Source organism: Telopea speciosissima, chromosome 11 (assembly GCF_018873765.1).
Source record: "Telopea speciosissima isolate NSW1024214 ecotype Mountain lineage chromosome 11, Tspe_v1, whole genome shotgun sequence".
Lineage (NCBI taxonomy): Eukaryota > Viridiplantae > Streptophyta > Magnoliopsida > Proteales > Proteaceae > Telopea > Telopea speciosissima.
The window spans coordinates 19159440-19220916 of record NC_057926.1 but is presented as its reverse complement, the minus strand read 5'-3'; the positions used below and the strand labels follow the sequence as shown (position 1 = coordinate 19220916).

The 61477-nt window shown below is 38.8% G+C and overlaps 1 protein-coding gene across 2 annotated transcripts; it reads right to left on the bottom strand.

Annotated features, from left to right (window-relative positions):
• Nucleotides 1-14338: 14338 nt before the first annotated feature.
• On the bottom strand, nucleotides 14339-50650 carry LOC122644613. Of its 2 annotated transcripts, XM_043837993.1 has the most exons (8): nucleotides 50615-50650; nucleotides 45812-45816; nucleotides 35472-35537; nucleotides 35259-35313; nucleotides 35003-35054; nucleotides 18212-18270; nucleotides 17201-17246; nucleotides 14339-14728 (listed from the first exon to the last, which is right to left on the bottom strand). In XM_043837993.1, exons 1-8 carry the CDS (start codon nucleotides 50633-50635, stop codon nucleotides 14604-14606), a joined length of 429 nt encoding a protein of 142 aa, XP_043693928.1. In that variant the 5' UTR covers nucleotides 50636-50650; the 3' UTR covers nucleotides 14339-14603. The 2 variants fall into 2 exon arrangements, with proteins under 2 accessions (XP_043693928.1, XP_043693929.1); XM_043837994.1 differs by lacking the exons at nucleotides 45812-45816; nucleotides 50615-50650 and adding an exon at nucleotides 45553-45558 and having other exon boundaries at nucleotides 35263-35313.
• Between the last annotated feature and the right edge of the window lie 10827 nt (nucleotides 50651-61477).

The following is a 61477-nucleotide window of genomic DNA, read 5'->3' as shown; positions in this document are numbered from 1 at the left end:
TAGGTATTCCAAACTCGATACACAGGGTGTAATGTTTTAAGCAATCAGTGCTTAAACCCTAAATCCTAACAGTCTTAAAGCATTATTTATTTTTCTGTTTGAGAGATCGGTTTTGGTGTTTATCGTCATTCACGGTTCTAATTCAGAAGAGATCGATTTTGGTGTTCATATTCATCCACGGAATCACGGTCAAACAAATCTGTAGAATTCCTTTTTTTTTTTTTTTTTTTTGTTTCTTTCGATCGTGCGCTTTGATTTTCGAATCACCACTTCGGCTTAAAGAAGACGGACGTGGCAATCTGCAGAATCATAGTTAATGCTTTCCTTGATTGTTTTAAACCAAAAGGAAAAGACATAGTGGAAGGCTGCAACTTTTGTTTTGTCAAAAGCCCTTTTGATTTCATAGTTTGATTAAAAACAAAAGAAAAAAGAAACAAGGGGTCTGCAGAATTCGTTTTCAAGAGGCTTTTGTAAAGCTCTTGATTGCTTTGGTTTAAATTAAAAAAAGAAAAAGAAAAAAAGAAAACCAAAAGTGGGCATCTTGTCATTGATTGATTCAGTACAGACAAAAAGTGTGAATACACCTTTTATCAGAATTTTTGGTTTTTGAGTTTCGGTGGTTACTCATAACCAAACAGTGACCAGAGCCAGCCGTTAACGCCAGTAGCCAGCAACCCGTGCCAGCCAGCACTAGCGTGCACATCGTGAGTGCCGATGTTGTTGCACCGTCGCGATCTTTCCTCCGCCGTCGCTGCAACGTGAGCCCATCGTCGTTTCACCATTGTCAGTTTGACCATTCCATCTCCTACATCCAGGGTTCTCCATCTCAGGTGTGATTGTTCCTTGGAATATTTTTTTTTATTTGAATTTTTCCCTTGGGTATATAAGCAAATCACATATTAATGGAGACACAAATTATTCCAATTGAGATGGTCAAATTGGAAAACTTTAGTGGCTCTGAGTTTAGCTCTTGGAAAAGGAGAACTCAGTTTGGACTGAAGTATCTCAATATTTTCTATACTGTGGTAAATGAATTTTCTGATTGCATGGACCTAACTGAAGCCCAATGGATAAGTGATGAGGACTTTTGCAAAGACTATCTTTTGAACTGCCTATCAGATAGGCTGGCAGAGACCTATAGTAAATATGATACTGCAAAAGAGATTTGAGAAAACCTAAAAGCCCAATTCAAAAAAGAGGAGGAACTATCAAAGACCCACTCGGTTGATAAGTTCATGGATTTCAAGTTTCAAGAAGACAAGGAAATACTTCCTCAAATAACAGACTTTGAGAACTTGAGAACAAAACTGAACCAAGAGAATATCCCTGTTGTTGATGCATTCTTAGTGGGTGCAATTATTTTTAAGTTACCATCTGCCTGGCATTTCTTTAAAACTGAGATGTATAAGAAGAAAACACTAGTAGGGCTGGATGATCTCAAATGATTCATTAGAATCGAAGATGATAATAGAGCCAGGAATAACTTGGAGATGGTGAAACAACAACAGGCATCTACCAATTTAGTTTCACAACCCAAGAAAAATCCTAGGAAGCCACCTAAGAAAGGATCTCAACAGTTGGAGGCCAAAAAGACTAACTTTAAAAAGAATGACAAGTGCAACCACTATGGAAAGTGGGGTCACTATACATCCGAGTGTAGGGGTCCTAAAAAAGGGAACACAGACACCCCAAAGAAGAAAGTTCACATAATGGTGGATAAGACTGAGCCTACTAACTTTGTTGCCATGGTCAACAAGGGTAAGGGGTTGGCTAATACATCTTTAGATTGGTGGTTAGACGCTAGAACGACCTGTCATGTTTGTAATAACAAGAATCTGCTAACTGATGTTGTTTAAGTAGCAGAGACTATCACTGTTGCAAATGGAGATGTCGTGAAAGTGGCTCAACAAGGGACAACGAATTTGGTTCTATCATCAGGTAAAATACGTATTTTGAAAAATGTTAAAATCTTTCATGGTTTTAAAAAGAATTTAATTTCAATTGGAATTTTGCTTGATGCTGGCATGTCTATTATTATTAGTAGTGGTAGAGTAACACTGTTTGTTAACTCTTTTTATTTTGGATGTGCTTACAATTTGAATGGTATGTTTAGGTTGAGTTTAGCTAATGAGATAATAAATCAAGTTAATCATATTTCACTTGATCCCAAAATACTGCACTGTAGGTTAGGACATGTGAACTATAGAAAAATGCTCAAACTTTCTAAAACTCATAATTTACCATTAGTTATTTCAATTAGATTTAACAGATGTGAAGCATGTGCTCAAACCAAAATAATTAGAAAACCTTTCAGACCGATTTCTAGGAGCATTCAAGTTCTTGAACTTATACATTCTAATATTTATGACTTTAAAAGCTACACAACTAGAGGAGGTTGGAAGTATTTGATAACATTTATTAACGATTTTTTTAGATATTGTCATTTATATCTGTTAAAATCTAAAGATTTAGTGTTTGAAAATTTTAAAATTTTCAAGAATATAATGAAAAATCAGTTGAACTTGAAAATTAAAAGTTTTAGAAGTGATAGGGAAGGAGAATACAAATTGACAGAGTTCAAGGAATTCTGTGCCTTTGCGGGCATAATTTTTTAAACTACTGCTCCTTATTCACCTCAATCAAATGGCATAGCTGAAAGAAAGAACAGGACGTTAACAGAGATGCTAAACTCCATGCTATTGATATCTGGCATGCCCTCTTATTATTGGGGAGAGGCAGTGTTAACTGCAAATCACATTCTAAATAGACTACCACATTTAAAACTGACTTCTACACCTTATGAACTATGGCATTGATGAGCACATTTATGTGTGAAATCTTAGGGCATAAAGCATACATTTTACCACATTGGACAGAGTTACTTCGGTGCTTTCTTGTGTTTTTCAGGTTTTAGGTGAATTCTTGTGAAAATAGAGCAAAAGATGCTAAGAATAGCCGAAAGCGCCCAAGAGTCGAGAAAATCAAGTTTGGATTGAGCACTGAAAGAATCAAGCCAATCAGTCAAATTTAAACTTGAATACAGTGGGCCCCTTAGCATAATTTTGAGGTGTTAATAGTATGGATGCGTAGCCCGTCGAGTCAGCTTCGCAACGGTTCAAACGGCACTTGATTCCGAGTTGAAACGAAGAAGTTACGGTCGTTTTCGTGGACAGGGGTTTATTTATAATTATTGATAGTAGGCCAAGGACAAAGTAAAGCGAAAGTTCGGATTCCAGGGGCCTTAGCACAATTATCAAAAGTTATCTTTCTGTCAGCCGAAAGATCTATTTGGAAGGCTCTGGAGCAGTCAACTTCAACTTGAGATATCTTGGGCTCCCAAACTCCAAATTGGACAAAATTTAGGTCTATTTTGGGTGATTTTTCGTAAGGAATACAACAGTGAGGCTTATATAAACATCCCATTCTCCACGTTTTTTGAAGGACAGATTTTACATTTCATTAATTGTGAGTGGAATCCTAGTCATCACCCTTGCTCTCTCTCTCCTCCAACTTTGCAAGGGCACTTTTGAAATTCTACTTGGGATAGATTTCTTTTGAAAGATATTCTCTCATCTATGGAAGGTTGAAAAGTCAAAGATGCCTTGATCTCATTGCTTGGAGAAGACACCTACAAAGAAAAGAAAGCACAAGTTAGAATTAGAAAGTTACTTTTGTAGAAATAGAAGGTTTATGTATCTAGGATTCTTTTCTCTCCCTCTTTCTATTTTTTTTCTTTTTTCTTGGGATTCAAGGCATTGTAAAAGAGGAAGGAGAAGAGAATATTCTCTTTTCTTAGGGAATATTTCTCCTACCACTTCCCTCTTCTCTCTTCCCCCTTCCCCCTATAAATACCCCTTGCCCTTTGGGTTGTAAGAAGTTAGTTCTAGTTCAGTTTTTAGTTAGTTTCTAGTTCAATTTTAATTCAGTTTTTTGTGTAATTTTTAGTTCAATTCATTAGTGAAATTTCTTCTTCTCTTGTTCTAGTTTTTGGCTTTCTAAATTCTAGTTTGATTTTATGCTTTCAATTTCATGGTTGTAATGCTTTTGATTCATGCTTTAATTTTATGTCTTCAATATGGCTGTAATAATTCTAGTTTAGTTTCAAGCTTTCTAGTCTAAGTTCCTATGTTGATAACAAGACGTGGAGATTTAGAAGAGGAAGGCATGGTAAGTTTATTCAAGTATTCATGCAAGCAAGTTCAATACAGTTCGGTTCACTTTCCATTACTTTTAAGTTAGTTAAATAGAGTGGCGTATACCTCCTCGTGTTCGACCCGTAGCTACAATTGACGCGTATGCTTGCGGTATTATTTTAACTCAAATAAGTTTTTGGCGCCGTTGCCGGGGAGATTATTGTCCACTTTATTTTTTTGATTTTTAAGTAATTCGAAGTGCTTTATTTTATTTTACCTTTTTTTCTAAAAATTAAAAATAAAAATCAATTTTTGAAAACCTCATCTTGTTTCTCTTCTGTTTCAAAAACTGTGTACCTAATCTAAAGTCCTTCTTATGCTCAAACCCAACCTCTTTTGGTGTCCCTCATAGGATTAAGTTACCTATGACACTGCATCTTGACTTGGTTCAGCGGAATGGCATATGACTTATCTTTGGAGGTGACCAACTTTGATAACAGGAAAGCGACATAGTGAGTGCCTTGGAAATAGAAACGTATAGTGGTCCTCCACTCTACATTAGAATCCAATTGGAGTTGCCTGTAGGTGGCTCTTGAAGACTATACGGGTTCCCTTGCTGTCAACCTATATGGCAACCTTACAACTTTAGAACCATTGTTTCAATTTTTGAGGGCAATGTACCAACTGTCTATTTATTCCCTCATGTTTTTAGTGAATTTTTTCTAGTCTTTTATTTTTCTTTAATTTTTCTAAGGGATACCTCAATTTGGGATAGGTGGATAGTTTAGAATAATAAGAGATATACTTCCACCTATGACTTTGGGGGAAAGGTGGAAACATGCTAAGGCAACCATGACTTTGGGGGAAAGGTGGAAACAGGCTAGGGTGGCTAAAAGTAGTGAGATAGAGAACAATTTTGCACTACCCCAGTACAATTTTGCTCCCCAACCCAACTATGGGCTTTCGGAAAATTTTGATTAGTCACATCCCCAGACAATCCATGTTATGGAAGGATGCCCTGATCTTTATGGGGGTAGCTATGGTGATGAGGATGTAAGTCCTCAATTTCAATACAATTCTTTTGGCACTTACAATCAGGGGTAGAGTGATCATCCCAATTTCTTGTGGGATCAGTGGAATAACCAAGCTGGACCACCTAATTTCCAATATCATGGTCAGTTTGGTCCTCCAATGCCCAACCCTCCATTGAATCTCAATGGGCCACCTCTCCTTGAACCATATCACCAACCCCCTGAGTTTCAAAAAATGGGTGAGGAGGCCAGACTGAGTGAACTTGATAAACACATAGCCCTTCTCACGACAAGCCAAAATACCATGGAGAAGCAACTCTGTCAACTGATCACCATGTTACAGGAAGAGGAAATGGCTACATTACCTAGTCAGCCTGAACCACCCCATCCCCAGTTTAATGATGTTGAAAGTCCACCACCCCAATTTGAGGTTAATGAGAGCCACTCCCAACACAATGATTTTCAAGCTGATTTCTTTATTGAGATTGAGCCTCCTGAAGATATTAGTGACGCGAAGTTTGATGAGCCACCTGGGGAAGTCCAACTTTTTTCTGAAATTTTTTATTTTAGTGAGCCTAGTGTTTTTATTGATTTAGAATTAGATTTTCATGATAGCATAGAAACCCTAAAAATTCGATCTCCCCCTCTCCTTTTGGGAAACCCAGATGATGGTCATTTTGAGGATTCCATTGTCCCGTATGTTGATTTGTCCAAACCTCTTAGGTTTAATGATTTTATTGAGGAGGACAATATTAGTCATGATGCTTTTCAAGCAAATGATCATGATCCTTATTTGGCAAACCAAGTTTTGCAAAGAGCGGATAGTTTTATTGCTAGGATTGATTTGAGTAAACCTCTCATTTTTTATGATTATTTTGATGAGGTTATTCATAATCCTTTTTATGCTTATTGTGATCCGTTTTTGATTGATTTTTCTAAACATGACATGTGTTCTACATTACAAACGGGAGAGAAAGGAAGGATTTATGGCCTGAGTTTTAATGCCTTCATTTTCCACTGTTCTATGAGGACAGATTTTTCTATTGGATATTTCTCAGTTGTGCTTAACTTCTATATTATTTCTCGCTTTACTAAAATTCATGGTCGAGTGTTTTCTAGTTCTGAAGCCCTTTCTACATTTGTTGGCCATAGATTGAGATTTCTTCTGATGCCCCAAGTACTTGTTGTAGAGCTCATGACTCTTCATGATCCTCTTCTTGATTATATCTGGTAAGCCCCCTCATCTCCTCCCTTGTCTTTATTATTTCTCTTATGCATGCATTGAGGACACTACATGAATTAAGTGTGGGGGGATGTGTGAGCTTAATTGGTGAATTTTGATTGTGGCGGTAGTTTGGTTTTGTGCATACATTTCTTTGATTACAAAGCGAGAGAAAGAGGGAATTAGGTGCCCTAGCATGCGAAATAATAAAGAAATCCCTTTTCAAGGACGGTAATTGGTATGCATCCGATGAGAGGGACTGAATTGAAAATTATGAGCGTTATTTCATTTGATGGCTAGATTCCTCTATGTGTTTTATGAACCCTTTGATCTTTTGGCTAGTAGTTGAAACCAATTTTTTTGTGGCAAGGCAAGGCATGAAAGTGAATAAAAGAAAAAAAAGAAAGAAAGAAAGAAAAGTGGAATTCCTTGGGACTAGACAGGGCACTGTTGCCTCAAGAAGCAGGTTGACTTGATCAAAATTCCTTGGAAGAAAACTCAAAAAACTCTTGCATCAATGTCTCAATGTCTTATGGATATATGCAAAAAGTGAAGCTACCAAGTATTTGGGTGTCTGGTGTATGCTCTACCATGTCATTCAGAGAACAGTACTGGAGTAGAAATAGAGTTTGTGATTGAGAAAGAAAAAAAGCTTTTGCCTTAATGCCTGGAAAAAAAAAAGTATGGTAAAAAATACTCAAAGCATAAGTCTTTGGTTCCATCGATACTATGAGTGGTTTACTTGAAGATGAGTAGTGTTCAGAAAATATGAGGAGATCCCTTGACCTTGATGCATGCTTGTTACTTGAATTGATGTGGGGTGATAAAATTCAAGTGTGGGGGAACCTTTGGCTCCTTGATCTTTAGTTGAGCACTTTTTGGGATTATGTGCACTGTTCTACTTATGCCATGATTAAAATTTGCAGCATTTATTTACAATTGAATTTTGGGTGTACATTCACAGCAAACACCCACGAGACACAACTCGTCCACTAGGGATAACCTAGGGGTTTAAAGGCTTGTTGCACATGCTAAGTGCAACCGTGATTCCTACGAAAGTGAGTTAGAGTTTTTGCATTCTAGATTAGTTTTTCTTTTGCTTTACTTGAGGACAAGTAACGTTCAAGTGTGGGGGAATCTGATGAGCACATTTATGTGTGAAATCTTTGGGCATAGAGCATACATTTTACCACATTGGACAGAGTTACTTCGGTACTTTCTTGTGCTTTTCAAGTTTTAGGTGAATTCTTGTGAAAATGGAGCAAAAGATGCTAAGAATAGCCGAACGCGCCCAAGAGTCGAGAAAATCAAGTTTGAATTGAGCACTGAAAGAATCAAGCCAATCAATCAAATTTGAACGTGAGTACAGTGGACCCCTTAGCATAATTTTGAGATGTTAATAGTGTGGATGCGTAGCCCATCGAGTCAGCTTCGCAGCGGTTCAAACGGCACTTGATTCCGAGTTGAAACAAAGAAGTTACGGCTGTTTCCGTGGATAGGGGTTATTTATAATTATTGACAGTCGGTCAAGGACAAAGTGAAGCGGAAGTTCAGATTCCAGGGGCCTTAGCACAATTATCAGAAGTTATCTTTCTGTCAGCCGAAAGATTCTATTTGGAAGGCTCTGGAGCAGTTAACTTCAACTTGAGATATCTTGGGCTCCCAAACTCCAAATTGGACGAAATTTGGGTCTATTTTGGGTGATTTTTCGTAAGGAATACAACAGTGAGGCCTATATAAGCATCCCATTCTCTGCGTTTTTTGAAGGGCAGATTTGACATTTCATTAATTGTGAGTGGAATCCTAGTCATCACCCTTGCTCTCTCTCTCCTCCAACTTTGTAAGGGCACTTTTGGAATTCTACTTGGGATAGATTTTTTTTGAAAGATATTCTCTCATCTATGGAAGGTTGAAAAGTTAAAAATGCCTTGATCTCATTGCTTGGAGAAGACACCTACAAAGAAAAGGAAGCACAAGTTAAAATTAGAAAGTTACTTTTGTAGAAATAGAAGGTTTATGTATCTAAGATTCTTTTCTCTCCCTCTTTCTATTTTTTTCCTTTTTTCTTGGGATTCAAGGCATTGTAAAAGAGGAAGGAGAAGAGAATATTCTTTTTTCTTAGGGAATATTTCTCCTACCACTTCCCTCTTCTCTCTTCTCCCTCCTCCCTATAAATACCCCTTGCCCTTTGGGTTGTAAGAAGTTAGTTCTAGTTCAGCTTTTAGTTAGTTTCTAGTTCAATTTAATTCAGTTTTTCGTGTAATTTTTAGTTCAATTCATTAGTGAAATTTCTTCTTCTCTTGTTCTAGTTTTTGGCTTTCTAAATTCGAGTTTGATTTTATGCTTTCAATTTCATGATTGTAATGCTTTTGATTCATGCTTTAATTTTATGTCTTCAATATGGTTGTAATAATTCTAGTTTAGTTTCAAGCTTTCTAGTCTAAGTTCCTATGTTGATGACAAGACGTGGAGATTTAGAAGAGGAAGCCATGGTAAGTTTATTCAAGTATTCATGCAAGCAAGTTCAATACGATTCGGTTCACTTTGCATTACTTTTAAGTTAGTTAAATAGTGGCGTATATCTCCTCGTGTTCGACCCGTAGCTATGATTGATCCGTACATTTACGGTATTATTTTAACTCAAACAGGCATAACCATCTCTGTAGATATGATACTCTTAAGGTTTGGGGTTGTATAGCTTATGTTAGGATATAAGACCCTAGTAGACCTAAGGTAGGAACTAGAACAAACATTTGTGTGTATCTGGGTTGTGCAGAAGACAGTGCTGCAGACCGATTTTTGGATCTATCAACCAATGTGGTGATAGAATCTAGGTATGTTATATTCTTTGAGGATAAATTCCTCAGAGATAAAGGCATGACCTTGCCGGGTCTGACAGAAATGATTACAAAATCACCTTTGGAATTTGAATCAATTGTTTCTTACATTACTTCCACAATGCTCCCTGAATCAGAGTCTAGAAGAGTATCTACTAGAGATCGAGTACTCAAGAATTTTGGTGAGGATTTTGTGACTTACCATTTAGAAATCAATCCATCCACCTATAAGGAAGCGATGAGATCGAGGGACTCACTTCTATGGAAAGAAGCCATTGATGAGAAAATGAGCTCTTTAATGCAGAATGAGACCTGACACCTTGTTGAGCTGCCTAGAGGGGCTAAGCCAATAGGATGTAAGTGGGTACTGAAGAAGAAATTTAATCCGGATGGGTCTATAGCTAGGTATAAAGCACGGTTAGTAGCTAAGGGCTATACTCAGGTGCGAGGGATAGATTATTTTGACATCTACTCTCCGGTCTACCATTTGGCAACGATAAGGATTCTTCTTGCCATAGCATCTATTGAGCACTATGTTGTGCATCAAATGGATGTAAAAACGACTTTCCTAAATGGAGACCTAATAGAAGAAATCTACATGAATCGGCCTGAAGGGTTTGTCATGAAAGGTTTTGAAAAGAGAGTTTGTAAATTAAACAAATCTCTCTATGGTCTTAAACAAACACTTAAATTGTGGCATGGAAAGTTTGACAAGACAGTAAAGAACCTTAGTTTTTGGATTAGCAACTCGGATAAATGCCTTTATTTTTTGTCTGAGTCAAACAAGGTCGCGATTATTTGCATGTATGTAGACGACATGTTGATTCTAGGTTCTGATCTCTCTATATTGAGTGACATTAAAGAAACCTTATCCAAAGATTTTAACATGAAAGATCTTGGTGTAGTAGACACCATTCTTGGGATGAGATTAAGCTTCAGTGAGTAAGGGATCACTCTTACTTAGTCTCATTACATTGAGAAGCTACTTTCTAGTTAGGGATACAATGATTGTAAACCGATTGAGACGCCCTATGGCTATAACAAACGGTTGAAACCTAACACAGGTGACACCCTGAATCAGTTAGAATATTCGAAACTAATTGGTAGTCTCATGTATGTAATGAGTTGCACTAGGCCAGACATAAACTTTATGGTAGGCATGCTGAGTCGTTTCACTAGTAATCCTGAAAAAGAGCATTGGGATGCCCTATCGAGGCTGACGAGATACCTTAAGGGTACTCTAGGTTATGTTCTCTGTTATACTGGACATCCTCCAACTTTGGAAGGATATTCTGATGCATCTTGGTGCTCAGATTTAGGAGACATCAGATCCACCAGTGGTTATGTATTTACACTAGGAGGAGCAGTTGTAGCATGGAAGTTCAAGAGACAGACTGGTATTCCTCTGTCATCTATGGAATTGAAACTTTATGGTCTAGCTTCTGCGAGAGATGAAGTAGAGTGGATAAAGGATCTGATCAGGGATATTCCATTGAGAAGTTTAAAGTTAAACTCTATATCTATATTCTGTGATAATCAAGAAAAAAAGACAATTGTGAATAACTCACTCTTTAATGGAAAGAGGAGACACATCAGGCTGAAACACGTCATGCTGAATTATCAAACAGAACAAGGGATTATCACTTTGATTGATGTGAGATCAAAGGATAATACGACAGATGCCCTTACAAAGGGATTGAACACAGATCGAACATTCAAAACTATGAGGAGATGGGGTTAAAGACCATTTAGTCATATCTTAACCTAACCCAGTATTATTGAATTATTCGAATCTCATCTAGCCTTGGAAAGCATTTGGGACAATTTACATGTTTAAGATAACGTAGTTAGGTTACTAAGTATGGGGGTTTGTGAAACCATTCCAAATTTGATAGTGTAGCAAATTCTTTATGTGAAGTTTCCTTACTTCGTTATTCCACAAAGGAATATGAAAAATATATGATATGTTTCAATACTATTGTACTAGTCTTTATGTCATTCCAAATTTGATGACATGTCTTTCATAGTATGACGTACCATTCCAAATTTGATGATACAACCTAAATCTATGACTCATATGACGAACACAGTATTTCAAATGGAAACATAATATGGTCCTTGTGATAGAGACTATATAGGATCGAGTTCTTGTAAAGAAACTTGATGATGATGGTTATTGTTTTTTGATTTACCTTCAGCTATATATGAAATATACTAAGTTCTTATTGTTGAGCTAGATACTATTGTGCAAATGATTGAATTCATATTATCTTAAGAAATTCATATTGACAAATTACAGAGAAGGGCGAAGATGGAGGAGAACGGTTGAACCTGAATCTCGATAAGAATGAGTTACTTGATGAGTAAAGTCACATGGACTGCAAGGTCTTTTCCTTTTGTCTATTTCTTTTGGTTTAACCACTTGCATGTGGAACTTCAGATTTGTTGTTGGGTTTAGTTTTGATCTAGAACCCTAGTTTTATTTCTTGAAGTTTACTTACTTGATTTATTGGATTGTTGATTTTCAACTTATTCAATTTATTTTCATTCAATTACTGTTTGAACAATGGTTTCTATTCATGTGTGGTGGATATATGTAGAACATAGGAGGAGATTGTAAGGGTATTATGGTAATATCCCTTTATATGTTCTAATATAATCCTATTTGTGTTATGACTCAGGCTGTGAGGGGCAATCCAATAATTAGCCCATCTGACCTAAACCCTAGTTTCCTTCTAAATACTAGCTGGAGGCAGCAGCCTGGGTATTCCAAACTCGATACACAGGGTGTAATGCTTTAAGCAACCAGTGCTTAAACCCTAAACCCTAACATGTTGCAGCATAATAGTATACTAAATTGTTCACTGAACGCTTTAGGAAATTGCATTTTTCGTGCCAGAAGAAGAAGAAGAGGATTAGGAGAGGAGAGTGGGGGGCTGGGGGCTTGCCGCCTTTCTAATTAAAGGAGGAAATGACAACTTTACGCTCGACTTTGGGACTTTATAAGCACATGCTTATTAAAGTTCCGAAAAAATGATTAAAAAGGATTTTTGGCCGAAATTCATAATAAGGTCTTAACTCTATTATGGTTTTTCTATTATTTTGAAGTTTGTAAATAGAAATAGGGTCTATAAATTATACCAAACACTTGTAAAAACATTTATGTGTCCAAAAACGAAAATGAAAAATGATACCAAAAAGACCCTTATTATCATTTATAGACCCTATTTTTATTTAAAAACTAAAATAATAGAAAAACCGTAATAGGGTCAAGACACATTTGATGAACACGTTATCTAATTGGTGAAAATAAGGGGTAACAAAGTAATTTCAATACTTAAATCTTGGCAAGCGGGGAGGACTAGCCGGCAAGAGTGCCCAGCCAACCACCCAACCAGCAGCCATATGTATCACCCTTCCATTGCCCTGAAACAGATTTGAAGTCGCAAAAACCCAAAAACTAATAAATTCTTATGGCACATCACAGAAAGTGAACAAGTTATCAAAAGGGAAGATTGTTTATCGAGTTTAGGTTTGGTTATGACCTGAACCACACCAAAAAAAAAAAAAAATAGGTGCATCTGTAATCAAAAGGCAAGGTTGGTTTCAATTTCAGGTCTCACTCATGAACTGAATCATAAGTGAACCCGGATCAGCTACCCACATGGGGACAGGTGGGGACAGATCTGACCCCTCCATGAGGCGTGGGTCCCACACCCTAGAGGCGGGTCCCACACATGGAGGATTCAAATCTGTCCACACCATCCTCATGTGGGTAGAAGATCTAAACTCGAAATGTTTTCACCCACCAATTAAATATATATTTACATTTCGATAGTTACCAAACTGTTTTTCATTCCATATTCTATTATGTCTAATGTTTACCATATGATTTTCATTTTTTGATTGAAAATGTTTTTATTAATAATTTTTTAAAATAGAATAAAAATAAAAATAAAAATGATACCAAAAATTACCTAAAATCCCCTAAAGCAAGAAAAGGAACAGAGACAGAAGATAAAAATATAACCATGTTTATTAGTCTCTCTACTATCATAACCATGTGGGTCCCATACATATTATGTCATTTTCCATACCGCCATTGTTGTCGCATGGGATATTTCCCCCACACTAGCGTTGTGGAAGGGAATGCTATTTATAAACAAGGGAACAGGTTGAATTGGAATATATTCAAACTTTGCTACAATTGGCAACATTTAACCAATCAAATTATGCTAGCCTACTTCCAAAAAAAAAAATTATGCTAACAGACTACTAGGAGGGTAAAAAGTTTAGAAAAAAATTTCCCCTGTAGTGCCTAAATCAAGTGCCTTGCAGTTCGGGTCTGGGAGCTCGACATATAGAAGATGTTACATCCAACGGTGCCAAGTTCAAGAAGAAAGGACAAAAACTGAACTCACACCATTGGATAAAGCATCTTTCACATATTAAGCTCTCGGCCTGAACTGCAAGACACCACAACATAGAAAGAATTGCAGGAGATTTTAATCCGAAATTTTGGCCGCCTTATTTTTAAGAAACAAGAGGGACTGATAGGGCAGAAGGCTGACAGATTTGAATTTTTCGATCTTTTCTTTTACCCTTTTTTTTTTTTGGCCCGAGTGGGACTTTTTACTTTAAGCAGTAAAAATGCAGTTTAGCATCACTTCATACGTTTAGAGGTGAAATTTATCTCCCAGCTTGTTATAGTATGTTTTTTGCTACAATTGAGAATACAATCATAGCCACATATTGTCCACATTTATGATTCATTTGTTTTCTGGATCACATCAACACCCAAAGCCATATCTGTAGACAAGCTTCATAATTTCTGATCCAACAATGGTATTCCAGGTCAATTCAACATGTCTGATGCCTTAAAGAGTAGAAAAACGATGCATACCAGGGAAAAATTGCAAAGCAATAATCAAGGAAATCCGAGAACACTTTTCATATGGGTAGCAGACATAGAGAAAAACTCTTACATACAGCAACACTACAGATAAAATTTCAGTTAATTTTTCTCATGCTTGTTATCTGTGTACTTCTTTGCATCCAAAATATCAATGGGTGTGCATTGTGAAGAGCAATAAACAGAACTAAGTTGTCATCCACAATGAACAAGTCCTAATAGGAATCTCACTTTGACACCATCAACATGGATCGGGTTTTTATCAAAGCAAAAAAACAGTGACCATCAGTTCCGTGATTCCTCGGAAAAAAAAATAAATTATTGGTGGATAAAGAATGTTTATTTACCTCATCGTTGAAAGTTCTACAATATACAACAACCCGAGTGGTCCATTTAACATTGCCGGGGTAGGGGAAGGGGGGTTTGGGGAGAATCATTACTTGAAAAGCTCTGCGTGAAGAGAAGGAATTACAAAGTAGAGGTTCTCGATTTGTGCATCTTATCATCCTGTTGTGTTGGTGGAGGCAATGATGATGAGATTGCTGCATGATAAGATGAAGAGACAAGTTGCGCTAGTGCTGGAATGGCACCACCTGCAAAATTACAAGCAAATGCTAAGAAATCTTACCGTCAAACTTGACAATAGCCCAAGAACTGTAAGAATGAAAGAGTCCTAGTTCTTAGAAAGGGGAAGATAAGCTTTCCCCTCTCAACCAAGCTCCCCTCCTCCCTCTCAAATAAAACCTATACAAAATCTCTCATTCACATGATCATGGTGAACGGAGAAAACAACTTATATCATCCTAGAAAAAACATGGGGGATGATACATTAAAAACCTGCAAATAACAGATGCTCAAAGGAAATAAATTGCTTTTCAATTTGTGTGTGTGTGTATATATATATTTTAATGATCAGGATTACTGAAACTATTAGGGTATGTTTATCCAATAAGGAAGACAGATTAGTGTGGACTCCGGCGAGTGATGGTAGATTCACTACCAAGTCATTATGGAATTAAATTAGACCTACTTCGGTGAGCAAACCTTTTGCGAAATGGTTCTGGAATCGGACGCTTCCCTCAAAAATCAGTTTCTTCTCTTGGCAGGTAATGTGCAGCAGCATTCCCACTGATGAAGCATTGAGGGCGTTGTGTGTGCCCCTAGCGTCCAAGTGCCTTTGCTGTGCCCGTCATACTTGTGAATCGGCGTCTCATTGTTTGGTGGCGGGTAAAACTGCTTCTAAGGTGTGGTGTTTCTTTTCTAGAATTTTTGAGGTGGAAGTGGTTCCTTCGCAGGAAGTGAAAAGGAGGATTTTGTTCTGGCAAAACCACGCTAATGGGAGGAGGTTATGTGGTGTGATAACTGGATTAATTCCTTCTTTTATCATTTGGGAACTTTGGAAAGAGAGACACAACAGGAGACATGGGGAGAGAGCTCACTCAACCAACTTCATTGTGGAGGCTGTGAAAAATTGGGTTATGGAAGTTCACTATTATTGCTCTTTTACAAAGTCCCCATCATTAAGAGAGTCCTTCATCCTTCAAATTTTTAATCTTTCTCCTTCGTCCGTTGTTCACAAACCGCCTATTGTAGTGTATTGGTGTCCACCTTTCAATGCGGTAAAGCTCAATGTGGATGGGGCGTGTAAAGGAAACCCTGGCGTGGGGGGAGGAGGGGGTATTATAAGAGATAATGATGGGCGAGTCTTGGCTCCCTTTGCCAACTTCTATGGGGATTGTACTAACTCCATAGCGGAGTGTAGAGCTATGAGAGATGGTCTATTTGAGCTGAGATGAGATTCTCGGGATTCCATGTGAACTCGGACTCTGCCTTGGTTGTGCAATGTATTTCCAAGAAAGTATGCAATATTTGGAAGGGGTGGTATTGGTTCCACGAAATATTGGCCTTGGTTGATGCTCTTCGGCCGATGATCTCTTTTACTTTTAGAGAGGGCAACAGGGCGGCAAATTGGTTGGCAAATCATGCTTGCGAGTCGGCATCTAACACATTATTCAGTTTTGAATTAAATCTTCCTTTCAACCTTAGGCGGATCTCTCGCGAGGATGCTTTTGGACTTCCAGAATTGAGAAAATAGTCAAGTTTTTATTCTTTGAATTATTGTATGGGGGTGAGGTCCTCATTTGAGATTTTGAGAGTGGTTTTGTCTATTTTGGTTGGGGTAAGGTGGTTATGTCCTCCCTTTGTATTCTTTCCTATTTATTGGTTTTGATTTCTAATAAAATCTTAGGGGCCAGCCCGGGTCGCAGAGAATATTCAGGTTTAAAAAAAAAAACTAGTAGCGTATGTTATCAGGTAGGTGCACTTCTCACTCTAGCAAAATGTGATCCTCAACAAACAATTAAAACAAAGAATAAAAAGCAAAATGAGATCCACAAACAATAAAACAAAGAATATTTACCATTTCTTATAGTAAATGAAATATGACTACTTTATTTTGATAGAAGTAAAATGGAAACAAGTAATCGGGTATCATCTAGTAGCGCACCAGATTTAGGTGAGATAGCTTAGGCACATTCATTGGGGCAATTTGTTTCAATGATCTTAGGTTAACATCCCCTCAAAGTAAAACAAATAAAAACACAAGAAAATCTAATCACTTCCAGTTATATTGCAACAAAATACAGATAATAAGAACTGCATATCAGAAACCATTATTTACTTGAATGCAGCTATCTTCCAGAATTCAACTGATGTTTGAATCTAGAAGCCATGGCATTTCAATCAAAGGGAGGCCTATAGAATAAATGAAAGCTGGAATACTGATGGGGGTTTGGAGTTCATGGCAGACAAAGATTTATCCAGGCATTTATCAAGGAAAAAAGGGGGAAAGAAGTAAAAATTCCAGGTTAACCAAATATCATAAAACCTTATAAAATAGAATGGGAATGAATGAGAGGCAGTGTGGTCCATATTTTAAAGAAAAAATGTATCAAAGTCATACCAATTCTCAATAACAAGCTTATGGACGATTCTATGAAACTTAGAGATGACAATAGAAACCCAAACAAATTATTTGAACAGAGAGAGAGAGAGAGAGATCTTACCTGACAACCCCGCGCAAGCTGAAGAAAAGACTATTACAGGTGGAGCCTACATCCAGTAGATAGTGTAAGATTGGAAATTGATACAACTTGGTAAGATAAACTCAAAACTTTACACAAACTTTGAGGGTGAAATTTTTTTTTGAACTGACACGTATAACATCCAAAAAGTTAAACAAGTTTTAACTAATCCAAAATTTCGATGTATGAGTATGATATTTCATACCATTCCATTTTAACTTCTTAGCATTTTGTGAGGGCACAGATAGAGTAGAGGTGGATATCGTAAAGCAGTGAAAATGGTTAGAGAAGCCTATGTTATACTTAAGAAACAAAAAGAATTAAATAAGGTCCAAATTTGCAGACTCTGAACGGACTGTTGATTAGCTTCAGCAGAAATTCAAGCAATAAAATTGGAAAATCAAATAACATATTTAGTGTGTATGGTTGTCAACAAAAGCTGATTTATTATTACGACATAAAAATTGTTCCACCATATTTTTCTATATTGATAATTAAGTTTCCTCAAAAATTTAGAAAGGTTTCGAAAGAAAATCTGGTGGAACCCCATGAAGATGCTATGGGGTTCTCAAAGTTCAGGTCTTTCAGCTTCATGTCATTATAGAAATGAAACATAGGTCATCACACATAGCTATGTGCCCCCCTCCCTCCAAAACAAAAATGTGGACAAAGATTGATCATGAGGGCTCCTGCTCATATATGAAATCCAAGGGGTCTGCCAAGGTATCTTGATTGGCTGACTTGTGGGGTTAGACTTTGGCAGTATTTTAGTTCTTTTTTCCTTAGTAAGCAACTGTTTCAGGTGGATGATGTTGTTAGTGGTCCTTGGCCTGTGGGTTTGTACATCTGCATCTCAACCAAACGTGGTTATTTATCAATATATATGAAACATCCAAGGACCGAAGGCCAAGAAGACACTCTGGTATATGAAGTGGAAAGTGTCTAAATTATCTTTTTGGAATCCAAGCAAAACAGAGTTAGCAGTATACTCACACCAATGAGGAAATGCAACCACATAGGCCCCTTTACATATCTTTGAACAACTGGCATTGCTGCAAATAAAAATAGACGTCAAGTTGATGTAAGAATGAATAAATTCCGTTGTTTTCCATTTGTCTACAAGAGCAGATGAAGCATGTCCATAAAATGCTCAAGAAAGTTAATCAACATAGAATATATACTTTAAGGGAAATATTAGGTATAAGGTTACAAGAAATTATAGGCACATCTGCAGGCTCATATCCAGGAGGCATCTTAGATGAACATAGAATCAGGGCCTCGTCATTGAATGGGAACTACCTAAAAGCTAAAAGATTACTTAGGCAGAAATCAGCATTATCAAATGACTGCAAAAAGGCGTACGCAGTGCACAAGGCTCCTGCCACTGCGGGGTCTGGGGAGGGTCATAATGTACGCAGCCTTGCTATGCATATCCCCCATATCAATTTGACATGCAAATATTTTTATGAAAGCTTCAAAACAATATACAGATCAGATTTATAAATTTTATGATAACGATGGTTTCTTCCTAAGCAATCTCCTTGGCAGGATTTCTTCACTGGTGCCCATAAATTATTTCTATAAATGAGACACATGTTCAAGATTTAGCTCTCAGAGTAATGGCTGGCTACTAAAACATAGATCCTAAATGATATATAAGAAAATACCCAAAAGAATTCAGTGATAAAATTTAAGAACATGGTGTGACATTTATAACTCAGAATGGGTAAAGTCCAAAAATATGAGTGATATCCTATGATAACATGGTGTGACATTTTTTTCTCACCAAAAAACAACATTGGATATTCGGATTTTAGATCTGTATCACAGGAATCTTCCTCAGGGATCATATCTAGTAAAACACAAGAAATGTGCAAACAATGTCAAAGTCCCAGCTCAGAAGTCTAATATTCCAGCTTCATTCCAGCAGCTCAACAAAGAAACAATGACAATACATAAAGTTTTTATGGCTTCAACATTTCTGAATGACATTCTTTTTTTTTTTTTTTTTTTTTTTTGGTAGACTGAATGACAGTTTTCAGTGTTTATCATAGTTACCATAGTCACCATCGTCATGGTCTCACCTTCCTAACTTTAGTAATTTCTAAATATTCACTTTTTCTATACGCCAATAGAAGCAAATCAAAGGATAAAAGTAAGTTCTGGTGGCCAGCAATGTACATGAAACAGAGCCCACTGTATAACCCCACAGACAGTAGCTGAACGCTTAGAAACATTAGATGGTAGACCTAATTCACTCCCATGTTAATACAGCTAGATTAATACATTAACAAAAAGCATCAAACAAGTTCAATTCATATGGCTGTTTATAGTAAAGTGTTTAATAACATAGGAATAAAGGATATCCATATTTGTTGGTATGCACTTAATTAAACAGTACTAAGGGGTCCTGGCAACAAAAATTGATTGTGTGATTTATCATCAAAACACACTTGGTCTGACTACTGTCTGTCCCACATGAAATCATGTCAAGAGAATAGTCCTCTAGTAAGGTGAGTAAGTCTGTCACCGAACACCCAAACTTTAAACAAGGGAGGAAAGAAACAATACGGACTTTTTTCATTCCCCCCTTTTTTTTTGACAAGTGAAATAATGAGTTTTTAAAGACAAATCCTCAATCGTTAGAATAAAAGTAAAGGTTGTGATGTCCATAACATCACTTCCTTGACAGACTATGTAGATAAGCAATTACAGAAATCATTAGATCCAACCCTACTTGAAAAGTTCTTATATGTTGTAAGGCTCCATGTCTGCAGTGAAGCTTGTGACAATATCAGAATCGAAAACCAGTAACCACAGTCAAGAGAAGACAGAGAAATTGAGGAAGAAGAGAGGAGACTGCTAGAGAAAGCTAACAGTCGATAGTTGTAGTCTCCCCTCCATATCATTATATAAGAATCGGATTACATATAGTTTCCAAATCAACTATGAAAGTACATCAGTAGCCTAATCTAGAAATAAAGAATTCTAATCTAACAAGGAAACAACTAAAGAGATAATAAATCAACACCTAAGCAATCTAGAATACTACCACTGGGACATATCAATAATGATTCACAATAGAGGTCATAGTTGTCATGGTGTCGCAATATCGTCGCGTCCTGGCGCTGGAGAAATATGCATATCGACCTACGCCATGGCATCCTATCTCTCTTTCCCTCTTTGATTTCTTCTTTAATTTTTTGTTTCTTCCCCAACCTTAGACCCACTCCCTGTTTCCCTAAATCTCCTATTTTAGCCTTGGTTTCTGAGTTTTTTTTTCTATCGTGTTATTGCAAGGTTGAAGAAGACATATTAAGTCTTTAAAATTGCAAGGACAACTTATATTATTGAAATAAAACCCCCTATATTCTCTATTGCTATTCTGTTTAGCCCATTCAGTTCTCTTTAACTCCATTAAATTACAGTTCTGGCACTCCTTTACAACTTCAGATTAATTACAATTCTACCATTGCTCTTATAAATCTTGATTATCTACTAGTTTGCCATTCAATTTTGGATTTAATTAAAATTCTGCCATTGCTCTTATAAATCTTGATTTATCTACTAGTTTGCCATTCAACTTTGGATTTAATTACAATTCTGCCATGGCGGGCGACGTGTCGATATATCAATCAGACATCCCTCCACCGACTTGGATCGCCGTGACGCCATGACAACTATGATAGAGGTACTCCCCCTATTGTGGTATACAATAGCATAACCAATCCCACGGTTTAACACTCCTCCTCAAGCTGGAGTATATAGTACAAATGCTCCAGCTTGGACCAACAAGAACAGATATTAAAGGCAGCACCAATCTTGAATAACAATTGTAGACGCCAATGAGCATAGAGAGAACTTCATTCAGGTAGCAATCTCAGCTCAAGTACATAAATGATCAGCAACATAAGTAGATAATAATCTGTGTCAAATAAATCCAACCAGCAACAAACAAAAACAAATGGAAGTGAACACCAACCATAATCCATAATATCATAACAGCAACAACAATATCAAAGTCACTTCTCAAAGAAGGCAAGTAGAAGGTAGTAATTTTCCCAACGAAAGATAAAAGTGTAGCATCCAACAGCCACATCATAAGCGGCAGGTAGTAGGTAGGAATCTTCCCAATGAAAAACAAAAGTATAGCATCCAACGACTACATCATAAGACCTTCCCAATGAAGGCAAGTAGTAAGTAGTAACCTACTCAAACAATAAATAAATAAAAGTGCAGCTCCAATGGCTACACTAAAGCCTTACAAAAGGGAGGCACTCCAATCACATGGTAACAATGATGTGACTAACAAAGATCACATAATTAAAGGTCTGATTAGTAAGGATCTGACCCACTGAAAAATAGGCAGTATAGGCTATTGTAGATCAAATAGCATTATAGGTCATTGTAAATCAGATAAGCAATATAGGTTATTGCGGACCAAATAGGCAGTATAGGTTAGTGCGAACCAGATAGGCAATATAGGTTACTGTGAACCAAACAACATCACGTTGCTATAAACCAAATAAATATGAATTGTTACTTAATACCACCTTCATAAATAAAATTGTTGTTGAGGACACGAACAAATAAATAATAGTAATCTTCAGATAAAAATAGTCTTGAGCTGATGACTTGAGAATAATAATCTTCACTAGTAGATAAGAGAATAATAATCTTCAATAGCAGATAAGAGAATAATAATCTTCAATCTCCCCCTCACTTGTAGCATTACACGTGGACAAATAATGACCACCAATAATCAGCATCTCAAAGGATGAGCATCACAAAAAATCCAATAATCAAGAGCTTGCAAATAATCTCCAATAAAATAATCTCAAGTAATTACCAACTGTCAAAGAATCTCAAACTGATATGAACTGGGCCCACAAAAAGCAATATTTTTGTAAATATATAAGCCTAATGGCAATTCTGTAAATAATTAATGTAATCTGGGTTTGAAACCCTGTTTGGGCTTGCTATGGGCCCATCCAAGTGCTTAAACATGTCAATGTGTAATGGCAGTGGCAATATCATAATTAAATCACAGTAAATACCCCAATTAAGAAGATAATGGCATTCTGATAAATAACCAGTTTTAAGGGGCATTTGGTAGGATAAAAGGGATAAAGGACACAAGTGGGATTGCAAATATTTAAAAGGGTAAACATGGAAGGAAATATGCTAAAAGGATCTGTAAGGATAAAAACATAAAGCTGGGGTATTTTGGGATGGCTGAAATTAAAGCCAAGAATAAAGGAGGAGTTATCGTTTTCAAGAACTAAAAGCTGGGTATTGCGAAGACCAGAAACAGAAACGTCGACTTTGACAGGAGACATCCAAGTTGCAGGAAACCAGCAAGAGTACAGCAGGATCGAATCTCTTGCGGGAGCTTGTGAAAAGGCGCAGCAGGCATGGCGCATGATATCATCAGAGAACTCTAGTGGTATGAGCTGGGATTCAAGGATTTTAATCGCCCATGGAGGGGTAGTGTACGCCCAAATTATCAGGCCCAATCGACCTGGGATAATTACCCAAAGAAGTTTTCCTTGAATAGAAAAACAGGAACTTAAATGCTACCCAAAATGATAGCAGCAACCTTCGATTCAGCAGTTGCAGCAAAAGGCATCAGAAATCTTTGATTCATACATCAGAAATTTTTTATTCATCGAAGAGCAGAGGGGAAACCAGATACGATTAGCAACTTAGAAATCCAGAAACCAGCAGCGACAGCAGACGACAATTAGCAGCAAATCAAAAAACACATGTAACTATGTAAGCATAAATTTTTTTTTTTTTCTTCATCGAAACAGCAGAAACCTTAATATATATATATTTTTCTTCTTCATCGCTTTGATACCATGTAACAAAATCAGAATCGAAAACCAGTAACCACAGTCAAGAGAAGAGAGAGAAACCGAGGAAGAAGAGAGGAGACTGCTAGAGGAAACTAACAGTCGTTAGTTGTAGTCTCCCCTCCATATCATTATATAAGAATCAGGTTACATATAGTTTCCTAATCAAACTAGGAAAGTAATTCAGTAGCATAATCTACAAATAAAGCGATATAATCTAATAAGGAAACAACTAAAGAGATAATAAATCAACACCTAAGCAATCTAGAATACTGCCGCTGGGACATATCAATAATGATTCACGATAAAGGGACTCTCCCCCTATCGTGGTATACAATAACATAACCAATCCCACGGTTAAAGTGTTTAATAAAGCTTAATACTGATTGTTTCTTCTTTGGAGATCACTAATTTCTTCTGGAGGAGGCAAGATTGGGTCTGGAAGGCCAAAAATGTCAATTCTCTCCTGGGTCATGTTCTTCATAACCAAAACATAATTATTCTTTCAAGTCCAATTGAAGAACTTGCAAACGGTTAGATTTTTTCCATTCTTAGAAGGGAGTCGTTTAATATTCTAATGCTTGGTTTATAACAGTCCAATTCCTGGTTAATAATCAATTTCTCTCTCCAATGAAGAACCATAAGGGGAAAAGTTTCTACATTTAGATTTTAAAATCACTGAAGTATCTTAAATTGGTGGTGGGCTGAATAGGTTCTCTAGCTGGTTGACTGGAATAAATAGGATTAGCTTGAAGAAAAGATAAAAGGTCAAGATAGAAAAGTAGGGTAACAGGTATTGTCGGCTGGAGCCAAGGTAGTGGTCGGGCCTTGGCAGCGTATTTCCTAGGTGGCACCCAATTAACCAAGAGGTGCCATATAACGAGGGGGTAGGTAAGAGGCTTATGGGTTAAATGACTTATTTCTTTTAGTTTTAAATATAAAATAGGGACCAGTTTATGCGTAAGACAATATCTTCTTTCCTTCTAGTTTTAAATACAAAGATGGGAGGGGTTTACGAGTAAATCAATTTGTTTTGCTTTTAGATGTAAATACATTTGTTTATAGAAAGAAAGCCCAATGGAGTTTTGCCAAAGAAAGAAGTCAGGGACCCAATTAGTGTGGCTGGGTTCACTAAGCAACAAGTAAATATCCAACCCACTTGATAGGCAATGTAGTACAGAAGCTTAAAGCCTTAATTAACAGCAACAATAGGGGCTATAATAGGTCTAACAATTTGGTCAACAGTAGGGGTCAACACTAGTATAAGGCCACAATTGATACCCACAGTAGACTTACTATGTATGGCAGCTTGCTTTCAAAATTATACCTTCAAAACTAACACCAACAGTTGGTAGTTATTACAGTAAGAATCCCTTAGAATCTCTTCCCACGCAAGAACTTGAACAAAAGTTATATGTCCCAACAGAAATAGAAACCAAGGTAAAAACTGCACTCATCAGCAACCATCGATGGGCAAACTGCTGTCGAAGGTTAAATATTGGATATTCTTGAATACACCAAAAGATCTATCAGCCTCAATGGATGGCTAGATGTAGAGTAATGGTTCTTGCACAGAATTAGAAACTAGGGAAAGAAATAGCAACCTAAAGTCACAGCCATATGCAAGCCAATGGATGGGGCTGATCAATATCGAGTGGAGAGAATATGAAAGGGAGTAGCATACCAAAATACGGCCCGAGGTTGATGGCCAGATTATGATATATCGAGGTCTGAAAATTTCTGACAGAGACCTCCAAAACCAGGGTGCCAAAGGTGTATATGTGGTGCAGAACCCAGGTCACAAAACACAAATTGGGTTCACTATGGGCCCACCTGAGTATTTAATAACTCAAGTCAAAAATTGAATGGCAATACTGTAAATATTATGAACATTGTCGAGTGCCTTAGGCATAAGAAACAGTATCAAACTCGAATTTAAACAAGTGTTAAGTATAGGGGTGCTTCTGGAATTAGTAATAAACGAAAGAAGTAATGAGATAAACCTGCAGGAACAAGGGGCAGGGATTCAGACACATGTCCACGGATTAAAAAAAAAACTCAGATCGGTAGAATTAAGAGTGACTGGCAGTGAGAGAAACGTGCAGGAACTTGTATGGTAATACGGCAACAATAACAGGACACCAAAACCGAGGGCGGGCCTTGGTGCAACGGTAAGTTTGCTCCATTGTGACCAAGTGGTCACGGGTTCGAGTCTGGAAACAACCTCTATGCGAAAGCAGGGGTAAGGGTGCATACATTATGACCCTCTCCAGACCCCGCAGGTGGTGGGAGCCTCATGCACTTGTACGCCCTTTTAAAAGGACACCAAAACCAATGAAAAAAAGAACTTAAAGACAGTATCGGTTTACCGTGCTGGAGTTGATTGATTAAATAGAAAGAAAGAGAGAAAATAAAAGAAGAAGATAAGATAGGAAAAGGATATGTTCAAGTCTCCCACTTGAATTACAGAGCAGGCCTCCCACCTAACTTCAACCTAGTCTCCCACTAGGGTTTCTGCATCCCACAGACCTGCCTCTCACAAACACAGCATCAAGCCATTTTTTTTTCTTTTCTTTTATTTTATTTTATCAAACTCAAATCGTTGGGCTAGAGACTGTCCCACCCCAACCCCTTTATTAATAATAATGCATGGTTACAGAAAGCAACTCCCCTTTTGGCTATTGAAGAGGGTTACAAAATAGAACCTAATTACAATTCAAAATAGAAACTGAAATCCAATTAAGATCTGATAACACTGAGATCTAATTAATTTCTTGTATGATGAGGACATCACTCAAGGATTTATGCAGCCTCATCTAACTTCATTATGGATAAATGACCAGCATTATGTGTAGTTCATTTTATTATTTTGTTGTATTTTTATTTGGAGCCAGAATTGTTGTGTACTAATGTTGTAAGGGAGTTATTAGGGAGTTATTGCTGGAGAAGTATTTATTAGGGAGTAGTTATTGCTGGAAAAGTAGTTATTAGTTTTTTCTTTTCTTTTTGGGGTTTAAAAAGACTGTATTTGGAGATGGAAGATAAGGAAGGAAGCAGGCAAGGAAGGAATGAAAGCATGAGTGATTCTATGCAATTCAAGATGGTGTGAAGCCAAGATGGTATGAAGCCAAGATGATCTTCTTTCTTCTCTACCTCCTTCTTCTTCTTCGTCTATCTACTCCTTTCTTTCATACTCTATACCTACAGCAAACTATCCCTATTTAATTATCATATTTCTCCCAACCCCATTTTCATTTGTTAAGTCCATTCCATTATTTCTTTCAACTACACCAGCCTGTAAACCCCAATAAATCATACTTGTTTGGCTGGAATAGGACTGATGGTGATGAAAGATCTGGTTTTCCAAACTTGTCCTACATCATTGTATTAACTAATTGAAATTAAAGCTGCTAAAACCTTCTTGAAAAGATCTTCCCATAAAAATTAGCAGTTACACCAAGAATATCCTCCGCGCAAGTTAAAGATGCGACCCACCAAATCTCAGCTCTCACTTTAAACTCCCTTCTCCAAGCAAGGCCCATGGGGGCCCACTTAAAACTGAAGAAAATCTCTCCTTAAATCCTGTTGTTCGATGGACATCTTAGTCAGAACCAAGGGCTGGACCAGGGCTTAATTACAACCAAATATGGACCCAAATATAGGCCTGTCCAGCAATTGAACCGATGGCTATGTGCTGCTCACCAAAAGATCAGCCTCAATGAACGGCTAGATGTGGAGTAATGGCTCTTGCACAGAATTACAAACTAGGGCAAGAAATAGCAACTTACAGTCACACACATGTGCAGCCAATGGATGGGACTGATCAATATCTAGTGGAGAGAATATGAAGGGGAGTAGCATATCAAAATATGGCCTAACGTTGATGGCCAGATTATGATATATCGAGGTCTGAAAAATTCTGACAAAGAACTCCAAAACCAGGGTGCCACACTGTGTATGTGGTGCGGAACCCAGGTCACAAAACCCTATTTGGGTTCACTATGGACCCACCCCAGTACTCAATAACTCAAGTCAAGAATTGAATGGCAATCCTGTAAATATTATGCACAGTGTTGAGTCTCATTGGCATAAGAAACAGATTAAACTCAAATGTAAACAAGTGTTAAGTATAGGGGTGGTTCTGGAATTAGTAATAAACAAAAGATGTAATGGAATAAAGAAGGGGATGGGGATACTTAAAGAATAACTATAAAAACAAAAAAAAATATAACTATCGAGATAGGGGGAGATATCGGCTCCTACCTCTCGACAGAACTCAACCAGCGGAAGGGTTTTGCTTTTGAATGGAATATCTCCCACCAGAAAAACCCAATCGACTTTGGAATTGGAGATCTGAAATGTAACCGAAGGTAATAGAAAATCCTAACAATCACCCTCACAGCAGAATGATAACTTGCAATACCATGCTGGTGGTACTTGCATCTGTGACCCTGCAATTGGTTTGATGTCTCACGATTAAGGGGAACTTTGGGGAGTAGAATCCAAAGGTACTGGTCGCATACAAGAGCCCTACCTTGAACCCCAACCGCAAGTCAAATAGAGTTCTGTAGGATGAGTACCAGCGAACTCTTCTCTGATCACTTACTGCCGGTACAAGGAGCAAAAGGAAATACGAACCAGATTACAAGGAAAAGAAGAGAACAAAGGAAAGGAATGATGGGAACTAGTCACAGAAGAAGAAGAAAGGGGAGGAAGGTTCATACCTTAGGGAATAGGAAGGAGAGAGTAAAGCAGGGTTTAAAGTATCGATACGTATCGTATCGGTATCGATTGGTACTGATACGATACATACCGATATGTCTCTTTTTTTATATGGATTGTCTTGGATGGTATTGAAATGTATTGGCCGATAAGATACAACCGATACATATGATACGATCGATATATTGGGTAAGGGGATCTGTGGGTGCTTTAATATGTATCAGCCAATACACCTCGATACATACCGATATCATTGATACATTCCATTAAAAAAGCCCTTTTCCCACACAGGTTCAATACAGCTCCTATTCTAACTCAAAAAATGAAGAAAAACTCTCAACCAATAGTCTAAAATCTTGCATTTAATCTTGGTTTTTCATACTTTTGGACTCAAAAACGAATCAAAGAGTGCTACAACATCATCCAATACTCTTCATGGCTATAAACTATGACAACATGTAAGAAACCTCATATTTGATAACAATTTCAATTTAATGCACTTGTTTGGTTATACATTATTCTCCATTTTAGTGTTTATGCATGATACTTGTTATATATTATTTATTTATATTTTTTTTGTTCCACGTGTATTTTGACCATTTTCATGCATATCTGTAGTGTTCGATACGTATCTCCGATACGATACGATACGATATGATACGATACATCTCTTAAAATCACCCAACCGATACAATACCCGATACTGATACATTAAACCTTGATCACAACAGCATTGGTTGCAAGCTTATAAAATAGAAACTTAAGAAAACAAGTAGAGAAGAAAGGGAGAAGAAGAAGTGGGGGATATGACCAAGGCCTCTCACCTATGGCCTCGGTCAGTCTCTCACTAAACCTAGGTCTCTCACCATAACTGAATCTCACAGCAACACAAAGCCAACAAGCTTTTTTTCCATACTCAAAATCGTGGCATGTGTGTAGACAGCCCTTATTTTATTGACAACAGCAACATGGATCCCTGTTTGTGTGGGATAGGAGATCTCCTTACGATATGGTAACTCTCTAATTAGAAACAAAATACAAATAGAATCTAACTTGTAGCTACTCAACAAATACTAACAGTCCTTAAATTAGTAACTACGACTACATTAAAGAAACCTATATCAAATAGAAACTAAATAAACTACTAAAGACCCCCATGCATGGACTGCCTAGCACAGTATTGGGCCTCAATCTTGCCCACTAATAGCTGGCCCAAAGGCCTCGGTTGGCTGGCTGGATAGGATCATAGGATGGGCTTGATGGACTGGCTGGTGTGGCTGGCTCTTCCTCCTCTTCAAGCTCCATCAATCTCCATCACAGGGAACCAGCAAACTTCTTGAAGATCAATTTACATACCATGAGCAATCCCAAGACAGCTTGATGCAGGTCCAAGCACTAGGAAGAAGAAGCCATGACTTGGCTGTTTTTTTATTTTCGTTGGACCCTTTATTTTCCATACTTAGTTTTTTTTTTAGTGTTTAGGGGTAAAACAGTCTTTTCCCCTTTTATTTACTTAGATATTCCCCCTCCACGATTTTAGAGGGATGAGTTGTTTTGTTTGTTTTATTTGTTTAAACTTGTACTCCTATTTAGAGTATAAGTCTGATGTTTTGTAATAGGGATTCTGGTTAGGAACCACCAGTCCTAATCTGACTAGGATTGTAACTAGGATTCAGATCTGGGATTCCTTTTCCAGATCTGACTATTTGTAAGGCCTTTTGGCCCTTTTTTAAACTATAAATAAAGCTATTGTGGGCAGGCTCCCCCACTAATTTCTGCAATAAAATTTCTACTGCTTTCAAGCTGTGACTGCTGCCATCGTGCTGCTGCCTCTGCTCCTTTGTGAGCTTTGCACACTTGTGGATCTCAAGGTGGTGAAGGGTAGGTGGACTCCTGCGACTCCTTGCATTGTGAAGATCGGGAGGTTCTATCAAATCTTCAAGCTGCTGCCTTTAGTTCTGCAATACAGTAAGTTACATCTGTTCTATTTTAGTTTACCTTGTTTAACCCTAATCTACAGCCCATTCTCCTATAAACCCTAGTTCTCCCCTTAAACCCTAAAGCTTCTAAAGTCTGCCCAGCCCTAACCAGCCAGCCAAATCACACCAAACTTCAACCAAATCACCTTCCCCACCTCTGTGGCACTCGGCCAGAAGCCCTTGACCTGATTCCCCTTGGAAACCCTAAATCCCCTCATTCCCCTCCTTTTCCAAAACCCGAAACCCTAACCCTAGTATTTCAGAATTTTTATTTCTTGTTCAAGCCTAATTAAAGCCTGTATCATTAGCAACCTAAAACCTGCACATCATTACTAAATAAAACCCTAGCTCAAACCTCAATTCCTAACCCTAATCTTGCCCTAATTAACCAAATCTGTCCCATTCGGCCAACCCTATCACATAACCCTATTCCCCTGGTTCCTAGTGGGACTTGTCCTACCTAGGGCTACATTACAGCTCCAGCAGTGGAAATGCTGCCTTACAAAGAAGTCACATTGCAGTCATATACCACACCAACCCACAATCTAAACCGCACCGATTCTTTCACGTAGCGCTCTCTCAGACGTTTCCACTCCTGCACCCTCAAGCAAAGAGGTTTCAAGTTACCAGGCGACCAAGTGAACAGCACCGAGCAAATCTTCTAGAGAGCGTACTACAGGAAATCTCTATTTTGAATAAGCCTTGTCGGCAAGCATGAATTAGCTAGGTGTTGACTAGCACCCCCTACACCCTTTCTTAGGCTTCTCGTTTCTTTTGATGCTCTAACATTGATTTGTTTTTTGAAAGTAATTGTGCAAAAAATACCACGCTAAGGAGAGTTCCTTTCCCCCGTTGCTTTTTTCCTATGCTCATTCAAATATTCACATAAGGCTTATTGGTAAGACTCACTGTTGAAAGCCTTTTTCTCACCCCCCCCCCCCACACACACATTAATTGACTTTAATAACTGCAGACAGTTCTCAAGTTCTCTTAAACAAAGTTTACCCACAGAACGAGGTCTATACATCCTCACCATTTGTCACCTCATGCAATCGCTTAGTTTTCTCCTAATATCGGATGCAAAGCATAAAATCTAACTCTAAATAAATTTCTAATGGACAGCCTAGTGTCCTAAATGTTCTAGGGTTCAAATGAAAGACAAAAAAAGATCTACCTCTTTCAATCAATCAATCCTTTTAAGACCTCATTTTCTCCCCCATTTTCCCACCTTGAAAGCCATATGGAATAAAAATCAGCATGACTTTTTACATTGTTCTCAAAACTTCACAGAGATACCATAACTTCTTTAGATCCCAACTACTCACCATGAAAAGAAGCTAGCTGGAGGGATCCACCTCGTGGATGGCACTTTTAACCAACCTTGATCTTCTGAGAAGAGAAATATCTAATTACGAAACTGCCCTGACCATTTGACAAGGGGAGCTTTTTCATGGAGCCCAAAGGCCAGCATCGCTAATTAAGAAATCCATTTCCATGAAGTTATAATCAAGGAATTAAGTCTCGGAGCGTATCGTATCGTCTCGGCCGATACGTCTTGGTATCGGTCGAGGTCGATACGATACAGGTCGAGACGTATCTTTTTTTTTTTTAAATGTTAATGTCTCGACTGTATCGAGATGTATCGACCGAGACGTACCGAGACGATACGATTCGATAGATACGTATCGATACAGAGGAGAGTTTTAAAATATTTTATTTTATTATATTTTTAAAAACAACACGTATCGAGACGTATCGAGTCGTCTCAATATGTATCGACCGATACATAGCGATACATATCGAGACGACTCGATACGTATCGTTAACTTAAAAAACACATGGTCATTTCATTCTTGTCACCTGAAACTCGATTTCTAGCAGTCCTGGAGAAAAAAGCTCTTCCCAGCTTTGAGAAACCCTTCCAAAAACACATTTAAACTTGCTTTTTGGGTAAGATTTCTTGAGGGCTTTCAATTCTTTGCCAAAAACGAACTTAGAGGAGCTGAAATCACATCATTTGGTGGATCTAACAGCTCACATTCGAATTCAAAAGCTGCTCTTGAAGGGTTAGGTAAGTTTTTTGAAAAAAACTTGAATCTTTTGCTTTAATCTTTGATTTTTGGTCTGTTTTTTGGTATGAATCAAAGAGAATATGTTAAACTAACATAGAAATTGCACTCTTTGTATGCATTTACAAAGATTTGGTTTCAAATCCATGTTTCTTTGGCCATTTTTACCCAAAACCGAAAATTCCTTCTTTAAAATGATTTTTTTTTTTTTTTTCTTCTTAACTTTAAAACAAATGGTAATGTTTATAATATATGGAGTACATTATGTATAGATGTATGAGATCCCAAGAAGATTATACATTTACCCTAAAATCTGTATTTTTTTTTTATTTTTTGGGTATTTCCTGAATTTATTAAATACTTAAAAAAATGTAAAAAATCTGATTTTTCCATCTATACTCTTTCATTATAGTTTGATAAAATGTATAATTGGCTGAAATAGAATCAAAGACTTAGATTCATATATGTAGTACATTATGTCATTTTTTTTCATTATTTAAAAAATTAAATAATGTGTAACTAGTTGTAGAAAATATAAAAATATTTAAATATTGTTTAGGGCACCCCGACATTCTTCATGGCAATAGAGTGACTCTACATGTAAGAAATTTCATCTTTTAATCTTTTATAACAATTTCAAAGTGCCACACTTGTCTGGTTATTGATTATTCACAATTCTTAATATATATGCATGATATATGACACAAATTGCTTGTTTATATTGTTTTTTGTGTCCAAAAGTGTATTTTCATGTGTAGTTTGATCATTTTCATGCGTTTCTGCACAGATCGATACGTATCTCCGATACGATACGATACGTATCTCCGATACAATACCCGATACCGATACTTAAATCCTTGGTTATAATTACTATGATACCAACTCAAAAAGAAGTTCCAAATGATCATCTCCATCTTTTTGATCATCAATGAAGGAGCCAAAAGAATGGACATCAAGAAACTGGGAATGCCATTCATAGTACTTTTTAAGAGAGCAACACTCCCATTAGTGAAAAAAATTACCTCTTCCACCAACAAGATCCTTCCCATCCATAATGTTGGATTTCATACTGAGACCACCTTAGGGGCTGCCAGAATTGGAAACCCCATAATGTAGACTAGGACAACTAAAACCCTAATTAAGAAATGGGAAAAGGTTCTTTGAGCCACTGGAGCAGGGTGCGCTAGCACATCTATGTCTATCTCTTTCCTCCTCATACGAAATGACCTCACTGCCCTACTATGTATGTTACTGTTTTGTTGCACCTCAATGGTGCCCTCCTCTATGTTGCTCAGAGAACCCTCTCCCTTAAGAAATTTAGGGAAAATTTTGCTATAAACTATTGGAATTAACAGGACATATTAAAAACTTGAAAGAATAATAGCAAGTTCAACGAAGCACTGAAATGAAAGGTTAAGAAATCTGACAAGAATCTTAATATAGTATAAAACAATAATTTATATACGAGTTAAAAGAGAGAAAATGATTTTCTAATTAGATGGACAGATTAAGGGGAACTTGGGAAAACTAGAAAACATAGGGAATTTGAAGGACGAGAAATTCAAAATCTCTTAGAATAAGACTCAAATCAAGCTGAGCTATGGGTCAGGGTACCCTTCTTGATCTGTTCTGTTAGTTTATTAAGGAAATCAATTTTCTTTTGGGATTTAATGGGGCCAACGGGCTGGTTGGGTTTTGAAACAGAAAACAAGCCAGGGTGATGTGAAGTGATAAAAGGGAAAGGGGAAAGGGGAAAGGGAAACTTAGGTATATAGGGTCTGTTTCAACAGAAAATGACATTATCAGATCAAAATATATTATAGATACGCAGTTCTCCTTCTTTTGTTCTACATATTCCTCCTACCTGCTTCGATTTTTATAATTCTTTTTCTTTAATATCCTCGGTTACTGTTCATAGGTACTGTTTACAGGATGGTTCCAAAAAACGGAATTGGATCGCCAATTCCAGTTGATTTGGATTGCTGATTCTGGTCGAATCGGATCTGATCCGATCTGAATCCAATTCCTGATTCTATCAGGTTTTTTTGGGGTTCAGGCCGATTCCGGCAGAATCAGAATCAGTGGAGGCCGATTCCGCTTCCTCGAACAATGGTTTACTGTACCATAACAGCACCTTCCTTTAGTTTCTTCAATTTTAATAAACCCTATTCAACTCTACATTGTTCCCACCACCTATCCTAGTAATCCAGCTTTAGAAATTCCATAAACTAGGCTGTGTTCCATCACCCCAAGAATATAAAAGGAAACCTTCCACCTCACAACCCATTCTAAAGGCATTCTCTCTCACACCAACACTTTATCAAAATCAAACCCACCCAAAAAAAAAAAACACATACACACACATGGAAAAGCTGTCCCTGACGATTAACTCAATGTGGCCCCCAAGTTAGCTGCTTGTATTTTGTTGCCATAAAGAAAACTAAAACATTTACTTGCATATGGCTATCAGACAGTTGGAGAGCCATTATCCACCCTTTCCCCTTCAATCAACCCATCTCTCCCAATTAACAATGTAGTATTAAGCCAAAAAACACACAGAGGAACCACGTAGGTGATAATAGATCTCTATACCAAGTATCCCAAGAAGCTTAAAATTTTATAATTGGCATACCATTGGTGATACAAACCTGAAACCAAGCATTCTATTTCTACCTACAACCCCTCCCCTCCCACCCACCCCCCTGCCCTTTTTTTTTAAAAAAAAAGAAAAGAAAGGCTACCTCTGAACATGCTCTCTCTCTCTCTCACACACACACACACACACACTCGAGATCATTGGCTCCCACAAATACTCACAGGCACCCCTTTACAAAGGGAGAGGAAATACAACTATAAAAACCTCCAGAGAGCAACTTCATTAGTAATTTAAGACATTGGTTACTTAAAATTACCTAAGTATCAGATCACACCATACTTGTCCTTGATTAATCAACAATTTTAGAGTCTGTTTAATTCATATAAAATTGAAACTTCAATTTATCAATTATAATTCCAGATCAATGTAAACGATCAATAAAACAAAATCAAAACATAAAAATAAAGAAAAAAAATAAAAAATCAGCAAACGAATAAAGTTGGACTACGAACACAGTTAGTCAAAATTAAACAATACAAAGAACATCCAGGGGATTCACGTACCATGGTTAAACCCATAGAATGCACTTGCTGTGCCACCAACAGCAGAACCAATCTAAAACATTTAAAAAAAAATGGCAACTTTAGAAACGAAACAAACAGAAAAGTATTCAATAGAACAGAACCATTGAAACTCATCGATCAAAAGTGGGTAGGTATAAAAGGCTTAGATATTTCATAACGTCTTCAAGACCCAATTGCAAAAATAAAGACCCATAAAATAACAAACGGGGTAGGATTAAAAACAAAAGATCCCAACCAACCATGGAAAAGCTGTCCCTGACGAGCGGTGGAACAGTCCAATTGCTGGTTTCCTGAGAAGAATCGAAAAAACCCATATTACGACACAGAACATAACTAACGTAGTGAGAAAAAACATCAAACTAACAATTCACTAACATAAAATTTGATATTTCAGATAGTCATAGAAATTAAACAAAGCAGATATAAGATTAAGAAGATCACGAATTACCAATTCTTTGGACAGAGGGCCAGCACAGTGAGAGCATCTGAAACGAGGAGTGCTTGAATCCTCCATCTCTCTCTCTCTCTCTCTCTCTCTCTGTGCTGTCTGCACGACGCTACGAAAGCACTTGACCATTAGGCACCATAAAACCCCTCTATAAACTATAAACCCTCAAGAAACGGGGAATGCTAATGAGTCGAACAGTTGAACCGCTGGTTCGGGATAATTCCAGCCTTAAAAGCCACCTGATTTTGATGGAAAAATACCCTGTCCAACTCCAACTCCAACTCCTCTCCAATCACCCATCCAACGTCTTCCCAGCCGTTGGATGGGTAATTGGAGACGTTGGACGGGTAGTTGGAGAGGAGTTGGCACGCCCAAGTAGTTGGAGAGGATCTAGATCTGATTTTAATTTCTTTAGTATTTTTGTCAAATGCCCCCGTCAAATTGTCCAAACGTACAAAATGCCCCTCTGTAAAATATAAACCCCTGTTCGAGTCAGATACGGATTCTCTCCAACTCGTGGGGATAGGAGTTTGAAGCTCAACTTCAGCTTTGAAGACCTATGCTTGGTTGTCCTAGTCAATCCCTTGGTAAGCCCTTCAACCCATGTGATTCCAACTAGTTCGTACTTGAATTTGCTTAGAATCTATTCAATCCCTTACCACACTTGGGGGTTTTTTATCATAATTGGTTTCATGACCTTATTAAAGGCTGAATGCATCAATTGATGGCTTAGAAGTGACCCAATTCCAGCCCTTACCTTAGATGTCATAGGAACCCCATTAATGAACTCCAACTTGGAGATTCTTGATGTTTGAGACCCAATACCCATCTTGGAATCTATTGAGTTATATGCTTGAGTGCATCAACACCCTAGAAGGCTCACAACACTCCCCAAATGACCTCCTTGTTGCCCTTGGCTTTGAGCCAAAGTTGAAACCACTAAGAGCTTCAAAACTGTTCTTGCGAGCCAGCAGTTGATGGCCTGCAGATGGCAGGTACCAGTCGTAGCCACTAGCCTATCAGCCGTTGTATCTAAAAGGGAGTTGATTTTGGATGTCTGCGGATAATAGCCTGCGGCTGATGTGTATCAATCGCAGCCCATCAACCGCAGGAACCAAAACAGTGTTTTAAATGGCTTGACTATGGGATTCGATCCCAGAACATTCTCACCTGTTTTACAGTTAAGGATTGGCTTGTTAGGCTAACCTACAGTGGTTGCTGGAGCATACGCGGCACGGGACTCAAGGTTATACATTGCGACCATTGTGAATGGATTGAACATTCGAACTATTTTATGGCGTGTTTCCCACTGGGCATCCATATAGGATATGCATGTTATTGATGTGTGAATGTGATGTATGTTATGATACCTCACATCCTCTATTATTATGATTTGATACAAAGTACGGAGAAATGCAACCGTGAATGAATAATGCTATGTATGGGAATAGAATGTGATTAGTATATAGTACTATACATTTGGAAATCTTGATAATGTGTAATTGATGGATTGGAATCGGGTACTGTGGTGACCGACCGACTGTACTTCAGTATCATACCTGTTGTATTGATACTTGGTGTGGATGTAAGCTAGAGAGATGAGAGGATAGTTGGCATTTGGTTAAGGCGCTATGGACTCGATCTCTAGGCTACACCCGCACGCGTGTGACTATATATTTAAATATATGCATTGCAATAGTTGTTTGCTGGTTAGGATATAATTTATCCAGTACTACGACCCTTACTGACAGGGGTTTAGGTGTAGGGCAAACCCATGGGTCCAGATCGTATTTTGGGGTAGCCCACCGAGATGTCACCGACAGTGTTTCGGGCTAGACACCAGGATGGGGTTTGTTTTGGGGGCTTGCGAACAAGTCGGTGAGGGAATTTGGTACTCGTAGGTTTCCATTGTAGCATGGGGTTGACATGATTGGAATACCATCCGTTTTATGGTACTGTTGCTGATGATGCTACTTGTGTCATTGTAGTACTTGACCCGACTTAGAATCTCGTTGCTAGGGGAAAAATGAACAAAAACACTCATGCATCATAAGTGATGTGCATACTTTAGCATGCATTGCTGGTATATCTATTATTGTATGATTGCGTATGGTTTGATCGCTTCTTAGGCTTGTATTAGCTCATCCCTCCGGAATCTTTGTTTTTAGATGTGGATACAGGGATAGAGGATCTAGCGAAGGTTGATTCGGCATACCCTGGTGGCGAGGACTACAAGTCTTGGGGAGTCCAGCCAGAGATGGAGCTGGCATCTGAGTACCTTTGTGGAGAGTGTGCTCACGAAGCACCATAGTTCGGGCTAGGGGCCCAATGACTTGAACTTTACTTCACGCTTATTGGATAATATTATGGATGACTGTAACCGATAACTCTTGATACATTGCTACCTCCCTTACTTGGGTATTTAGTACATGATATATGTGATGATAAATCGATGGTTTGGAATCGAATTGCTATTTATGTAATTATATTATCATCTAGAATTCTTACAGTATTTGGATTTACTATCTTTATTTAATTTCGCTGCAACTCTGGTTTTCGTTCTTATTTTTTTAATAAGAACAAGTGTTGACCCTGTGTTAGTGGGGCGAAAGCGATGGGATTCTCATGTAATCACAAAATTTTATGAGCATGTAAGGATCTCAATAAACACATTATGGCCCTAAGATTTCACACATAAATGTGCTCATCAGTTAGGTATTGTCATATGGCGTCAGATGGGATACACCAAAACAAACAATTATTGAGATGTGAAACGACCAAGAAATGAGGTTGGAAATAACCCTATGTGGCTTAGCCCCCTTATAAAAACCAAAATGAGTGTGACTGATTTAGAAAGTAATTGAGACCCAGTGAACCTCAAAATGAAGGAAGCAGCAGTAATAGTAGTGGGTTCTGGGCCTTCAGACATTGCGACTTCTGCTTGTTTAAACCTTCAATCAATCCCTAACATCCTTGAAAGAGAAGATGTTTATGCTTTAGTATGGAAAAAGAAAGCCTACGATCGCCTTCACCTTCACTTACCTAATCAATTCTGTAAGCTTCCTCACATGTTGTCATTATTATATATCATACTATCATACTATTATATAAGTGCATGAACTCATGTTTCGTGGCTACTTTTTCACTTGACCTTTTTATCCTTCTTTTACTCTATCTTTTCCATTATATATTTTTTTTCAAAATGTTGATACCCTTTCTATTTTTTTTAATATTTAATTACTCATTACAAAATTAATTTCCTTATTCCTCTCATCTCTCATGTTCCCTTCCTCATAGCTCTCTCTCTCTCTCTCTACTTTCCTTTTTATCCCCTCTCTCTTTTTAAAATATCTCACCCTTCCTAATACGGCCACCCATCCCAATCTATATCTTTCTAAATTTCCTTCTTTATCTAAACCAACCCTCTCTTTCATTATCTTTTTTTTTTCCTTTTCTATTCTTTCCAAAATTATTGTTACCCTTACTAATTTTGTTAGATTTATTTTTTATCCCCCAACGAAATCGTGCATTCTCACACCCTCGAAAACTCTTCAAGTACTCTCATCTCTCTCTCTCCCCCCAACTCTGTCACTGCCACTCCCCTATCCCGATGTAAGATATTTTGCCACATAGGGGTATGACTGGGACAATCACACATCATCCCAACACCTACCAGGATCATAGATGCAGTGTCCCGAGCCACAGTCCACCATGTCACCACAATATGATGACAGAAAGGAACGTACCAAAAGGAATAAATCGTTCCAATCACAGAGCTAGCGGAAGTGAAATCAAATTGAAATATGTGAAATTATAGAACATCAGTTCTCTAATGATAACACATAGTACAATATCATTGTTCGTAACCAGTCAATCTCTCCTAATAAGTAAACATACAGTTTATACATGATTGTGGAAATGAATACAGAAAATTAAATAGTAAATAATAACAATCACCCCAAGGGCACAAATTCTTGGGTGTACATCTACATCCAAGTCACGGTCATCAACTCCACTTGATTCGCATCCAACGGTGCTCGTCAAGAGGTTATCTGCATATAAACTAAAAAGTGGTTGTACAACGGGGTTAGTTACACTAGCTAGTGAGGGAGCAAAGGGGAATGCACACACATCACACAATCAATATCAAACAGAATGATGCATGCTAATGTTAGATTCATTTTCCACTTAGCACACAATTCTATCGGTCAAGTATATGCTACTGTGATAACTCGGGAAACACTGAGGGTCACTTATCCAATCGCCCCAGTGAGACCTCAATTATCACGAAGGGACCTGCACCGGTAGAAGCCATCATGACCACCCAGTGGCAAACCCCGATAGCCATCACTACCCCTGCCCTGGCCTCTCCCACCTCCACAGACCGCAAGTGCTCAGACTATCCAACACATAAACCCCTGTTGGCAAGGGCCATAGCATAAGGGAACAAGCATCCTAGCCGCAGATATACTATATGCAGATCCTATCATCCTGAGAGGTATTCCAGGTGCATCAACGTCCCATTCCATCTAGTACCCAGGTACCAGCATGGCACGACACATACATATCAGGATGAAATATAGTAGTTTTCATAATTAAATAAATTGGGGTTCCGGTACCGGCACACCCGACACTGTAGCCCGATACAATGGTGAGCATGCAATCATATTCATAACAAATCACATTTGGATAATAATGCAATGCGCACAATGCTTATAAATATATACTAGCATGCTTAAGATTAACAATTATATAATAATCAAACCCAACGAATCACCCAGAACCCACTCACCTAACATAGGTGTAGCCCGGCGTGATTGGCATGAATCTCCCCAGGCGTCGGGTGTCATCCGACGTGGTTCACACGAATCTCACCGGTGCACCAGCCTAGACATACAAAAGAAATCATTAAGACAGGTATAGAAGGGTCCCATGTTAGGCCCTCAAGGTTAAAATCAAGTTCCAACCAAGACAACACGAGTGGACTCACAGGCGGTCTCAGTAGAGGTGAATCCTCCCCTGACTCTGTTCAGGCCAAAGGGTAAAATTAGAGCGAGCGAACCCATGAGCGGAACTTCCTACTTGAATCCGGTGGTTGATCCATTCAACACCTGAGACAACCATAAAAGGGAGCGGATCCACGGGCGGATGTGCTTCTTGGGTCTGCCCCTGCATCCACTCGATTTCCTGAGACAGACCCGAGAGCAACAAGTCCCGAGTGGAGGCAAACAGAGTGAATCCGTGCCTTCGTCCGCTCAGGCCATTACGCAGGATTTATACTGGGCGGACTGACGGGTGGTATCACGATAGATGGATCCGGTCGTTCGTCCACCGACAGTCTCTTCTGAGATTTCAAGGAGTTTCAACTCCAGCTTGAAGCTTGTTGCTCCATAGCATCTCAGGAATAGGGGAGGGTTGTCTAAGCCTTCCTAGGGTCACTAGATCCTAGGCTCACCTCATGGATTCAAGATCCTACAAGGTTGGGTCTCAATTAGGGTCCAAGGGATGGGTTTCAAGTTCAAAACAAGGGGTTCTACAGCCATGGCTGCAAATGCAGCACCAAGGGGTCCAAACCATACCCAGGTTAGCTCCATTAGAGCTCCAACTAGGGACCGAGCTCCACCTTGAGTCCCAATGGAACTCTAGGTCAGTCCAAGCTCAAGGAATGTACCAAAATCAAAGGGAAAAAGGGGGAGAACCAGTTTGGGGAGCTTACCTTGGTGAGATCCTCTAATGGAGGAGTGGAGTCCAAGGCTAGGTGAGCCTTCATGCTCTCCTCCCTTCCTTTCCATCGCTTCTCCTTCACCTTATTCTTCCTTCTTGGTCCGGTCAGCAAGAGAAGGAGATGTGGGGTAGCCAACCATTTTGGCATAGCTCCCATCTTCTTCCCTTCCCCTCTCATTCCTCTTCCACTCCTACTTCTTCCCTCTTCCTTCCTCCTCCTTCTTCTCTTGTCTCTTCTCCTCCATGGTTTTGGGGAGGGGGAGAGATAAGAGAAATAAAGGGATTCTTTTAGCTTTAAGGGGGTAGAAGGGTCCTTAGGGTGTGTTTGGTTAGGGGTCATAGAATATAGTTGGGTCCTTAGGCTTTAAATGGGTTTTGGGTTAGGCATTAGGCCATGTTTGGTCCAAGCTATGGCCATGGGGCCCATTTAGGTAGTTAGGGTCTATTTGGGTAGGGTCCAAGCCTCTTTGGACTTACTAGCCCTTAGGTCTTGTTTGGTTTTAGCTAGGTTATTAAAAACCCATTATTTCATTATGTTAGGCTTTGTGGGCCCCACTTCATGGTCCAAATAACCAATCCATGGCAAGGGTAGGGATTCATAGGGTCTAAGGGTTCAATTAAGGTGTCCAGGGGTGTGGGTCCCATAGAAAAATAACCCAAAAAGGCTGATGATAGCACGAGCGGATCCTCGAGCGGATTCAGCAAGAGTGAGTCCGTTCGTAACTCCGATGCTGCTGTCATGGCCTAAACTTCAAGGAAAGTTATGGGGCTTTGGCCCACACTTCCAAGTCTTTAAGGGGAATCTTTCTATGGTATTTCCAGTTCAAAGTCATCAGTGTTGACCATAGCCATAGGGCATTACCCATTGGGTAAGGTCTGGATTGCCCCGAGGTATAAGGGGATATTTGGGGTGCGGGTGTAACACTCACCCTCTCCATAACTTTCCCTTTTGCTATGTGTTCTCTCTCCCTGTTCGATCCTTGTTAAACATAGGGATCCAGTGATTTCCCTTGTTTCGTATTTTTATGACCATAAAAACTCACTCGTGGATACTAAACCGGTGAGTCTAAGAACTCTCTCTGCAATCACTCTCATCTCTCGCACATCTATCTCTCTCCAATCTCTCTCACCCTCTCCTTAACTTTCCCTTTCTACCATCCCTCTCTAAGGTTTACAGATTGTATTTTTCCTCTCTCTAACCCTATTCTATTCTTACACATTAAGGTTTACATATTCTATTCATAAGCATTTTTTCAGTGCATTATGGCAGAAGATGCAACACATTGACAAGTGGTATGTAGAAGGTCTTTTTCACACTCTACCTAGCGTTGAAATGAGTTTTTGCCCCTCAGACCTTGAGAATTTTGGCCTTTGGCACCTTATCAATCTTCATGAGATCCACCTTTCAGACCTTCTCAACCTTGACAATCTCAGCCTTTTCGACCTTTGCAGAATTTTTATCCTCCGAGCTTCCATTTTCCCATTTTTGGTTGTTTCCTAGCTCAATTATTAGTTTTTTCCATGTCTCAATCAAGTCAAAAGCCATAACTTGGACCTTTGCCTAGGAAGCCTTGTGAGATGGTGAGCACGTTTTCCAATGTGCAAGTGAAATAAATTGTGTGGCAATGGGCAATAGGAATGTAAAAATTATGAAAAACAATTGTAACGGGAGAGAGATCCCACAATCAATGGCAAACAATTCCAACTTCACAGAACTTTATTACAACTCTAACATTGGTTAGGAGAGAGTACGAATGTTGGTGTTTTATGAATGTAAAGAAGTGGGTGAGAACTCACATCTGGGAGTATTGCAAATGTAAATATGACTTCGATAATAATCAATGACCCCAATTTGCTGGATCAATTGGACATAACTCACTTTCCTCCTGTTGTTTAAATAAAGGAATGGTTTCCATCATGTTCACTTCACAATAGGTGCTGCCATTTGATGAGGTCTTTTTCCAAGGTAATCCAGACAACCTACAAAATAGCTTCTTCATATAGGAGAAGCGACAACCATGATATTGTTTCAGACTTTCATAGTGATGTCTTTTGTCTCCTCTAGTTACATGTTTTACCTGAAGCTGCCTTCACTGCAAAAGCAATAGAATGATTAAGGAAAGAAGACAGCACACAAAAACTTGCAAATTTTAAATACAAGCCACAAAACTCAAAAATATCCAATTACAAATAGACAAACAAACTTGGATCAGCCAACTATGGTTTGATTGCCTGATTGACATACTGTAACTCAACCAATGCATTTAAAAACAGAGCAGTGTCTGGCAACAATTAGTGACCAAAACAATAGCACTGCATATGCAATTGTAAATAGATGCATTACTTGCTCTAGGGTCAACTTTTAAATGGCAGTTTAATGTCTAATAGACAAACTACTAACCAATTTCAATGTCAATGTAACCAACTTGATGGTCCAACTATCATGTCAAGAGACCTAAACAAATTATTAACCTAAAAACAGAGCATTGGCTTGCAGCCGTCAGTGACCTAAATACCGGCGTTGTACCCAATTATAAATAGATGAATCAACTTATGTTAGGAACTTCTAAAGGGTAGTTTAATAGCCGAGAGACAAATAATTAACCAATGTGTTTAGGAAAAAGAGTGGCTAGACCAATGTAACCCCCAGTTTGTGGTCCAACCACCTACCTGATCAAAGCAACCTAAGAAGTGACATTGTATGCAACAGTGAAATGCTGCAACTCCTATTGGTCAAACAATGGTCCAGGGATCAAACCATGGTTCCCTAGGGAGACCAAGATATTTATCCTCAGGGTTTTGCACGCCCTGAGTTAGCCCATGGTGTCCCATGGGTGCCCCATTTTAATTTTTTAGGGCTTCCCATGGTCGCCCATGGGAACCCTGGTGCATCCCTGTTAGGGTTTCTCCTTCCCTCATGTGTCCCATAAAATTTATTATCACAGTAGGGACTAAGAAACTCATCCCTAGTCCATCACATGGCAAGGGGGATCCATCCCTAACTCGAATGCGCAGTGAAAAAGGTCGATTCGAGTTTCTTTCGCATCCCATAAATATTACTAATCAATAAACTGAAGGAATTAGTGAAGAACTGCTAACCTGGTGAGCCTCAAGTGTTGCTCCTCCAATAGACAGTGGTTCTTCCTCCAGTGAGCGCTCCAAGCAAACAGATCTAAACCTCTAATGGTGCTACCAAGGTTCTTCAAGCCAATCCCAGATGCTCTCAAATTCTTCAGCACAAATCCAGGGTTTCACAAACCCTAACTCTCAAATACAGATGAGAGAAACTAGAAGAAGAAGAAGAGATCTCAAAGAGGGAGAGAGAGAGACCAAAACGCAGAAGAGGGGGCCACGCAAAAATGTGGAGCACTGCCCCCTCTGCGTTTTTGGTCCCCTTTATATAATGCCAGGGTTTAATTAAAAACTCTGAATGGATAAGATTCAATCCCTTTGAGAGTCTGACTCTCTCTCTCTTTGTTTGGCAATTCTGTTTAAACTCAAAGTGCTACACAGGTGAAGAAGCAGAATCTAATAGGGAAAGTATTAATTAATTACTTTATTTAATATTTAATGGATAATTACAATTAGCACCATATCCATTAATTAAATAAAGTACTAATTAAAATAGCAAATTCTAAATAACTCCCTATATGATAACTATTTATCATAAACAACCCCCCACTAATCAACACCATCATTATGGAATCTAGGGCATATACACTTGTACTGCCAAACCCCAATCCATAGTACATGTCCATATACGAGCGTCTGTGCATCTGATCGGGTCCTGCAAAACTCGATAAAATACTTTGTTCAAATAATTATAAATAATGTATCATTTTATGTAAAATAGATTTTTGCAAAACCATTTCCAAAACGGCACTGGATCCAAATTCTGATCCGACCATGCATAGACAGTCTCTATCTTGGTGTTCCCCAATCGGGCAGTGGTGACCGTGTTGGATAACTCCTTCACTCACAAAGTGTTCACGCATTCCCAGAACACCGGCTTTGACTTGCTTGAGTCTCAGTCATTGATGAACCAAAGAATGCGATCACACTTTGCAGTGACAGGGTTCCCTCAGGCACAGGGTGTCGGTGACACATGTCTATCCCTTCCTATATCTGGCAGTAATACATGAGGGAATCGACAAAGTAGATTCTTCGCCAATGCACACATCAAACATGTGAGCACTCGCATTCGTACCCTGACATCACATGTCTAGGCATACCCAATGCAACGACCATATGATAAGGGTGCCCAGCCCAAACCCTAGTCGTGATTACCATTTTAAGTAAAACTTAAGGACACATAATGCTCAAAAAGTTTATATCGCATGTGACAATATCAAACTACAATGTATAAATGTTCAATACAAAGGTGAACTGGGTTGAACCGGATTGAACCGGGTTTGATGGACACACACTTGTCCAACAATCTCCCACTTGTACATCAAAGCCAATTCCCCATACATTTTAAACCTATGCCCTCCATGTGTTTCTCAAACACACCTGGTGACAAGCCCTTTGTCATGGCATCAGACACATTTTCAGTTGTGTCCCCTTTGGAGATACTCACGTCACCCTGCTGGATAATCTCTCTGATGAGGTGATACTTCCGCTACACGTGCTTGTTCCTCTGATGAGCCCTAGGCTCCTTAGCTTGTGCAATGGCCCCTCTGTTGTCACATAATAGGGGAATAGGGCCCTTGACAAGATTAGGGACTACCTCCAAATCTGATAGGAATTTCCTCAGCCAAATACCTTCTTTTGCTGCATCATAAGCTGCCAGGTATTCTGCTTCGGTAGTAAAATTGGCTGTAGACTTTTGTTTCGCACTCTGCCACATAATGGCACCTCCACCCATTAGAAATACCATCCCAGACGTGGATTTTTTGTCATCCTTATCAGTTTGGAAATCCGAATCTATGTATCCCAATACTGACAACTGATCAGATCCAAAAACCAAGAAATATTCCTTAGTCCTTCTTAAGTACTTGAGGATATTCTTGACAGCACTCTAATGCTTGCGTCCTGGGTTAGATTGATAACGACTTACCATGCCTACTACATGGAAAATATCCGGCCTCATACACAACATGGCGTACATAAGACTCCCTACTGCTGAGGCATAGGGAATCCTCTTCATCTCTTCAATGTCTGTCTGAGACTGAGGACATTGAGATCTGGAAGACTGATTCCATGTTTGAAGGAAACACTTCCCCTCTTGGAGTTCTCCATACTAAATCTGGCCAGGACTTTATCTATATAGGTAGCTTGTGATAAGCCTAGCATCCTTTTCTGGCGATCTCTTACGAGTTTGATCCCAAAGATATAGCTAGCTTCACCAAGGTCTTTCATCAAAAACGTTGTGGATAACCACTGTTTTACTGATGAAAGAAAACTTACATCATTACCAATCAGCAATATGTCATCTAGGTATAAAACAAGAAAACATACTGCCCTCCCACTGATCTTCTTGTAAACGCATGGTTCATCCATGTTTTGATCAAAACCAAACGATTTGATTGATTGATCAAACCTGATGTTCCAGCTCCTGGAAGCCTGCTTCAGTCCATAAATAGACCTCTGCAATTTGCACACCTTTCTTTCTTCCTCCAAGGAAGAGAACCCCTCTGGCTGTTCCATGTAGATTTTCTCTTGTAGGAACTAGTTCAGGAATGCCGTCTGCACATCCATCTGCTAGATTTCATAATCCAAGTGTGTGGCGATAGCCAATAAAATCCTAATGGATTTCATCATCGCCACTAGTGAAAAGGTTTCCTCATAGTCTATACCCTCTTTTTGGGTATAGCCCTTTGCCACCAGTCTCACTTTGAATCTTTCGACCTTTCCATCTGCGCCCTTCTTCCTCTTGAAGATCCATTTACATCCAATAGGCTTGACGCCAAACGGTGGAGTGACTAGAGTCCAGACCTTGTTGGAATGCATCGAATCGATTTCAGAGCGCATTGCCTCCAGCCACCTAGTGGCATCAACATCCTTTAGAGCCTCAGAGTATGTTATTGGATCATCATCCAATTCAACCGATACCATGTGGAACTCTTCTACTGTTTCCTCTTCGGTTAGAAGAGTTAGCCTAGTGGGTGGTCTAATAGTCCTCCCACTGCGTCGAGGTTCCTCAGGTGTTGGTATTTCAGCGGGTATGTCAGTTGGTCTCACTTCTGGAAGTGACGTTTCTGAGCCATCTGATAGCTCTTTTATGACTACTGGTTCGGACCTCTGGGTCATCATTTCTTCCTCCAAAAATATGACATGTTTACTTACAATGACCTTTTGGTCAACTAGGTCATAGAAATAATAGCCTATCGTGCCTTTGGGGTAGCCTAAGAAATAGCATCTCGAAGTCTTGGATTCCAACTTGTCTGTCTGTTGCTTTCGCACATGTGCTATGCAACCCCATACCCTAAGGAGTTGAATACTAGGCTTTCGCCCTTTTCACAACTCAAAGGGTGTCTTGGCTACAGACTTAGATGGAACCCTATTCAAGATATATATCGCAGTCTCTAAAGTGTACCCCCAGAAAGAAAGAGGCAGCTCACTATAAGTGAGCATCGTCCTGACCATATCCAATAGGGTCCGATTGCATCGTTTGGATACACCATTTTGTTGTGGTGTGCCTGGATTAGTTAGCTGACTAACTATCCCTTGGGATATGAGATGTTCTTTAAACTCATCCGATAGATACTCCCCTCCACGATCTGATCGTAAGGACTTGACGCGTTTATCGAGCTGTCTTTCGACCTCGGCTTGAAATTCTTTGAATTTATCAAAGGCTTCCGATTTCTGACGCATCAAGTATATGTAACAATATCTAGAGTAATCATCGGTGAATGTGATAAAGTACTCATACCCATATCTTGCTTGTATGTTTATGGGTCAACACACGTCAGTGTATATCAACTCCAACAGATCTGTGGGTCTAGCACCTTTATTGCTAAAGGGTTTCTTGGTCATTTTGCCCTGAAGGCATGACTCACAGGTGGGGAATGATTCCACCCTCAGACTCTCTAAGGGCCCATCCCTCACCAATCTATTGATTTGGTCCACATTAATGTGACCCAATCTTAGATGCCACAGATATGTTGAGTTCACTGGAGCTGCTTTCCGTTTCAAATCAACATTTGAAACAACATTCGTTCTAATAAGGCAATCTAGAAAATATAAACCACTTTGCATATATCCGGATGCTACAAAGGAATTATTAAAACGAATAATCAATTTAGAATTAAAGGAAAAACTATATCCGTCCAAAACAAGTTTTGAAACTGAAATTATCTTCCTCTTGAAAGAGGGTACATAATAGCAATCCTTTAAAATTAAACTAGTAGAACTAAAATTTAAAATAAAAGTTCCCACAGCCATCGCCATGGTCTCAGCTCTAGTGCCCATCTGAAGACGCACTTCATTTCTTTCCAGGTTCCTTGTCTCCTTGAACCCCTGCAAATCATTACAAATGTGAACAATGGATCCACTATCCACCAACCAAGAATTAGTTGGTTCAAAAGACAAATTAGACTCATAAAGAACGTGAACATCACATGTACCTTCTTTAGCAGCCTCTGTTTCATCCGGCTTCTTGTCTTTCAAAGTTGCCAGGTAAGTACGATAGTTTCTTTTCTAGTGACCCTCCTTCTTGCAATAGAAGCACTTGCCTTTGCCTTTATTGTCAGACTTCCCACCCTTGGCTTTCAGGGTCTTACCCTTACTTCCCTTTTTCTTCTTCTTCCCATTTAAAGAAGGCTTTGCCTCAGTTGCATTGACCTCAGTCTTGTCCTTTTTCAAGGACGCTTCAACCTCTACCAGTGCATTTGCAAGCTCGGTGAGCTCCATCTCCTTCTCGGACATCTTGTAGAGCATTCTAAAAGCTGCGTAGGCAGAAGTGAGTGACGCTAAGATCACATCAGTCTTGAATCGCAAGCTAAAATCAGTCCCCATGGATTCCAATTTTTCAAACAGATTGATCATTTTCATTACATGATCCATCACTGGGGTCCCTTGGGACATCTTGGAGTTATGGATTTGACTCACTGCAACAGAATGTGCGTGTGTCAACTGTCTGTTGAACAATTCAGCAAGCTTATCCATTTTTCCCCCAGCAGTGCGTATATCCTTGACCGAGTCTACAACTGACTTTTCCAATAATCCTAGGATATAGAGTGATACCTTGGAATCCCTCATGAGGAACTCCTACATCTCTTCATTTACCTCAAAATAGTTTGGGTTGGGTTGAGGAGGAACTTGTTCATCTAGAACTGTGTATAGTCCTTCAGCAGTCCGGAGCAACTTAATGCTCCAGTACCAATCGACATAGTTTGTATCATTAAGTTTGTATTCGCTAATGAGTGTTAACAGGTTGGAATTAACGACAGCCATCGTATATTAATCTACACATGCACAAGTAAATAATCACATACTAATTAATGACCATTGAAAATAATAAATTGATCACACATATCAATGGTCTTTCATGATTTGGGTTTCCCTCATAACCTAAAAGATGAATTGGATACCTACAACCCTTGCATACATAACTTACCTTGTCGAGAGTCATTATACACACCGTGGTAGTGTGGACCAAGCTGTCGCCTCATGGGCTTCCAATATTTTCGGCCACTTGGGTGTCATGTCCAGATCCTGCTGGTTGACATACACCCAAGTCATGTACTTACCTATTGCATTAGTTAGAATCATGGAATCATGAAAGATGGCCCACTGTCGCAGTGCCCTCTCACTATCCATACCCTAACGTATCTAGATAGAGGTAAATATAGAAAAATGTGTGACAGAGGTCCTGGCAATGTCCTGTCGGCTTATGCGGGGTCATGTCACACACTTTCTACATTATCTTCAATAGGAGGCCATTGACATGTCTACCGATTAAGACTAGTCCATATCATACATGTATTATGAATAAAGAGGGATTAATTAACTCTCATATACATGCATAGATTTAAACAACATAATTAATCAACATTAATTAAAAGTGATTATGGGATGACGGTATTTTTATTAGAAGCAATTAAAGAACCCTCCCAATAAAAATAAAACTAATAATTTTGGGTGTATTTAGCATGCCATGGATGCCACGCCTCGATCATCTCCTTCGCCCGATCACGTCTTCAAAGTAGGTGACTTGCATATCCATAAGCTTTGAGCGCCACATGTGGATCATCATCAACATGCCCTGGGAGTCTTAGCTCCTCTAAAATTATAATGGAAACCTAGGAAAAATTCTATACACTTTCCTTTCCAAAATAATAAAGAAACCCCGCATGGAGAAACCAACCCACCATTCGGGCTGCCCATGGGGTGGAGTACATTTGTTTATAAAAAAGATAGGGGGAGAGAGAGAAAGAGAGAGAAGCATCACATCCACCCATAACCCCATGTATCACATACATAAACAATCCATCCATTTATTAGAATGCCATTCCCATAATCACAACATAATACAATTTCATGCATGGGCATTAAAGCAAGTGAACCAAAAATTAAAACATGGATTCCTTCAATTATTGATGTGATAATATGTATCCAAGCCCATAAAATTAAAATCGCATTTTAATTGCAAGTGGGTAAAGAGGGAATCTCTTCACCCATCATCATCCTCCAAAAATAAAACAAAATAATAAAATTCTGTTTTGAAAAATAATTCTTTTTTTTTTTTTAATTAAACTGGAGGGAAAATAAGGGGGGTGCATGCAGCCCACACGCGCAGGCTGCAGGCACTCCCTACGCATCTCATGGGCCCAAAGCCCATGGGCAGCAGCCCAAGGCTGCAGCCCACAGGCTTGCTGCCCGCAGGCAATAGCCCACGGACAGCAGCCTGCAGGCCGCAGCCCACAAGCTTGCTGCCCGCAGGCAGCAGCCCATATGCAGGCTGCGCACATAGGCAAGAACAAGGGGAGGGCGTGCGCAGAGGCTTGGCAGCGTGCGCCCCCCCTCCCCCACTTAAAATCATGATAAAAATATTTAAATAAAAATTAATGATCATGACATACATGGATACATGTTTCAATAATTGAAAATAACAAATTAAAACTAAATCCATCATCACATGGGTAGGTTGTTACACTAACAATCTTGTAACTACTCATGTGCACATGAGAGGGTTGTTACAACAACCATAATTTAACCTCCCATGTGCAACTTGCATCCCACTCATGATAATTACATTAAACTATTAATTATCTAATATTCATGGGTGGGAAAGGTGGCTCTGATACCACACTGTTGGTCAAACAACGGTCCAGGGATCAAACCATGGTTCCCTAGGGAGACCAAGATATTTATCCTCAGGGTTTTGCACACCCTGGGTTAGCCCATGGTGTCCCATTGGTGCCCCATTTTAATTTTTTAGGGCTTCCTATGGTCGCCCATGGGAACCCTGGTGCATCCCTGTTAAGGTTTCTCATTCCCTCATGTGTCCCATAAAATTTATTATCATAGTAGGGACGAAGAAACTCATCCCTAGTCCATCACATGGTAAGGGGGATCCATCCCTAACTTGAATGCGCAGCGGAAAAGGTCGATTCGAGTTTCTTTCGCATCCCATAAATATTAATAATCAATAAACTGAAGGAATTAATGAAGAACTGCTAACCTGGTGAGCCTCAAGTGTTGCTCCTCCAATAGACAAGTGGTTCTTCCTCCAGGTGAGCTCCAAGCAAACAGATCCAACCTCCAATGGTGCTACCAAGGTTCTTCAAGCCAATCCCAGATGCTCTCAAATTCTTCAGCATAGATCCAGGGTTTCACAAACCCTAACTCTCAAACACAGATGAGAGAAACTAGAAGAAGAAGAAGAGATCTCAAAGAGGGAGAGAGAGACCAAAACGCAGAAGAGGGGGCCAGGCAAAAACGTGGAGCACTGCCTCCTCTGCATTTTTGGTCCCCTTTATATAATGCCAGGGTTTAATTAAAAACCCTGAATGGATAAGATTCAATCCCTTTGAGAGTCTAACTCTGTCTCTCTTTGTTTGGCAGTTCTGTTTAAACTCAAAGTGCTACACAGGTAAAGAAGCAGAATCTAATAGGAAAAGTATTAATTAATTACTTTATTTAATATTTAACGGATAATTACAATTAGCACCATATCCATTAATTAAATAAAGTACTAATTAAAATAGCAAATTCCAAATAACTCCCTATATGATAAATATTTATCATAAACAGCCCCCCACTAATCAACACCATCATTATGGAATCTAGGGCACGTACACTTGTACTGTCAAACCCCAATCCATAGTACATGTCCATATACGAGCATCTGTGCAACTGATCGGGTCCCGTAAAACTCGATAAAATACTTTGTTCAAATAATTATAAATAATGTATCATTTTATGTAAAATAGATTTTTGCAAAACCATTTCCAAAACGGCACTGGATCCAGATTCTGATCCGACCATGCACAGAGAGTCTCTATCTTGGTGTTTTTCAATCGGGCAGTGGTGACCGTGTTGGATAACTCCTTCACTCACAAAGTGTTCACGCATTCCCAGAACACCGGCTTTGACTCGCTTGAGTCTCAGTCATTGATGAACCAAAGAATGCGATCACACTTTGCAGTGATAGGGTTCCCTCAGGCACAGGGTGTCAGTGACACATGTCTATCCCTTCCTACTTCTGGTAGTAATACATGAGGGAATCGACAAAGTAGATTCTTCGCCAATGCACACATCAAACATGTGAGCACTCGCATTCGTACCCTGACATCACATGTCTAGGCATACCCAATGCGACGACCATATGATAAGGGTGCCCAGCCCAAACCCTAGTCGTGACTACCATTGTAAGTAAAACTTAGGGACACATAATGCTCAAAAAGTTTATATCGCATGTGACAATATCAAACTAAAATGTATAAATGTTCAATACAAATGTGAACCGGGTTGAACCGAACCGAACCGGGTTGAACCGGGTTTGATGGACACACACTTGTCCAACAACTCCAATTCTCAATCATCATATATCAACCCAAATAGTGAGCTGATTTGCAACTCCATCCAGTCGAGGGTCATAGTATTGGGTTGCCTTGACAGGGGGACCTACAAGCTCACTTACCTTCACAACAAGAAGTAGATATGTCACCTTAGTTGCTCCAAGTGTAGCAACAGCTCCAAGAAAAAAAAATTGTGACAGTCATTGATGTGGTCTGTGAAGCATATTACCAGAAACGAGGTGATATTGAAACATTGAGTGAAAGCCCACCTCTAAAGCACTCACCCTGACATTCCCTTTTTCCTTGAAGCACGCCTAACCTTTATCTTCTTTAATAAGGTTTCATACAACATGAACTGTATCGAGTGATTGCTAACTTGTAACCTCACCACACACCAAGCACATTTCAGTGGCCTTCTTGTCTTTAGTGCCAATAAGAGATATTTCTTACCATGTTAAGTGTTGGAAAAACGCCTTTCCAGAAACCTAAAACCCCAGCTTCATCGTAGACCCTGTGCGCCTGTATACGTACATTAGAGCCATTTTATTCCTAAAACTCCATGTATCAAGCTAAATAATGATTCTTTGTCATTTTCCTCGTATTATTATTATAAGCTACACATATTTAGAAACTAATATAAATGTGGTGATGCCCGTGTCTCCTATATAGTATGGAATTGCCATGAAACTTTAACACTCAGGTCTCACAGGTTTCTAAAGGTCTCCCCATTGTTTCAAGTGACCAAATGTTAGGGGTGAGGAGAGATTGTAGAGAGAGAGAGAGAGAGAGAGAGAGAGAGGGAGTTAAGAAGGTTTTCTTCACAAGGATAGGGGTTTGGGTAATCAATGATTAAAAAGTTTTCATATGAATATATCCTAAAGGGGCTTGAAGATAATAAATTCTACAATGTAGAGTATTTTTTCAAGTGAAAAAGTATATTAAACAATCAAAATATAATAAGAGCATATATATATATGTATATATAGCAGCAGTAACAACATGAAGGGAAAAGAGTAGCTGACAGCATTCCAAGGAGGCAGCAACATGCAAGGCATGAAGCTTTGGAGCTTGATTCAAGGATCCGAAGCGAGAATCAAAGACCCAAACATCACCCATAAGTAGAGTAGAGAAAGCGTGAGAGGAATATATCTGGACAGATTCAGTGAATCTCATAAAACCAGACAAAAGTCACACAAACATTCGAACAGGCTAATAAAAATTGTAGTCACTAACCGAGGAAGAAGAAGAACAAGCAACAATGGAGTGCATAGTAATTAGAATTCACAACAGCATGCACCTAATGGACAGAATAATAGTGAAATACAGTGAATCTCATAAAACCAGACAAAAGTAAAACAAACATCCAAACAGGCTAATAAAAACTGTAGTCACTAATCGTGGAAGAAGAAGAAGAAGAAGAAGAAGAAGCAACAATGGAGGGCATAGTAATCAGAATTCACAACAGCATACACCTAATGGACAGAATAACAGTGAAATAGAAAGCACAATAAAAAGGAGCTTAACTGAAAAACTTGTCCGGATAAAAAAAATAGAGGTAAACAAAAAAAGCAATGAAACAGAAAGTCTAAGAGAAACCCACCAGGCCACATTGGGCTAGTCTCAAAAAAACCACCCACCGTTGTCAGAAGAAATGCAATCCGGCTCTTTCTTGTTCTCCATCTCAACAGATAAAGACAAAGCACAGACACCGTTCTAGTTGTTATCAACCACTGATTCATCTTCTCCTTCTGTCGGGCTTGTTATGCTATGAAAGAGCAATATATATATATATATTATGATATGATATGATATGATATATACGCCAACCAAGTAATTAAGAGCAGTGAGTGAATCATACATACCATATATACCACCTCGTCTATCCTCCACCTCATGATGAGGATATTACGTACTCGATCAACGGAAGAGCTTGCATACATTGATAGATTCCCTCCATTTTTTTTTTTTTTTTTATTCTTTACAGTAGTAGTACGTACACAGGGAACTCCAATTCTCCAAAGAATAAAAGATGGAGTGGAATGTAGCAATGTACACCAGCTTCTTCCGCCGGTATTTCCATGCCGCACATCTTAATTGTTGATCATGGGTCGGTCCTGCTATCCAGCCCGTTGCTGGAGTGTCATGTATGGATCTACTATCTATATTGGAGAAATAGAAATTGATGGAATAGAGTTAATTGAGGATGGAAATCGATAGGGATTTGTAGGTGGCCGGTGGTGGTGTTGTTGTTAAGGATTCATCGAAGGAAACAACATCGAAGTTACGAAAGGGAGTAGTAGCCTGCAGGTCTTTCTTTCTTTCTAGATTCAAGGGAGGATTTTGATTTTGGGGAGATATATATATAGCTGGTGAGCAAAAGGAGCAAATGGAGGAATTTTTTTAGGAATAATAAATTCACGAGAAATAGAGGGATTGGATCAATAAAGTTTGGGGGAGGGGAAAGGGAGAAAAGAAAAGAAAAGAAAACCCTATATATTAACAGAGAAGGTGTCCCGAAAAAGTAAAGTGGGAGTTTTATGGAATGCTGCAAATAGAAACACTATGAACAACAACAGTGAGCAGCGAAGTTTTATTGGATGAATTAGAAGGGAAAAGAATATGAAAACCCACAAATGAAATCAATATTTGAAGAAGAACATAAATGAAGAATAAGAAGGAATGATTCTCACTCATTATGAGTTGAGTTGTTTTCCTTGGCCGGAGATCTCCGGGAACAGGTAGGTATTGACTGAAACTGGCTTCCAAAGCGCAGGGTTTTCTTTGTGTAATTAATTATTAGACTATTTCAAATTATAACAAGAAATATATTCAGAGACGATGAGCAATAATAGATCAGAGAATGAGAAGATACAGAGATTTTGGGAATATTTCTCACACTAAGCATGAGAAGACAAACTGCTTTCATTTATATAGAAACAACAAATAGCTTAAGTTACATATTGTGCCTACATATGGACATGAGGGACCATGTGGACTATGATGTCAGAAACAGAAAAAATGAACAAACTAACTAACAACTGTAACAGACTCAGTTGTATTCCTATTAGTTTATAGGGGGGAAATGTTATGAGTAAGTGAAGATGGGGGTAAAGGCAGAAGCTAGGGTAGTCTCTCCCGAAAAAGATGAAGGAAGTTTGGCAGAGAAAAGAAGGGGATGGGGGGCAGGGGGGTTCTCCTTCTAAGATGGGATGGAGTTGCGTTCAGCGATGATGCTGTTCTATTTAGATTTATTTGGGGGAAGCAGGAGAGCTGACTCGACTAAGGGAGGGTACAATTTTGTTGACGGAAGGTACAGAATGGCTGGTAAGTGTATCTTTCTTTCTAGATTCGAGGGAGGATTTTGGGGAGATATAAAGCTGGTGAGCCCGGGCGTTCCTAAAGAAATGGGAGAGCAAATGGAGGCATTTTTTAAGCTGGGGGTGGGGGGGGGGGGGTGGGTGTTGTGTACTTAAGGGGAATCGTTATCCCCAAATTTGATTCTAGTATATTTTTTTAGGGAAACAATTTTCTGTACGGGAGTGTGGCCTACGCCAGCACTCCCATGTGTCTATCTCTCTCCTCCTTAAAACAAGGGAGCAGAGGTGTCTTTTCACATTGGGAGGAGAGAGATAGACTCATGGGAGTGCTGGCATAGGCCACACTCCCGGATAGAGAACTTTTTCCCATTTTTTTATTACAATATTAATAGATTATAGTACATTAATATATTATAATAATATATAATTAATGTTAGTATTAGATTTTATAATGCTACTCTACTATACTATGATATTATAGTATATGGACCGAGTAGAGGAACCATAACCGAACTGTGTAAGAACCCAATAGAACTGAACTTCTGAACTGAAACCGAGTAGGTTCGGTTTGAGTATTGAATTTCAGAACCGATTCGATTCTCAGTTCGGTCATGGATAACACCAATACCGTCTGGAACCAAAACCGAAATCAAACTGAATAAGCAATTCCAAACCAATTGACACCCTAAGTGTTAGGGAAGTGTCAATTCGTAATTTTTTGAGGATGATCAAGAAGACTATATTGAAACACTCAATGCAAATGACTGTGATTGTCTGTTGGTTGTCATTGTTGTTGATCAAAACAGTGCATGTGTTTTGTTGTTGTCAACACAACGCATCTTGGTGCAGTGCAGGATAGAGGCAATGTACAATGGCAGTCCGGTGCAGTTACAGAGGTCAAGATAGTTTTGACATCATTCAGGATGAGTTGGTAGACTTCAGATAGTGTAGGCAGCGACTGGACAATATCCCAGCATCCTCATTAGTTCTTATAGTGTTCACAGTAGCAGTGACAGTGTTACAGGGATTTGCAAGTGTACACAGAGGTCCCACAGTGAATAAGGAGTCATCTAGGGGCATTTCTATCATTTACAAACAGAGATAGTATTTTAGGGGTATTTCTATAATTTTGTAAAGTATAGATGGCCTAGATAAGTTACAGTCAACATACAAGAGTTTTGGTGATTATGTGAGTCACAGAGGTCAGTGGGGGTGTTGATATAGCTCACATGGGTATTTCGGTCATTTGACAATAATGTTGTAATGCCCCAGTCCCGAGATAAGGGAAAGGTGCCACCCTCACGGGTATTAACCGTAAGGTCACAAAAATTTAAACCATTTACAGCAATAGAAATACAATAATTAATTCCCATCAACTGATACCATTTATCAAATTTAACATCTCTATCAGAGTGCGAAACATCATAAGCAAATTGAATTACAATATTGAGGTATCTCCTGGACATTTCACTTGGTTACTCTTTAATAGAAAATTTCGTGATTGCCCCTAGGGCAGGTCATTTGGTCCAAAACAGGGTCTCTCAACCCAGTTGTCGCTCGATTTTTATATCATTGATATCCATAGGATCCCGGACTCATCATCGCTAGGCAATCTATATCGCACTAAGAAAAGGGGGATTCCTCAGAGGGGTAAGCTACAACAGCCTAGTGAGCAAAGTCTACCCTAGAACACTCTCACCATCATACATAAATACACGCATACTTAACAACATTCATATACATAGGAAAGCATGGATTTCTTTTGGAAAACTCCCCCTTTTAAAAACTACAACCAAATCTACACCATATCCAGAGTCACGGTGGTATGGGTTCACAATATAGTCTTTACTCCTTTTTCTTGAAAAGCTTCCCCGTTTTAAAATAGTTACTCAATTCAAACTATAACCATTCACATAGTGGTATGGATACACATTAATCTCACATTGGTGTCCTGTCTACCCATACTCACACCCCGTGTGAAATGGACCTATGACAGATTCACTCACAACATCCATCATAACCATACTCACTTTCTATTAGTAATATGGCCTTTAACTCATACTTCCTTCACTTTCACATGCCATCGTTCATGTGGCCTTCTTTCACTGTACCCTCTACTCCTCCTCCCCTGCTAAGTGAGGTACACCATTCGATTTTCCCTCTCACCCTATAACTTCCCTTGTTGGGTGAGGTATCCTCACACTTTTCGTCTCATCCCTTAACTTCCCTCACTAGATGAAGTAATCTCATTTCCATATATGCACTAACCCCATAACTTCCCCCTCTAGGTGAGGCATTTCTCACATATGCACTGTCTCTCTTATCAATGTACTCACTGCACAGTTCATGGACTTGCCACCATAACTATGACTGATTTCACAACAACGCGATCACACGCAACACATATCCAAATTCATTCATCATTATCCACAAACAATAGAGTAATACAATTCCATAGCACAATTCCACATAGACCAGATAAAGATATTCCAACTAACATTTATTCGTACACAATCAAACATGCAATTTCAACAATAGCATGACTTCACACAGGCATGGGAATAAAATTTTATAGTAGGACTCATCCACAAACAATTATATATTTATACAATAATTTAAGACTAACAACTGGCAAAAGGGTTCTAAGATAGATTCCACTCACATTGTTTTACCATATATGGATTACCCAATCGAAGGCTCTGGGGTTTTCGGTAACCCACACGCTATCTCAAATTTAAAAGTCATTCAAAAATATGTCATCACCCTCAAAATAATCAAGTGTTACATCCTTATTGGACCTATTTAGTCAAATTGGTCAATTTCCCCTAAAACAGAGTGATTCAGGTCATTTTGCCGAGCTCGTCGACAGATTGAAGGCATTTCTGCTGAGCCCTACAGACAGTCTACAGGTCTGGTCGATAGTCTGCGGCTCGCTTGCACCCATAAGCAATGGATTGGATACTATATAGGACTTTTCTCTGTGTTTCAGTACTTCTGTAGAGATTAGATTTGAGAATGGTAAATCACGGGTTCAGCATGCCCCATTCAGCCCTTCAGGGAACGAAGGCAAAAAGCTCAAGAGTCGAACATCTCCCCTCCCCTTTCTTTCTTCTTCCAAATTCCAATTCGTTGGCAAACAGAATTGTCTATAAGGAGAACCAGGCAAGTTGGTTCAACCATGAATCTAGATTGAAGTATATATTGAAACTGATATGGGCCAAAACTATAGAAACTAGGAGGGCTGAGTGGACCAACTTGTCATATACCCTACAAACACTACGTATCATATATGCTAAAAGACGATAGGAAATACCCACTGTCATATATACCCTACATGTACTGTGTACCCCACTGCCCCACCAACACTGCAACACTTTAAGAAAACACACTTGTAGCTATGGATAGTTAACTACGGTTTTTTTAAACCGCAACTATAAATGTCCTATTACTGTGGTTTCTTCATGTGCAATAATATGGGATACTTATTGTTGTGGTATTTAAAATCCGCAGTAGCAGATGATTTTTAACTGTGGAAACAAAAGTGTAGTTAAAAAGTGCAGTAATATGGAATACTTATTATTGCGGTTTTAGTAATAGAGGACCTTATAACTGCAGAAACAAAATTGTAGTTTTAAATTGCAGTAATATGAAATATTTATTACTGTGGTATTTAACACCGCAACAACAGAGGACCCTGTAACTGCAGAAACAAAAATGCAATTAAAAATTGCAATAATATGGGGATACTTATTGCTGCGATATTTAAAACTACAACGACAGAGGACCCTGTAACTACACAAATAAAACTGCAATTAAAAATCGCAGTAATATATGATACTTATTATTGTGGTATTTAAAACCGTAGTAATAGTGGACCCTATAAATGAGGAAATAAAACTATAGCAAATTACATTTCTCCCCCAACTCGCGAACCTTAATTTCTCTCCCCCAAATTCAATTTCATCTAAACCCGCTAAAAAACTGTCTCCCCTACTCACTCTCACTCTCTCGAAGCCCTATAGCTCTACTCATTCTAGACTTTCGATTTGTTGCATCGTCGACACTGGAGAATGTAATCTCTCTCTCTCTCTCTCTCTCTCTCTCTCCTACCCCATCTCTGAGAAGCCTCTCCCGCAGTCATCACCTTTGGTCATCACCATAGTTAATAAAAATATGTACTATACGCTTACACTTGTGTATCACTAAAATACCTTTTTTTAACTCCTACATCCATGACAATTTATTCCCTGGAGAAAGTGTTACATACTACAGCTTCGATTTAGCAACTGATGATGCAGATACACAGTATCTAGAAGTATCTCTTAATTCATTGGCGCCAAATGGATTACCATCACACAAATTGATTTTGTAGAAGAATTGTCCAGTGATGCTATAAAGAAATTTAAATCCAACACAAAGAAAATGTAATGGAACTCGTTTGGTTTGTCGACAATTCAAAAATAATGTCATATTAGCAGAGATTACAGTTGGCCAATTTGCTGGTACTATTATACCAATCCCAAGAATTCCACTATGTCCAACAGAAAGTGAAGGATATTGTAACGCCCCCAAAATCACCCTAGCGGTTTAAGGACATTGACGATCCACAAGATCGTTTATCTCAAGGAGATATGAATTGGAGTAGAACCAAAATACAAACACATGCCTAAAATATATAGATTAAGACTTCAACTAAAGTTGGGTAGTTAAACTAAGCTATTACAATTTTCAAATTAAATTTAAAATTCTGAAATAAAGGTTACAATCCCCAAAATAAATTACACTTAAACAAATTATAAGTTCCTCTAAAATTGAAAGAAAGTGTAAAGTTTCTAATAGTAGTTGTCATCTTCTAATCCAAACGCTTCGTCCTCTTGGACCTCTTCCTCTAGTACATCCTCACATCCAGGTTCGCATTCATAAAGTTGTTCATCTGAAAAATGGTGAGGGTAAGGTTCGAAAAAAACTTAGCAAGTAAATCCACAACAACTATACAAGT

Excerpts from the sequence above, each read along its gene's own strand:
- LOC122644613 (XM_043837993.1), bottom strand. The coding sequence starts at position 50,635 with ATGGATGGATTGTTTATGTAT. Across the intron at positions 35,314-35,471 it reads GCCCTCTGTCCAAAGAATTG|GAAACCAGCAATTGGACTGT; the intron begins GTAATTCGTGAT and ends GATTCTTCTCAG. Across the intron at positions 35,055-35,258 it reads GGACAGCTTTTCCATGGTTG|ATTGGTTCTGCTGTTGGTGG; the intron begins GTTGGGATCTTT and ends TAAATGTTTTAG.